Source organism: Telopea speciosissima, chromosome 7, assembly GCF_018873765.1.
Source record: "Telopea speciosissima isolate NSW1024214 ecotype Mountain lineage chromosome 7, Tspe_v1, whole genome shotgun sequence".
NCBI lineage: Eukaryota > Viridiplantae > Streptophyta > Magnoliopsida > Proteales > Proteaceae > Telopea > Telopea speciosissima.
The window spans coordinates 3,871,609-3,932,556 of record NC_057922.1 but is presented as its reverse complement, the minus strand read 5'-3'; the positions used below and the strand labels follow the sequence as shown (position 1 = coordinate 3,932,556).

Genomic DNA, 60,948 nt, shown 5'->3' with positions numbered 1-60,948 from the left:
TTTGTTTTTGTTTTTGTTTTTAGAAAATCTAGGCTAAAAGTTTACATAGAAGCAAGGGTCGTTATGTTTTACCTGAAATTTTAACCTTACTTGACCTGCCATGTGATAGTATTTGTGTACAAACCAGGTATACCCTTTAGATTGTACAGACCAGAGAACCCTTTCTGGTGAATATAATCACAATTTTGCACAAACAAAACCTAGAGTAAATCAAGAGCTAATGGTTGACTTAGGAATATAATATAGAAGAACAAATTGCTTTATATTTTTAGTCCACAATGCTTCTTTCTCTTTGACTATGAAATGTAACTAAAATGCATAAAATAAAGAATTTTGGACCTAATCAAAGTTCAAGGATGCAAGAAAGAGGAATCTGGAATATTTTTCTCAACCCAGTGCCCCCCCCATGTTGTTTTCCTAATAAGGAGATTTCTAACTTTTGTTTACCTTGAAAAGGACTCCATGACAAGTGGGCACACAAAAACCATATCTTGTTCCTTGCTCCTACCATATACATTCATTTACATAATATCTTATCTCCTGAGATAAGGAATTTTGAGCTCATCGCCTCAAATCTCTTTATTCTTATTCTTTCTTCTCAGTATGCGAAGACAAGTTCACACAGCAGAATCACAAGGGAGAAGGGAGGCTCTGAAAAGCTCCTGCTGGACCATCAGGAATCCTATCAAAGCATAATAACCCCCTCTCCCTCTCCCTCTTTTTTTACCTGCTACTACATACGAATGCCCTTTCTCCATTTCAAATTTCCATTATTTTAATAATTTCTTTGGATAGGCAATTCCAAAAGTTTCACCTATTAATGGCTAATAAGTTGGAGAAATTCTCTTCACGTAGTGAAGGATTCTACATCTCAAATTACTTTTGTTTATTAGGTTTTCATTTTCTTCCTTAAATTTCGTCAAAAGCACCCGATGTGAAGCAAGTCCAAAAAGAGGTGTGAATGAAGATAGAAATCTTCCCTAAGCCCCATTGAAGGTTCCCTTTAAGGCAAGAAAAGTAGAAATTCAGATGGGGTTATCTAACTTTTTATTGATGAGAGGGGTTATCTCACTTTACAGGCAACAAGAGTTTATTCACCCATACTGCTGAGGTGTTATTGCAAGAGCTTTGGATCACAACTAAGAATCTCAACCCTTCATTTAAAAACAAAAGTTTGTAAATTGGTATTTTAACAAAGTTTGAGAGGGAAAGAGGGGAAATGATTTTGCCACCCATGTCGCCTTGCGTCATAGTAACTGAACCAGAAAGTAGATGGGTGAAGAGATAAGATTCTTTTGGCATCAAGGGGTGGAATTGAAGGATTACACCTCCCATCCCGTCATCATTTTTTGGCATTTTTTTTCAGATTTTGCTTTAATGTTTGAGGAAGAAATGAAGGGTCCTTTGCCATGGAGCATATGGAAAAGACTCCTGGCAGGCTTTGGAATTTTAAAGTCCTAAACTCAATACACTTGAGGATGTGGAGCTCATCATCGTTATTCAACTCTAGTTAGGACTTCATTCCACTCCCAATCTGCTCACAAAGTCTCTTATGAAAAATATTTAATTCTATAACATTATTACAGCGCAATCAGGGTCTAATACATTATGTCCAGTTCTAACAAATCGGTTAAACCAATGTGGTTCTTGATCATACTCTGATAGTTCATTGTTCTTCCGGATATTTTGAAAGCTAGATGGATAACCACGTCAGTAATAAATCAAAATCAGGGTAACATTTTAGTAGATCACAGTTCTACAAGATTTCCTTGACCATGCAACATTCTCACATGCAATCAACACAGATTGCCACTGCAAGCTTCTTTCAAACGATCAGTTACATTTGGTACTCCACAGAAATCCTTACCTCAATCCTTGATGACCACTTCTTCCATGGGTATTCACATAATCAATTAGATTACAGAAACAAGTTAAACTGGAAAAAAAGGAAGAACAATAGCTAAAAGGAGAGGAAGAAAGTTAACCCACTAAATATAATTATTTGAGACATAATCAGAGTTATGCTTCAAGAAGCCGGCAAATTGATCCTCAAGAGACGTCCGCCAAGTTGTTTACCTGCCCAATCAATTCTTCATGGAAAGCTCTTTGACAGGCATACCAAACAAAAGAATCCAAGTCATTTCCAGAATGACCAATGAATCAGCTGAATTTGCCAATTTCCATTTTCTTTTTGATTGCCCTTTGACCATGGTATACGAACGAGTCCACTATTCCCGAAACCGTGAAAATACCTAAACAAAGCAACCATGCGGATAATTGTAACAGTTTTAGAAAAGTTATGGGAACATACTTTGTGTTTTTGTTTAAAGAAGAAAATGCCAGATGTGCAAATATGTAGAAACCAAGTCTAGCAGCCCTCCTTAGGGTATGAATTTCTTTCACTTAAACTCTTAAAAGTAGGAAAAAGGTATACAGATGGGAAAAAGGCTCCCCAAGTTTCTAAAAGGACAGCAGAGAGCGGAATAAGCATTAAGTATATCAACATTTTCTGATAGGAAGACTACCCTCATGCATAAATCTGAACTAATGAATCTTCAGAAATTAAAAGAAACAGAAACCCTTTCCCACAATGCGATGAAGAGTTCAAAGAATGAATCAAGAGAAACATACAGGGACTCACAGAAGAGATCCAGAAGCTCAAGCAATCAAGAATTCTGAACAAATTTCACTTCTATGTGGGAGTGTATCTATGCAAGTACACACTCACAATACAGACGTAATGCACAACTATGTAGTACTGCATGGTATAGCTGAAATCATATTTTACTTCATGACAAATTGTTTGTCAGGAATCCTAGTTGCATCAAGGGCCCGGTTCTTCACGACCTAGCAACTTATATACCAGTTATATGTAGTTCAGGGGCCTAATAGAAGGGAAAAGAAGTGATCTTTTGGGAAACAAATGATATGTCCACACCTCCAACATTAGAAGACACCAATTTCTAATATTTTCCAAGATGGTTTTACTTTAAACTCCCAGATACATCCATGTAAGCCCCTAGCAATTCTCTATGCTGAAGTAATCAGTAGAATAAATTTAAAGAGATAACTCCCTTTAGCAACTTACTTACTTACCTATACATATATATATATATATATGGAGAGAGAGAGAGAGAGAGAGAGAGAGCACCTCCAACTATAGCACAAACATTTGTCAGGAAGTGTAAGAATGATACATGTTCCTCTGTAAAAGTCACCTGCAACATTCAATCAAATTAGACACGGAAAAAGAAGAGAAAAATAAACTCCACTAAGATTGCATTGTCATCTTATCTTTCCCTTCTTTTGAACTATAATTTCCGTAACACTCCTACAGTTTAATGCATATATCATTCTGCTCGGATACTTCAGCAGTTCACATATATAACTTGTTTTCACATAAGCTAACTAACTTATATGTTGGTCTGTAACGGGTACTAGAAATGGTGAATATGATGCCAAATATCCATTTCAAATACTTAGTACATCCAAGTTAAATTTTCATACTGAATTTTTAAGGTTAGGCGATTGAATAGAATTAACAGTACAACATAAAGTATGAAAACCATTAACCAACAGACAGATTCCAAAGGAATTAATCATTGTTAAAAATAATGTCAAAGTGTCAAACGCAAGCTTGCTTGAGGTGTGAGAGGAGAGGCTTGTCACACCCCTGTGCCTTTCTTAGCAGCTAGGCATGTGCTTAGCTCAAGGTTGCCTCCCTCATACTTGCAAACACCCACACCCATACACACAATCATGAATACGTATACCTACATGATACATATACCCAATGGAATGAACTCTGACAGTTACTTATCTGAAGAGCAAGCTTCATCATAACCATAAACAGAACTCACTAATCCAAACAAGGGCAGAGGATGACCCACCTTAATTGGAGAAAGGTCATAAAAGAAGAAAACTCCAGGAAGGGATGGCGGACGGCCAAATTCTGCACCCCTAAAATGCTCTGTTACAGAGAACTGCAAAAAACAGACATGCTACTGCATCTGAGATTATATGATAAAAAAAGTATGATGGAAGAAAGTAACTTAGATGTGTAATGTGTTTAGGCACACCTGATTCGACTGGATAGTGCGGCCATTTATGTCAGTGTATACAGTTGGGACCACCTGCAGAATTCACCACAAACCAAATAAACATCCTCATTTTTGAACAACGGTTTTCATGATTACCTCAACATGTTTGTAGTAATATAATAACAAATACAGCTCCGTTGTAATCTTTTGTTAGATTCTCTATACAATTAAATAAGAATGTATTTTACATATAAACATTCATCCAATGTCTTAAAACCAATCCAGAAGTCTCAATTAGGAAGGGCAGTGGCCTAGTGAGTAGAGTAAATCTGGCCCAGGTGCTGGGTTAAAGGTCCGCCTGCGTTAAGACAGAACAAAAACATGCAATTATGTTTGATTAAGTGATGCGGGAGCATCCAAGAGAAGAATTCCTAAGGTTTGATTGCTGATTACAAGCTGACTGAATAAGTATGATGTTTGGGAGGATTGTATTACAGGAAATTGGTTATTTCCTTCACTTTCTTAGGGCTTAATTTTGGATCTCAAAGCTTCCTTGTTTTGCCCGATATCACTGCACTTTGAAAGCTTTTGAATTACATTTCATGCAATTTTGACTATATTTAGAAAGTTACAACCAGCTTTCTAATGTAGCCCCTTTGATTTAGGGGAATGAAAATAGATTTTTTTTTTTTGGATTGTGTTTGTGAGTGAGTGTTTCTCTTCCCCCGCCCCTGCCCCTGTTATTGTTATCGATTCTCTCTTCTCCTCCTACTTCCTCACCAATTGTCACATCTTTTTTTTTTTCCCCTCTTTCTTCTTCAACTCTATCGATTCCAACTTCTTTCCCTGTTTTTTTCTCCTCTTTCTCTCTCTCTCTCTCTCCCTTCGATCTATTCTGTTTATGTTATTTCTTTCATTACCTTTTCCCATCGCTGGCAATAGTAACTACCAGAACCAGCAGGTATATATTATATGGCAGGTCAGTTTATTTTCTGTTCTGTTTTAAAACGTATGTCCTGTTTATTATCCTCTCACTACTAATATCCTACTTCAGAATTTCTCTTCTTCAATTTTCAATTCAATTCTGTTATCAAATCCTCAATCCTAATTTTGGTTCTTATTTTATAAATCTATTCTCTTTTATCTCCTCATCTCAGTTCCCATAAACTCCTTATCATACTTCTAGTTCGGGGTCTGTCCAGCAGCTTGAAATCTATCTATATTCCTTAATTGGGAATTTTGGCTAGCTGGTTGCCTTACAATCACTCATTGAAAATGATAAATGGTTAGTAGAATAAAATTAGGTTAAGTTAAAAATCAAATCATGTAGAGACATAGGATCTACTTATTACCGTAATCAAGCATATTTTGAGTGAAATTGATTTGGGCTTTGGTTATGGTTAAGGGAATGGTTCTCTTCCTAGTGACTTGATGAGCTCTACCTCTTTCGTTTTCTTCTTCAATATTCTCTTATTCTCTACTTCTTTTTGGTTCTAGATGGTCCCATTACCCGCTGGTTTTCTATAGCTGTTATCATTAAGTAACTTATAGGAAGAAAATTCATAATTACACAAAAATTTTGTAAGCACAACTCAACTTATACTTTATAATAGTAATCACTCATGAATCATCAGTCTCATACTAACAAAGAAGCTCAATTTCAAAATTTTAAAATAATTTACTCTCTAACTGTGTCTAGGCATCTATTCACTGAAAACCACAGAAGAAGATGTTTTGTGTAGTTTAAGTTTCTGAGTCAAATAGCCTAACTCAAGTTATAATAGCTCAATGCTTATGTAAAGTGTAAACACCAGTACATCTCCAGTGTAGTCATTTCATTTAGCCTGTTGACTTATTTAAAAATGGCTACCTATACCTATAAGTCTCTTACCAATACACCCATATGAGGCAATGCCATCAACAAATGGATGGATATTTGATCCTACTGGGACAAAAATCCAGTGATAGCATGAAGACATACTGTTGAATAATGTAACCAGAATACCGTGGGGGTATTCTGGACTTTTTGCTATTTTGTGTTTTTATTTCTGTTTTTTCCCCCTTATACGATTCCTATTGGGGATTCCTAGTTCTTGTGGGAATTCCTAGTAGGAATAGGATTGGGGGGATTTGTGTCTCTTATGTAACTAGATTTTATTATAAATAAAGGGCTGGGGTGATCGATCAGATCATTCAAGCTATTCCCAATTCTGGAATTCTAGTTTTGAACATGGTATCAAAGCTAGGGTTTTGAGCCTTTCTCGATTTAAAAAAAAAAACCCCTTCCCCCTTCCATCGATTCCCTCTTCTTCTCCCTTCTTCGATCTTTTCTCTCTCTTCTTTCTCTTTCTTTGGTCCCCTAAACCCTTCTAGGGCAGCACCCATGAGGTGATCCAAGAATGGTTCGAGTGCTGCCCTCTATCCCACCTCAATTTTAAAACCCTAAATCAGATCGATAGCTGCTGCCATTGTTCATCTCTGCGATTTGGGACTGCTTCAACTCTTGTGGAAATTGATCTCATAACAGTGGGAGATCAATTGTTTTCTGTTGGAGCATCATTGCAGGCCTATGGACAGCAACTATCATATCTGCATTCAAATTGGTTGAAGACCTCAAAGCTGCAGCCTATTTCCTCTCTTATCGATCTCAACTGTCAGAGTTTTTCAAAACCCTGACACCTTATCGATTTGACTATTATAGGCTGCTGTTTGGGAATTTTTTTGAGGGATTATTCCCTGATTCAATTACTGCAATCGACACTGTTTCAACACCAAAGTACTGCTGTTTTTTTGAAGATCAGAATTCTGCCCAATTCAAGATCGATTTTTGCAGTTTTTTGGAAAATCAGTTTTTTTTTTTTTTTTTTTTTTGCAATCTGCATTGCTGACTTATGGGTGACTCAGAGGTTACCTCGGCTGCTTCTGGAGGAGATCAGACCAGGAATGATTTCCTGCCCTATGCTGCTGCCATCAAACTTGATGGGACCAATTATCTGATTTTGGCTAGATCATTATCCCTGACTGTTGCTGGCAGGGGACTCACTGGCCACCTTACTGGTACCACCAAGCAACCCACTGAAGAAGGGGCTGCCCGCACTAAATGGGCTGCCAATGATGCAATGGTGATGTCTTTTGTTCTAAATTCCATGACCACTGACCTCTCTAGTCAGTACCTTCTCCTTGACACTGCCACTCAGATATGGACTGCTGTCAAGGGTACTTATGGTCGTTCAGGGAATGGTGCTCAGGTTTATGAGATCAGGAAGACTCTTCAAAACACTACTCAGAAGGAGATGACCGTCACTAAGTACTATGCTGCCCTCAAGTGCCTATGGCAGCAACTGGATCACTATGCTCGATTCCAGCCTACCACTGCTGCAGATATTATTGCCTACCATACCTTTGTGGATCAGTTTCGGGTATATGATTTTCGGGCTGGACTTAATGATGATTATGACCCTATTCGGGTACAGGTTCTTGGTCGAGTTCCTTTCCCCACTTTGGAGGAAACCTTTTCATATGTACACAGTGAAGAGACAAGGAGGGCTGCTATGATGATTACTCCTAAGGTCGCCAGATCAGCATTACAGACTACTACTGACACTTCTGCTGATAATGTTGTTGCTACTGCTACTACTAAAGAGCCTGTGAAGTGTGATCATTACCACAAACCATATCACACTAAGGCTCAGTGTTGGAAACTTCATGGGAAGCCTGCTGATTTTGAGAGCAAACGTGGTCGTGCTAAATCTAAAAAACAAGGCCAATCACACTGAAAGTGTAACTTCAGCTCTCACTACTGACATCGGTTTCTCCCAGGACGAACTTCAAGCTCTCAGCCGTCTGTTGAACACATCTGCTGCCCCCACTACATCTGCTGCCAATTCAGGTTCTTGCTTTGCCCGTATAGGTATTTCCTTTGCTGGTCATTGTGCATCAGTAGTTTCCACTCCTTGGATTATAGATTCTAGAGCTATTGATCACATGACAGGTTCCTCCAGCCTTTTTAACACCTATTTTCCTGCTTCTGGTAAGGACAAAGTGAAAATTGCTGATGGGTCCCTCTCCTCCATATCTGGGAAAGGATCCATTGGCTGTTCCCCTTCTCTGACTTTATCTTCAGTGCTACATATACCCAAGTTCACCACTAATCTTCTCTCCATTAGCAGTATCACCAAATCCTCAAACTGTAAAGTGACTTTTTTTCCTACTCATTGTGTTTTTCAGGAACTGGACTCGGGAAAGACGATTGGATCGGGTAAAGTACATGGCGGATTGTACCTGCTTGATGGAGACCCTGCATCAACACAAGCTTTACCTTCTCGGCTTTATTCCCCAGCATCTTTCTTTTCTGAATTACACCTATGGCACTCTAGACTAGGACATCCACCTTTAGGTACTTTATCTACTTTATTTCCAACATTAGGTAATTCTTGTCATAAAGAAGACTTCTTTTGTGAGCCTTGTGTCTTGGCCAAATAGACACGTTTAAAAGATCAGCTTCTTTATTTCATATTGTTCATTCTGATGTGTGGGGTCCTAGTAGGAAAATTTCACTTTCGGGGCATCGGTGGTATGTTACTTTTATTGACAGCTATTCTAGGTTTACTTGGGTCTATCTTATGCACAATAAGAGTGAGGTTTCCTCATGCTTTCAACACTTTCACCAGATGGTGAAAACTCAATTTCAGACCACTATTCAAATTTTACAGAGTGATAATGGGCGCGAGTATATGGAAGGCCAGTTCCAAAAATACCTGGCTGCCCATGGGATCCTCCATCAAACCAGCTGTGTTGATACTCCAGCCCAAAATGGTGTGGCTGAGAGGAAGAACCGCCACCTCTTGGAGGTCGCTCGTGCACTCTTGTTTGCTCGGAACGTCCCTTTCGTTTATTGGGGGGATGATGTCCTCACTGCAATCTATTTGATTAATAGGCTGCCCAGTAGGGTCCTTAACTCTAGACCCCCTGTTGAGCTATTACTTGGCTTCCTCATTTGTTGTTCCACCCAAAGTGTTTGGCTGCGTCTGCTATGCCAGGGATACCAGGTCCCCGGGCAAACTTGATCCACGTAGTCTTAGGTGCATTTTCTTGGGATACTCAGCTACACAGAAGGGGTATAAGTGCTATCACCCCCCATCCCGCCGGACTTTTGTCAGCATGGATGTCGTGTTTCATGAGAGTGTCTCCTACTATGTGTCCCTACATCTTCAGGGGGAGAGTGTAAGTGAAGATGTGTTGATTGTAGACTCTCCACCTACACTCCAGCCTGTTTATCTTGAGTCTGTTCAACCCACTTCTAGTCCTCCCCTTGAGTCAGGGGGAGAGATTGTTCAGGCTACTTCTAGTCCTCCCCCCGAGTCAGGGGGAGAGGTTCCTGTACAGGGGGAGCAGCCCACTCCAGCCCAAACTCCTGTCCAGAGGACTATTAGTGAATTTCAGAAGAGGATTGATGCTAGCAATATGAAGACCTATGGAAGGAAACATAAGCAGGTTCAATCAACCGTTGTTCCAGTACCCATCCAATTGCCAAACCTGGATCCATGACCTGCCTCTCCACCCGGTAATATTTCTTCTCCTGAGTTACCTATTGCCCTTCGCAAAGGTGTCAGGACTTGCGCTCAGCATCCTATATCTCATGTTGTTTCTTATGACTCCCTTTCCCCATCATTTCGTGCTTTTATTTCTTCCCTTTCTTCTGTTCGTGTTCCTAATACTTGGCAGGAAGCTTTATCAGATGGAAAGTGAAAGGCAGCCATGATGGAAGAAATGGAGGCTTTGAAGAAAAATAACACATGGGAGCTTGTGGTTCTTCCACCTGGGAAGAAAACCGTTGGATGTAAATGGGTGTTTGTGGTGAAACAGAAAGTAGATGGCACCGTGGATAGATATAAGGCACGACTCGTGGCCAAGGGTTTTACTCAGACATATGGCATTGACTACCAGGAGACCTTTGCACCTGTTGCAAAGCTGAATACAATTCGAGTATTGTTGTCATGTGCAGTCAACCTTGGTTGGGATTTGCAACAGCTAGATGTTAAAAATGCCTTCCTAAATGGGGCACTGGAAGAGGAGGTATACATGGACACTCCACCAGGGTTTTCTTGTGACAGAAATAAAGGAAAAGTGTGTAGGCTAAAGCGTGCATTGTATGGGCTGAAATAGTCACCCCGAGCTTGGTTTGGTCGATTCCATAAGGCCATGATTTCTGTGGACTATAAGCAGAGTAATGCTGATCACACATTCTTTATCAAGAGGGTTGGTGAAAAACTCACTGTTCTTATAGTCTACGTTGATGATATAGTGGTTACTAGCAATGATAGTGATGAGATCAGACAGTTGAAGACCTTCCTTGGCCAGGAATTTGAGATTAAAGATCTAGGTAAATTACGATACTTTCTTGGGATTGAAGTGGCCAGATCTTCAAAAGGCATATTTCTCTCCCAAAGAAAGTATGTCCTGGACTTGTTGGCCGAAACAGGTTTGCTTGGCTGCCACCCTGCGGATACTCCTATGGATCCTACTGTTCGGCTCAAGGAAAATGATGGTGACCCTGTTAATAAAGGCCGGTACCAAAGACTTGTAGGGAAGTTGATTTACCTTTCACACACTCGTCCAGACATTGCCGTTGTTGTGAGTGTTGTGAGTCAATTTATGCATGATCCCTACACTTCTCATATGGAGGTTGTTCTTCGAATTCTACACTATTTGAAGTCGGCTCCTGGAAAAGGCATTCTTTTGTCTTCACACGGTCACCTACGGATAGAAGGATACACCGATACTGATTGGGCTGGTTCTGCAGATCGGAAATCTATTTCTGGATATTGTTCCTTTGTAGGTGGAAATCTTGTCACCTGGCGTAGCAAGAAACAAAATGTAGTTGTTCGTTCTAGTGCCGAAGCTGAATTTCTAGCTATGACACAGGAAATTTGTGAGTTACTTTGGCTTAAAGGACTGCTACAAGATCTGGGTATTCCTATTCGCCTTCCTATGATGATGTTGTACTATGATAACAAGGCTGCAATCAGTATAGCGCACAACCCGGTACAGCATGACCGTACAAAGCATGTTGAAGTGGATAGGCATTTTATCAAGGAGAAATTGGAAGGTGGGCAGCTTTGTATTCCCTTTGTGACTTCTTCGGATCAACTTGCTGATGTCTTCACCAAGGGACTGCCTGGAAAGTTGTTTCATCCTAATCTAGCCAAGTTGGGCATGATCGACATCTTTGCTCCAACTTGAGGGGGAGTGTTGAATAATGTAACAAGAATACCGTGGGGGTATTCTGGACTTTTTGCTATTTTGTGTTTTTATTTCTGTTTTTTCCCCCTTACACGATTCCTATTGGGGATTCCTAGTTCTAGTGGGAATTTCTAGTAGGAATAGGATTGGGGGGATTTGTGTCTCTTATGTAACTAGATTTTATTATAAATAAAGGGGGCTGGGGTGATCGATCAGATCATTCAAGCTATTCTCAATTCTGGAATTCTAGTTTTGAACACATACCTTAAGGAAATACTGATACATCCCACTTGGTGTTTCTTGCATCCACTGCACCCTGTAAGTTTTGAGACAGATATTAAGAAACTAAAATTCTTCTAAATGAAAAGGATGAAAAAGAACAGAAAGAAGAAAGAGTGTCATGTGCAGATTATCTACAAATGATATTATAAGAAACAGTTAAAAGTAATTCAGTTTATTGAATGGCCAAGTATGATGAGAAGCTGTCAATTACCCATCAAGAGGATTCACAACACCTGGGAAATGTTCTCCGAAAGATAATCTATTGATTCTGTGACTTATCTGTATCATGGAAATAAATGAATGAGATTTTTTTTTAATTGGACAATGATAAGAGATTGATTAATACCAAAGAAAATAAAATCCTCATTTATCCAATAAATATTGTTAGGCAACAATATCACTCATTTCTTCAATGCTAAAATTACAAGAGGTTTTTCTTACATTAAAACTTTCTTTCTGGAAAGGCAGCAAATCATGTACATGGACATTTGATTGCTGAAAGCTCTTCCCAGGAGCAAAGTGAAAATTCCCGGCCACCTTGTTGACTTCCAAGAATCCATAAATATTACATCCTTCACCTTCTTCTTCTTTAATCCTTTGTAGGAAACCTTCCCTTTTGCACTAAAATGTCAGAGAAGAAAATCAGATATAAAGTATGATACAAATCCAAATTCTTAGCAAAAATTTGATATTGAACAGTACCAGAACAGAATCATGTACACATTTATACTAACAGGAACGAGCATGTTCTACCGTTTACTCTAGCAAACAGACTGCCAAGCTTAGGAACTAGCAAATACATGTAGAAAAAATATATATTGGACCCCAGCATATGACTTGATACCCAAACTTGATCCACATTTTTATGACATGCCGACTTTGTAAGACCTGACAAACTGACTGATGGTCCCAAGTGACACTGAGAGGGGAGGGGTGAATCAATGTCTTCTAAAAATTCTAATCCTTGTGTTGCTTGATTCTAATCCTTGTATTGCTTGATACCAATTGCATACAACTCGTATGCACACCCAGCTCGCAACCATTGTGTGTCCAGACCTACCAGGTAGTGCACACTCACTCTACAGAACAAGACACTCCAATATTCACAATAGCAATCACAGTACACAACATGTATGTGGTTCGGCAATGTGCAATCATCCACGGGGTAAGGGTTTTGTATTAACGCTCAATACTCTTCACAGTTTTGATTGCTGCAACGACCAAGGAACCTCTACCCCTATTACAAACCTTTGCCCCAACAAAGATAGTTAGGGCTACAATCCTAACTCTATCAAGCCCCAACTTGATAGCCCTTACAATGATAATAATGATTGAAAAATAAAATCCCCAACCCTTACTTACAAGATTGTAGGTCTATTCACAGTAGGCTAAATCTAGAATCATAAAATAAGGATTCGCTAACTCAACTTCAGTAACTCCACCCGGAAGAACTGCAGACGATGTTTTCCTCTTCAATCTCACCTTCTAGCAAGGATAGATGGTGAAGATCTCCTTCTTCCAAGACTTCTTAGAGAGCCATTAACAAGGAATGAATCAAGTCACGACTTCAAATGGCCTCTTTCTCTTCTCTTTGTGTTCTCTTTGATTTTCGTGCTTGACGTTATGAGCAACGAAGTCTTAAAGACATTAAATAAGCAACTCACAATGCGCTACGTCCATAGTTTTTCTCCATCCGCTGATGCCACTTGAAGTCTCTCGAAGTTGACATCCAGCATATACCGATCTGACCGCTGCTTCGTTCGATAAGGATCCCTAGACCGTGCCGTGAGATTGAGGGATGTTAAGATGGATGTTTGGGAAACCTAGGAAGGATAAAGGACGGAATGATCATATTAGAGATGACTTGGGAATTGCCCCAATCAATGACAAGCTCCGAGAGAGTTGTTTGAGATTGTACGGTAATGTCCAACGGAGGCCTAGGGATGCCCCAGTAAGGATGAGTGATATGATTCCGATCGAAGGACCTAAAAGAGCTAGGGGAAGACCTAAAATGACCATAGGAGAAGTTGTGAGGAAGGACATGCATTGTCTGAGACTTGTACCAAGTATGACCTCAGATAGAGCCTGTTGGAGGGCAAGGATCCATGTTGCAAACCCCATTTAGCTGAGATTCTCCTGACTTGCTAGGTTGTGCCACCTTCCTCTTACTTTCATCTTCTTCTTTTTTTTGGTGATTTATCCTTTTTCTCATTTCTCATCTCATCCCCCTTTTCTTGTTTAGACATTTGTTTTCTCTACTTTGTGTTGTTTGATCTATGTAGCCGACCCCATTAAGTTGGGATAAGGCTGAGTTTGTTGTTGTTTTTGTTGTAAAGAAGAGTGGGAATAAACATAACTAGAGTTCAAAAACAGGGAGTTATGTGTGATTAAGAGTAATAGGCCCTTATTTGCCGCCGCCTTCTTCTTCTCGATTAGGAACAAACAACGCAGAACCAGATTTGCTTTCAGTTGGATGAACTCTCTCAATAAGCCTCCCTTTGTTCTGGAAATTCCAGGAGGAGACAGCTATCCCCCAAGCCTCTGAAGATCGACCAACAAAACATATTGAATCGACAACCAGCAAGCTGGAAGAATCTCTGCAACCTGAACTTGACGATGGAAGGAAAACCAAATCTGAACCAGAGTTGTAATTCACAACAGATGAACTGATTGGGAGCAGGGATACAGGTTGAGTTACCCTAAGGAAAGGAACCTGTGACTTGAATCTTAGGACCAACAGACCTGTGTTAATGATCTGAGGAGGCTTTTGCTGAATCTGGTAGTACCGCCCAGAAAGAAAAAACTCAGAAACCAATATTATAATAGGAAACAAGAAAACAAGGAATGGGTCTGAGATTGGGGAAGAGAGACAGAAATTTAGGGAAAAAGAAATCGAAGAGGGAGAATAAAGGGCACGAAGGTGAATCACAGAAGAAATAATGTGAAAAGAGGAAGACCAAGCAGTCACGCTACGGTAAGCAACTCCAACTAATTCGATATTTCATTCCAAAAATTCTAATCTCCATCGTGGGTTACATACCCTTTTATAAAATAAAAGTCCTAATCCTATCTTGAAACTGAAATCATAACCGGACCCTAACTCTATCTGATCAAAAACAGAAAAATTCTCAATAAACCTGGACACTTACCTTTCTACGATTCTAATAACATGAATAAAGAAGAAATTACGAAGACTTCCTATTTAAATCAACGTCTAACAGCATCACTTTGTCTTGATAGACCATGAAGAGTAGCTCATCAGTTTCATCACCTGAATCATCATCCTCAGAATGTTCATCAGTAGAGCTGCTGTTTTTCTTCATAATCAGACTTCTTCTCTTGGAATAGCCTCACTTGGGAACAAACTTGCCTGTGCCTTTTCTTGTGGGCCCATAGCGATCCCTCTCTTTCTATCTCACAGTCTCACTTCCCCCCCCCCCCCCCACAGTTCTGATTTTTCTGATTCTTCCTCTTCCCTGTGACTTCTCTATTATCAGATCTGATACTATTTTATCAGATCTAGCCCACCAACAGCAAATCTATCTACATCTATTCAATCTGTGAATCACCAACTCCCTCCCCCCCCCCCCCCCAAAAAAAAAAAAAAGCTCCATAAAGTTATGCTCAATTGCACTTTTAACCATTCCCAATGTTGTCAGATATGTCAATTGTTGTAGATATTTAAGGTGTTATGCAGATAAATGTTCATGATGTAAGCCATTATTGCTTCATTCTCGGGAATCTCCAAGTGTTTAATGCACAAATGGGTACATAATATTCTTGATACTTAGGTGAGTCTTTCAAGTCCAACACCGTATGATAGGCCAAAAATAGCTATTTGATATTACAAGTAACACTTTTTTCAAGTCCAACACCTTATGATATGCCAAAAATAGATATTTGGTATTACAAGTAACACTTCGTTTGACAAAGTCCCCTGACCCACTCAGAAGCACGTAGTATAATTTAGAACAAGGCAACACAAACAGAACAATAGGTTCCATACTCACAAACCTGGTCAATCAAATCCGGATTTGACATACCCCAGCCCTTCTTTTGATATGCTTCACGGACTTCTTCACATGAGTTACAGCAATCATCATCTGACTGCAAAAGGAATACAAAATTCAGATACAAAAAGCAGAACAAATTAAAGTCCCGTCCCCCCCCACCCGGCGGACTAAGGTTAGTCTATGCAAACTCCTCCTTGGAGCTTGGAAGGCAAGCATAAACAGCTCAAGATGAAACAAGTATGACAAATTAAGTAGAACTACCAAGGATGACGATTCAAAACAATTATTAAGACCCTTCATATGTGCAATAAATTACCAAAAATGAGGACCAGAACATAGTAGTGAAAGATGGATAATTAAAGAACAATATTGGTCGCTAAAGTAGTGCAATACATTGCAGCTAAAAATAAATATTTTTTTTGTGGTGAATAAGCTAAAAATAAATATTAGTTCATAAGAGCAGAAACACAATGCACTTTGAGTAATAGAAAAATAAACATATGATATTTTGTTTCTCACAACTTCCAAATCAAAGCGTTATGAATTCTCAAGTAAACTAGATGCCATCACCCATAGAAGATCCATCAGTTGCACACCTAGAACTCTAGGAACAGTCACCAACAAGTACCCTTGTCACATTACCCATTTCCCTCGACTTGTGAGATTCTTATATTCACGGAAAACAATAGCCCAACTAGAAGTAACAGAATGCTTTCAGAAATCAAATTACAATACCACTGCCTGTACTCTCACCTGCAAGCGTAATTTAGTACCCAATAGAGTAGGTTTTAAAGATGCAGGAGCTTGAATTACTGGGTCTATTCAAAGGTAGGCTGTAGATAATGCAAAGTCGACCTCGAACCAGGGAAACCAGTGGGAGATCGATTGCAGCAGGATCAATAAAATAAAAGAACAAGCTAAATAACTGAAACTGAATTTTTTTTTATTGCTATTTTCTGTTACATATGAGGAAGAACATAAAGGATAAGAAGAAAAAGACAGGGATATAGAAGGGGGGAATAGGATCAGCTATCTCAGCCCATCATCCTCTCACCCATGGTATCTCGCCGTTGCCGCATCTCACAGCTTCATCAATAGCTCCTTCTCTGCAATCTACCTCTTTTTTGTTCAGCCGCATACTTATTTATAATAACCCAATTACCAAGCAATCTAATCTTAATCTAAGTAAGAAACTAATTAATAAAACCTATAAAATAGAAACTAGACTCTAATTAGGATTCGTAACAGAAAGGATTCCCAATAGGATTACAACTCAAATAGGAAACTAAATAAGTATCCACTAATAAAAATAACACCAAAAATCAACTCCCTAAGCCAAAAGTCCATATCAGTCCCCAAATCACTGTTCATGTGCACGGTAACTTCCACCCCCCCCCCCCCTCCTTTGGTCTTCTTCATGGTTCGATCTACATCAGTAGAGTAGTTTGATTCTTTTTTCCCCTAATGAATACTTAGTTTGAGAATTTTATCAAACAGATGGTGAATTATATTCCATGGTAATAAAAAAAGATAAATAGGAAAAGGGTGACATTTTGGTTGTTGGACTAAGAAATCAGCGAAGAGGCCCCTCTATAAGTAAAAACCAGAAAAAAAAGGAACTCTCACTGTAGCATAAAGTTCGCATAAAAGAAAAAAGTTTAAAAGGGGCAGTGAGGCAGAACCTAAATTTGCGGAAGCTTGAGTTGTCTGAACTGTGAAAAAGATGGCTGAGAATAGATTAGTTTTGGGGATTTTTATCAAACAGTTAGTGAGTCAAGTTTTGGGTTTACAAACCACAAGATTAGATAGGATGACGTGTCAGAGGCTGGATATTATTTTATTTTTTTTAAAAGCAGAGGAAAATGTAGAGTTCTAAAAGAGAAAATATTAGAATTAAGGGCCTCTTTGGTATCACTTTTCATTTTGTTTTTTTCCTATTTAGAAAAATCATTACTGAAAACCATTTTTGTTGAAAAAATAAAAGGTGTTTGGTAACTACTAAACATAATTGATTGTAGAATGAAAAATAGGTTTGGTGCAAATGATTTTTATAACAATTTTTTAAGAAAGAGCCCAAACCCAAAGCCCATATGTAGTTTAAGTGGTGGGTGAAGAAGGCATCTCTTCACCCATCTTCCTCCCCAATCTGGAACCGCCTTTATACTTGTCATCTTCTTCACCTGATTTCTTCTTCATCTTCTTCTTCTTATTATTTTTCTTTTTCTTTTCTTCTTGAATCAAAACCCAGCCGAGCCTTACTCTCCCTCACAACCACAGTCATCATCGAACCCTCTCCCTCCCATCTTCTTCCTCTGCAATTTTCTTTTCAACCCAAAGACCCTTTCCAATTTTTCAACCCTCTTCTGCTTCTGTTCTGGTTTGTTTTGTCGTATTCATTTTTGTTCTATTTAGGTAGCAAAAATTCCGGACTTTCTGCAATCATGAACCACTTGGACTTTGTTATTGGAAAAAAAAAACTATTGAAAAGCAACTGAACTTAATTTGGGTTATTTCTGTTACCCATCTATTTAGTTCTTTAGTTTTCTCTTGGCTTCTATGATCACATGAATTCAATTTGAATTTATCGAATCCTTTTCTTTGGTTCACAGAAAATGATTCTCACAGCTTTCTGGGTTTGTTTCATTTCTTAAACTTTCAAATCTTAGGTTCAACTTGTCAGTGTAAAGGATGCTTCCGATCCTCAACCGCTCAAGAAGAAGAAGTTCCTTTAAAACAAACCTACTTCTTCTTGGATCAGATACAAATTAATGGAACCATTACATATGTGGAACAGGAGAATTCTAGTCATCTTTTTTATTAAGTTGGGTCTCATTTTTAGAGCATAATTGTTTGGTATTTGGATTCTTCATCTAATATAGATGGAAGAATAGAACTGATCTGGGTACTCTATTTCTTTGGTTGTAGATTCCGAACAGTGGCTTATCTTCATCAAATCTGGTGGTTTGAGGTAGAAGGTGAAGTTGAGTTCAACTTTCCGATGGGAACCTATTGCCTTTTCTTTAGGCTTCAGCGGGGAAGGGTGTCCAAGAGACTCGGACGGCGAATCTGCAACCCAGAGCACGTCCATGGTTGGGACAAAAAGCCTGTGCGCTTCCAGCTATCAACAGAAGATGGTCAGCATGCACAATCACAGTACTACTTGAGTGAATCAGGGAAGTGGAGTCACTACTACGCTGGAGATTTTGTGGTGGAGAACCCCAACGTGTCTACCTAGGATCCGATTGATGTTGTTCCAGTTGTAGAGCTCATAATCGAGCACTTGTAAAATAATTTTCTGACTCTACGTTGGCAGAGTCCAATCACAGATTTTTTTATTCGTTCACTCGGAAATCTTATGCATCTGCAGTGGGTAAAGCTACTTAGGGAAGGCTTTGTTGCTCTCATAATCTTTCCCCTCTCAAACCGTTGGGTTGCAGCAGGGGATAGGGGCGGGTGGGGTTGTTTGAGTTACAGCAAGGGGTGGGGTGCAGGAGGAAGAAGAAGAAGAAGAAGAAGGAGTGGGGGTTGCAGGAGGAGAAGAAAGAAGAAGAAGAAGGGGCTTGTCTTTCTATTTTAACGACCAAATGTCTATTTTACCCCTCATAATTGGGTCATATGAGCACATGCTCATTAAAGAGCGAAAAAATGAAGGAAAAACAGATTTTGGCCATAATCCATAATGGACTCTTGAGTCCATTCTCATTTTGGGGATGTTTTAAATTATTTTGATGTTTTATAAATAGAAATAGGGTCCATAAATTGTACCAAACACTTGTAAAGACGTTTATGTGTCAGAAAATGAAAATGAAACGTGATACCAAAGAGGCCCTAAGTTAGGTATTAGAAAATAGGTTTTCATGGGAAAACAAGTCTAGCGGAATGGCTAAAGCATTGGTTTTAATGCAGTTCTCTGGTTGATCCTAGTCAAAAAATGTGTTGCAGGACTAAATCATAAGTATGATTAATTGTTTGCAAATTGGGAGCTAGGGCTTAAGGGAGTGTTTAAATGGAGGAAAGGTTACCAATTCAAAAACCAAAGAATGAATCAAATCTGGACACTGGACATTTGATCGAGTCTTCCAGAAGAAAAACAACAGTGCAATCAGTCTATACACTTAAGTAGTAAAGAAACAAAGAAAAGAACAAATAAAATTTCGAGCCTAACTATAATTAATGTACTCTTCTTTGAACAACTCAAGGAAGAAGAAAATCCTCAAACCCTAAAAGATAAAGTAAGATTCATGCCAGTGGTACTCTTCTTTGTAACTCACAGTCACACTTGAATTAGGTTCATGCCCCTGATAGATTCTCCAGGTCCATCCACTTGGTTAGACAACCTAAAATCTACCGCTCAAGTTAAATCATATTCTCACTTCTGATGGAGGGAAAGATCCAACAGAAAACTATATATGAACCAGCAGAAGGAGGTCTGGAGAGGGGTGCCATGTTTCTGGTTCTCACCTATGCTTTATGGTTTTTCTCCTATTGGATTGTGTTAAGTTATACAGTGTCGATTTTATGGGTGTTTAGGTGTGGTGGTTCTATAAGGGTATTATGGGTATTATTGTAAAGTCTTATTTCTTATTTCTGTCTACAATTAAGTCGGTCCTTAGTTGTGGACCCAGTCTTTAGTTGTAATTGCTTATGATTATTAGTACAAATAGATCCCCCCACCCACGGTTTGAGTATTCTACTCACTACTCAAACCATGGGCCAGCTTCTCTTCTTCCATCTCTCTTTGTTATGTCCAGGCACTGATTGAGTTTCTGTTATTGTCACATGATATCAGAGCATTGATTTCAGTATCTGGAATTCCTTCTTGAATCCTATTTTGAGTGTATTTAGGGTTTCTTTTCTTACCTTTTGGTGTACAACTGCCTATGCTGTTTTCTGTCTGTTAGAACCCTAGTTTCTTGATCATGCACAAGTAGGGTTTCATCATTATTGTTACTGAAGTTATCGGAGGAGAAATTTTTTATCTAAAGATTCCCTTATTGTTGGCCAGGGTTTGCTGTTCTGGGCTATGCGCATAGGGTTTTCTCTCCATACACATACAAGCTTAACTCTTTATGGGTTTTGTTTGATGATGCTCATTATACCCCTCCTCTGGTAAGTCACAAGCATCATTGTGAGTACTGTTTTATGGACTGATCATACTCGTTTGATGTGGAAGATCAAATTTCCCTCTTTCCTGCCAAAACCCTAATTTGTCGGGAGATTTTCCAAAAACCCTGTCTCTCATGAGAAGCACCAATTTCTTCATCAGGGACCTGCAAGCCATTTGGGGGGGGGGTGCTGGAAGCATTCTTGTAACTTTCTCAGGTCCCATTGTGGAGACAGATTCTTAGGAGACATAAATTCAGTAATTAAGGGGCTTAGATATTTTCTTATTATTCTTGTAATCAACTAGTTATTGGAGGAGAGTAATGTAGCCCTAGATAGGAGACAAAATCCCACTAGAGGCGAAGCAATAGGATTAAGAAAGGGCTGCTGGTTTTATTGGGCAGTTTGGGGCTGTTTAGGGCAAATTTAGGGTTTAGGCTAGGGTTAGGGATGAATGTGATATATGGTAATGATCAGCAGGTCTAGGGGATTATTTTGATATAAAAATATTGAGATTTGGATGAGTTTAAAATTCCTGCAGAATTAGGGTTAGGGTTTTGGGTTTTAGAAATTAGGAAAACTACCAAAACTACGGTTTCACGTGGGCTGTGAGGGCTGGGCTTGGGATCGAGTTTACTAAACAGGGAGGGGAAGGTTCGATCCAAATATGGGCTGGTTCTAATGGTGAAATCAGGCTGTGGGGATTTTAGATTATTTTAGGGTTTTAGGGTGTTGATGGTGGTAGGGGAAACTAGGGTTTATGGGGAAAATCAAATAAAAATAAAAGGGGGGGAATCGATTGGGAGGGAGGATGAATGGAAAATAGAATTTAATCATTCAAACTTACAGCAGGAATCCACAGGCAGCAGCTTGAGATTTGAAGAAACCTCCCGATCTTCTCGATGCAAGGAGTTGCAGGAGTCCACCCACCCTATCCACCTTGAGATCCACAAGGATATACATTCACAAAGGAGCAGGAGCAGCAGAAAACAGTCTTTTTTTTTTATTCAAAATTCAATGTGGGGGAGCCTCCACGATTTATTATATTTATAATATGGCTAATGCCAATTCCTACTACAAATTAAAGTCTTCTCCTTCACAAAATCGTGGAAGGGAGAGGTTTAAATCTAACTTAACTAATTAAAACAGTAAATTGACTAAGATACCCCTACTAACTTAAGTTAAGAACTAATTAACTTAAATTGGACCACTTGAACCAATTGGATATAACCAATTCTAAACTGGTTCAATCTAAAAACAGAAAAATAAAGCTAAGTATGGAGAATACTAGCAAATAAACCTACTCTATGGCTCCCTAATCAAGCCCTAGGTTCAGGACTTCTTCTTCTTCTTCTTCTTCTTCTTCTTCCTACTTGGAGCTGCATCAGAGAGACAGCTTTGGTCAGGAGGGATAAGTTCCCTGGAGGCTAGCACATTTTACTAAGAGGACACGACAATTGTTCCAAAAGAAATATCTCAATCGCTTCCCTTAGCAGACTCTCTAGCGAGGGTGGTGGGGAACATAGAAATTGTGTATAGAGCTATATCCAATTGTACGAAGTGAGACTGGATTACTTTTTGCCCTCTTTTTGTACATGGTCGGACAGTCCCTAATGTAGTATTACATTGTGATACATTAGATTTGTATACCTTTCTTATATTGGCCATTTGGCTCAATAAAATTACGTTATTCTATGAAGTAAAAAATGCAGTTTATTCGGGCCTCCTTTTAAGCATGTTGATATGCAGAGAATGATCCCTATGGCCCTATCAGCATTATCGTCGATCATATAACCCTAGCCATTCAAAATAAAGCACCAATGTTTAACATGTGATGCAACCCCATCCCCCCCCCCCCACGGGGCATCAGATCCAACTTCTAGAGAATTTCTCGACTCTCCAAGTGGGGTAAAAATTGAATTTTTGATAAGGAAAGAAACTTTACTAAAAAAGAGAAGGGAAAGGGGAGAGCCTGGTGACAACCCTCAAACCAGAGAGAAAGCAGCCAGATTGCACATTGAAAAACATCAACAACAAACTCAGCCTTATCCCAACTTAATGGGGTCGGCTACATGGATCCAAACAAAACAAAGGTCAAGAAAAGAGGGATGGGAGATGAGATAATGGGAAAAGACAAATGAAAGGTGGAAAATAAAAAGAAAAAAGATGGAGGAAGAAAGTAGGAAAAAAAAACACAGCCCAGCAAGTCAGGAGAATCTCAGAAATGACAAACCCTTTGGGATACAAAATTTTTAAATTGAGATAAAACAGAATGACAATAGCAAATGATATATTTCACTGGATATATAGTATTTTATATCCATCTATAATCCATCACAACTCGAGGTTAGACGAAAATTTGACTGTTGAAACAAAATATAATCACTTGATACTTTTTTAAAGGTAGTCATATGACATAGAGTGAACATTAGTCATTTCAACATATTAGTATCATATGTCCAAGAGGAAACATACCACTTCTGCACCATAACATGAACCACAATATGTCTCATTGTGTTCAAGTCGGCCACCATGTCTCTGTAAAGGCTTTTCCATCTGTACCCAATTGATATTTTGAAAAAACATAATAATAAGTGACTTCATAATGCACCAAAAGAAAGAGGTTATAAAACAGAAATACAGAAAGAAGTATTCAATTGCAAACTTTAAACAATAAATTTTAGCAAATGGAAAATACAAAAGCAAGCAAGAAAAGATACCCTGATTTGAAAAAATCTCAAATTTTATGAAGTGGTTAACCATTAAAGCTTCACTTATTTTGTGTGTAGAGAGATTCCTCTCCCGCTTATTTTTCAAATTTTGATATGTGAAAATAAATAAGATCAGGTAGTATAGTGAATTTGGTAAGTACTTGGTTTCTACATTGACAAACAGTTTCGAACAGACAAATAATGCAAAGAGATGACTGGGACAGCAGGAGTAACACTTTTTATTTTATTTTATCACAGTTTTTAGTATTTTTTGCAACCACACTAGAGTACTAGACTATCCATGTGATAACTCCATTAAACTTTCATTCTCTCATTATATTTTGGAAGTGTTGCATAAAGATAATCATCATGTCATATCATCACTTACTTTGGTTGCACCAATCCCGTCCGGCTTAGCTTCAATTACATTCCCATGAGCATCTATTCTTTTCTTGATTATATCATGTTTCTGCAAATAGAAGAAAAATAGCAAAAAAATCAGCCACCAAGAACAAACAGAAGCCAGAATCAGTAAGAATAAAATGACATAAAGAGGTAAGCTTTCAACATGAATTCATATTGCTAGGGAATATCAGCAATGCAGGGTAAAGAAACTTTGAATAGCAGCAAACCATAGACAATATGATGGCAATCTGCTACTGCTTGCAGTACATACCACATCAAGATGTTGCTCTCCACTGATATCCATGGCGTCAACACTGACAATAGAACATGCAAGGGCTGGAAATGTTACATCAAACTGCATTTGCAAACAGAAGAAAAGGACCATCGATCAATAATATAGTTAATGGATCAACTAACTAGATTATCATTACAATAGTCTATCTAGATCCCACAATTAGATAATTCATACATGAATTAGCTCAAGTAGAAGTTTAACACATAATCTGTGAGGGCCAACAGGGGGTGCCGTGGCAAGCCTATGGTAAATCAGAATACATCCTTGAATATCAGCAAGATTTAATGTTCGAGAAGGACTTTCAGATACTAGAAACTCTCAAGACCATCCAAGGGGCATCCCCCTTTAAGGGAACATTGGAGATTCTCCCCTCCCCCCTCTCTCCCTGGGCAGGTTTTCAAGAACAAGTTCACAGAAAACCAATACAATCACAGTTAAAAATCCAAAAGTCCAAGAGGAACCCTCATAGACACTCCTGAAGCCTTGAAGCCCCCCACAAGAGGGCCTTTTTATTTGAATCTTGAAGATTATTTTTTTTGGGGGGTATTCTTTGAATTTTGAAGAACTCAAGTATAAAACATGTTTGCACTATGAGCTGGATTTTTAAACAGTGCTTTTATAAGGAGAAGATATATAATAATTGAACGTTAAAAAGAAAAACTGTCATTACATTGATACGAAATGTTTCTCCTCTAGAAGTATCTACCACAAGCTTTGTTTCGGTAACAGCAAGGAGGTATAATCCTGCAAGCAAGTAGATAGCATAAGTTAATAATAAACAAGCATTTCCTAACAAGTCAAAGAGATAATCTCGCATTTACACTAATTCAGAAACAAGCTATTGGTAAGAACCCTCTTGATTGCACTGAGGCTTTCTTGTACAAGCATTCATTATATCAATTAAGTTTCAGTTATTTAAAGAGAGATCTACAAGATGAGATGTACAATGACTCATTTTAGTAAGACTTTGTTAAGATTCATGCTCTTTCTCTGTCATCAGGGCTTTCTCCCTTCTCCGTGGCAATAAAATAACCTATTTATCAGAAACCTCCCCCAAAAATTTATTTTCTATGACAGAATTAGAAACAAATAACAATAAATAGTTCCAGGTTTATCTACCCATTTTAGTCTGAAGGTGTTTTGCTTAGTAGAACATATGAACCCCAACCTGATTGCTTGGAGTCCAGTCGACTTGCAGGTTCAGTGGTATGTTCCCAATAACCAGAGGGCCAATCTTGTATGGAGAACAAAAACTCAGGTTGAAGGAAAGGGAGGAAGAAATTATGTGGTTCTGATGTGCTTCGTATGCCCATAGTGCAACTTGGTTTAGGAACCAGGAAGGAGATTATGTTGTTACAAGAATCTCAGATAGAAAATGTCTCAGGGGAAATAATATAGTGAAGTGACTATATATGCCAGGTGGTGGTTCAACCAGGGATTATTATAATTTGGGACCCATAATGATCTTCTTGACACAGGTGGGAATTTACTAAATTTCAGTTCTGTTTAGAGCAAGGGGGTTGGAATCAGGCTGACCGTTGACTGAAGGCTACCAGCCAAATCAGGCTATCAGATTAGTCAAAATACCAGAAGGAATTTGATAAAGGCTGAATGAGAGTCGATAAAGGCAACATGGAGGTGATATCGGGACTTTAATGTTATTACAATGAGCTGTTTGAAGAAAGCCAGGAGAACTTCTAAATTGATAAGTTGACCTCCAGAGTAAAAGGACCTTAACCATTGAGTCCTGCTAGGGTTCCATGACGGTTGGACTACAGACAGTCCTAACCTTTGGCTTCCCAAACCCCCCCCCCCCTTTTTCCCCCATTTTCTGCATGAAGTGGTCGCTCTCAGATTAAAACCTCATCTTCATCCTGGCAGCTTGGGCGTGTACCAATTGTACCAAGCAATGGTCCCTTAAGTTGACCTTCAGAATGAGGAGATTAAATGATAGCACCAAGACTAATAACTTGATACATCTACAGTTGGAAAGGCGCTTGTTCACTAAATCCGACACAAAATGTAATCCTGATTGTTGAATGGTTAAGACAAAGACAGAGAGTTAAAACTATGGTGGTAATGTTGAAGGACTGGGAAAAAAAATAGACAAGTCTTAAGACTTTACTGGCAAAACACTGAGAAAAGAAGGATAAAAACCATTAGTGGGGTTTTCAGTATATCCAAATCACAAAAAGGAAATCGTTAAGTAGTATAGTTGATGTAGATCCAAGCCTCCTCGAGTTGAAGAAGCCACCCTAGGCATAGGGTCATAGTAGGAGCCTTAGATTAGTTCTATACTTAGTATTATTTTTATGTTTTTAATTGAACCGGTTCAAATTGGTAGCATCCAATTGGTTCAATTTAAATTGGTCTAATTTAAGTGAAGTGTTCCTATTGGCTAGTAGGATCTTATATCCTATTGGTTAATTAGGAATCTCAGCTATTTAAAGTGTTTTAAGTTGTTAGGGTAAATAGGTCTTTTTGTTTTAAGTTGTTTATTAGTCTCACACTCCTTCCACGATTTTGGAAGAGAGAAGGATTTTAAATTGTATTAGGATTTGGCCCTTAGGCCTTTATTAATAACAGAATCATGGGAGGCCCCCCCACAACTTAGATTTTGAAAATTTCGTTTGCTGCTGCTACTGTTTAGCTCCTTGAGAGTATTCCTTGTGGGTAACATCAAGGAAACCTTGTGAGTCATATCAAGGTGGAAGGGTAAGTGGATCTCCTACGACTCCTTGCATCTTGTAGATCGGGAGGTCATTCTTCAAAGTGTCTTCTTCAAGCTGCCATTGAAGATCTGTTCAATCCACTAAGTTGATTAATAGTTCCAGTCATCCCCTTCTTCTCCTAACCTTCTTCAGCCAACCCTAACACCCCCTTTTATTTTATTTGAGTTCCGTAAACCCTAATTCTTCTAAAATCTGTCCAGCACCATTCCCTCATTAGAACACCACTAGAATTGGACCACAGCTCCCTCTCCTCACCCCTTACACTCAATCTGAACCCTAGGGCCATTCTCCCTTCAGAAACGTTAATTCCCCTCAACCCTATTAAAACCCAAAAAACCCTAACTACTGCCTAGACCTATCTAGCCATCCAAAACCTTTCAAAACACAGCAGAACCTCCCCCTCACTGCCTAGAACACTTGACCCAAAGCCCTCTCCAAAAATCCAATCCTAAACCCTAATTTCACCTATTCTCTTATTTTCCAAAACCCAAAACCCTAACCCTAGGTTTTCTGAATTTTAAATTTTTAGTTAAACCTCATTCAAACCTACATATTTAGCTTCCCCTAAACCTGCTTATTAATACCTTATTAATACCATATAAGACCCATCTCCAAATTCAGAAACCTAACCCTAGAATTTTTCCCTAATTTACATCAATTCTGTCCCATCGAGTTAGCCATTCAGCAGGTCCTGGTTATCTGGCTCCTAGTAGGTCTCCTACCTATCTAGGACCACATTAATAGTGCATATCGTCACATGGTATCAGAGCCAATCTGATCAGTCCTACTATTACTTTCTTTGTTTTGAAAGTCTTTTAGGGCTTTTTCTACTAGTGGTTTGCAGCAACTTATGCTGCTGTATATTCTATGAAACCCTAGTTGAGAAAAACTAGAGTTTCTTACATGAAGTGTTGCTGTTTTCATCCATCTAATGATTGCAACTTGCATGGATCACTCTCCAAAATGAATCTACCTTGAAGACATCAAGTAAGTAGCAACATCAAGGATATGGAGTACATGATATGTGGTTTTCATCATGCAGCAGTAATTTCTGGCTGTTTTGTTACTGGCAGATGCCCTGTTTTTGGGCACTTTTGGGCAGAATCAATAGCTGCATTTTCTAATGATCTGACCATCAGATCCGCCTAACACTTTAGGGCATTAAAGCCCCCTCTGGTAAGGTCCTTTGACCTTGATTTGAGTCTGATCCAAGCCTCGGAATTTTTATGGTGAAAAGTCTCCCAAAATCTGGGTTTTTTATTTCAGATTTTGGTTCTATTTCTTCCTATTACTTATTCTGTTGTTGGATCACTGCAACGACAACAAACTCAGCCTTATCCCAACTCAATGGGATTGGCTACATGGATCCAAACAAAGCAAAGTAGGGAAAGCAAAGGTTTTAAAAAAATTATAAAAAAAAGGGAGAGAGGACTGCCCAGAAAGTCAGAAAAATCTCAGCTAAATGAAATCTGCTACATGGATCCTTGCCTTCCAATAGGCTCCATCCGAGGTCATACTTGGTATAAGACCTAGACTATGCATGTCCTTCCTCACAACTTCTCCTATGGTCATTTTAGGCCTGCCCCTAGTTCTTTTGGCTCCTTCAATCAGGATCATATCACTCCTCCTCTGTGGCGTCCCTAGGCCTCCGTTGGACATGACCATACCACCTCGCGACTCTCTCAAAGCTTGTGATGCAGATTCGTCATCGAAATGGGCTTATTTCTTTAGAAATAAGTCTAGGGTTGGGTTATATGTATGTTGGGCCTTTGATCCCATGGGTTTTCTATGTAATATGCCACTTTTATGGGCCTAAAAGAGTACATAGGTTGCATACGGGATTAGCCCAATATTTAGTCTATTTTTATGTTTTTAATTGAACCGGTTTAAATTGATTGCATCCAATTGGTTCAATTGGTCTAATTTAAGTGAAGTGATCCTATTGGCTAAGAGGTTCTTATATCCTATTGGCTAGTAGGAAATCTTCTTTATTTTAAGTAGTTTAAGTTGTTTTTAAGTCATTAGGACTCTATTTTGAGTCTATTTTAGTTTCCTAGTCAGTTTAAGTTACCTAATAGGTTAGGAATTGGGTTAGGGCTTTCCTTTTAGAATAAAAGTCTATTTTTGAGTCTTTTATATAAGGTTGTAAGAGGGCAAAGCCTTAAACACGAATTTGATTAATGAAAAAGCTTTTGCTTGTTGGCTGCCATTGTTGCTCTCCAAGAGTGTGTGCATCCTTGTGGGCTTATCAAGGTGGAAGGGTGGGTGGAATCCTGCGACTCCTTACGCCGTGACGGTGGGAGGATCCCTATTTCGAAGGTGGTTTCATCCTTCAACAATCCAAGCTGTTGCGGAGGAATCCAGTGTAAGTTTGGGTTTTAATTTTCTGTTTTATCCTTTCTTTCCTTCCCCAATCGATCCTCTTTCTTTTCTGTCCTATTTTTGATAAACCCTAGAAGACTCTAAACTCTGATTCAGATCTGCTCCTCCATTGGAATCTGATCAGATTTGGACCATAACTTCCCCTCATCACCATCTCCACTCGACCCTAGCTGCTGCCCATTCTGTCCATCCAAACCCTAAGATCCCTCTTCTCCATTGACCCTAAAAACCCTAATTTTCTGCTGGGACACATTCAGCCATCAGAAACCTTCCATATTGCAACCGAATCTTCCCCTAGCCCCTCTAACAGTCGACCTTAACCCCTGCCCTTAAATCCTACTTTAAACCATAATTTTAGTTGTTTTTCCTCATTACAAAACCCGAAACCCTAACCCTAAATCTGCAGAATTTTGAAACCTAACCAAACCCAGATATTTTTATATCATAATGATCCTCTAAACCTGCAGATTAAAACCCTATAAACCCCATTCCCAAATTCCCATCCTAAACCCTAATTTTGCCCTAAAACAGCCCCAAATCAGCCCTAAACAGCAGGCTTGACCAAAGCTTGATTCCAATTGGCTCCTAGTAGGGATTATCACCTATTCTAGGACTACATTAGCTTGTCATTGATCGGGGCAATTCCCAAGTCAGCTCTAATACGTTCATTCCTTATTTTATCCTTCCTAGTTTTTCCGCACATCCATCTTAACATCCTCATCTCAGCCACACATAGCTTCTCAATGTGACATTTCTGAACTGCCCAACATTTTGCCCCATACATCATATTCGGTCGTACAACAGTCCTATAGAACATTCCTTTAAGCTTTAAAGGAATACGTCGGTCACACAGCACTCTGGACGCACCTCTCCACTTCATCCATCCCACTTTAATTCTTTGTGAAACATCATCTTCTATGTCACTTTCTTTATTTATGATTGACTCCAGATATCTAAAATAGTCACTTTGAAGTATCTCTCTTTCCACAATTTGCACCATGTCAGTATCTATCATAGTATGACTAAAATTAAACATCATATACTCCATCTCTGTTCTACTAATCTTAAAGCCTCTTGTTTCTAAGGTTAATCTCCATAGCTCAAACTTGGAGTTTATCCCTGCTTTTGTCTCATCCACCAAAACAATATCATCGGCGAAGAGCATACACCACATAACCTCGTCTTGAATGCTCTTGGTTAGGTTATCCATGATAAGCGCAAATAGATAAGTGCTTAAGGCTGATCCCTGATGTAAAGAGTATTATATTGAGAAAGTGCTTAAGAAATTCAGGATGGAAAATTGCACGGCAATTAGATAATCAATGTGTCCCAATAATGATCAAGATAGTCAAGTCATGGGAAATATACCTTCTGCTCAGCCAATTAGAAGCATAATGTATATAATGACTTGTACAAGACCTGACATATGTTATTCAGTACGATTAGTGAACCAATTTCAATCTAATCCATGATTGGGACATTGGAAAGCTGTTAAGAGAATTTTAAGATACTTGTAAGGCACCAAATATCTAAAACTATGTTTTAGTATTGGTGAACTTGAGGTATGGAGATTCTTTGATGCAGATTTTGTTGATGATTCAGATGACCGAAAATCCACTATCGGTCATGTTTTCTTGTTTGGTGAAACAACAATTTCTTGGGCAAGCAAAAAGCAAACGTACATTGCAAGGTATACCATGGAGACTGAATATATTGCATGCAGTACAACAACGACGTAGATGATTTGAAACTCCATGGGCCTATCAAAGTTATTTGTGATAACAAGTCTGTCATCTCTTTAATAAAAAGTGGAACAAATAGTTCCAAGAGCAAACACATTGATGTAAGTTATCACTATATATAGGATATAGTAGTAAGAGGGAAAATTAAAGTTGACGATAAACCCTCGGATGGTAGCTGATCCTATGACCAAGGGATTAACTCTGGAGAGATTAAGAGAGCATGTGGCAAGGATGCATCTAAGGACTTAAAAGCTTAGATAGAAAGCATTCGATTTTAAAAAGATATCCAAGGTTTGCTACATGGGGTTTATCCATATTCATAGAATATATTAGGAAATTTGGGGACATCGGAATTCTAATTTAAGTGAATATGGCATCATTAATAATATGTAAAATTCACATAATTTAAGCTTATGGTTAAATCGGCTAGTAACTTAGCTAGTTGGTAAACGAATGATGGTGGTAACTTTTCAAAGTTTTATATTTGATTCAAGTGGGAGATGTTAGTTCTCGTTAGGATTATGGAATCACATATAAAGTAAGGAGTTTGAGATAAACCCAAACTCTTTGGTGTTGGTTACCACAAGATAATCATACTTATTCAAATTAAAACAAACCCATAAGGGAAGAGTTACTTCCCCAACGGTTTGCAACTTTAGTTTTTGTTTGAACTAACTACTTGGAAAAATAAAGAAAGATAAGGTGAAGAGTTGTGAGAAAGAGAAAACAGTACCTCTTTGTAAAAAGTAATCTCTTTTGGATCTCACCTCCTACGAAACAGTTTATCAAAGAGACACCTCCAAAACAACACTCCTTGGTGAAGGGTTGAGACTTTTAGATCCTATAAAATCTATGGTAAGTAAACCGTTGGGTCTTTTATTTTGATTTTGAGACCACTTATTCTCTCTTCTTCTTCTTCTCTCTAAGTTGCAAACTGTTGTTAACTAACCAGAGTCTCACGACCATTAACTCTTCTCTTTCTCATTTGTTATTATCAAGTCTTTTAGTTTTCATCAAAAGGTACAATGTTTTACTCACCAGCTAGAGCTGAAAATCACCATATTACAGCCAGTATAGCAAGTTCGAGGCAAATGCAATCAGTTCAATAAGATAAAGGATTTGGTGCAAAGAAGTGGCACCACTAAATTAAGATCAGGAACACAATTAATTAAACAATAAAAACAAGATTTATCTTTTCTTGCACACAATATAATTGACGATTTTGAACTCCGCAAACAGTGGCACCAGCTTTGCATATATTTAAGAATAAATCCACCCGTCCAAGGGAAATTAAAGTTCAAAAAAAGCACTATAAGGCAAGGATCGAACAAACAAAGCATATAACAACGTATTAGTTAATTGTTCAAGCAGAGAGAATATCTATTGCACAGATGATTTAACCGTAACGAAGAAACCAGAAAGGAATTAATGAAGCAACAATATCTTGGAAAGAAGAGGACCTTAACTTCAGAGAAGAAAAAAATGAGGGGGGGGGGGGAAGAGAGAGGGAACATACTGAGCTCGGAGAAAAAGAGCAAGAGCATAAGGACGGAAGAAAATATGGTGATAAGTCCTCCGGAGAGGGTTCTGCTATAGAAATCCTCGTTGATCTTGGGGTATGTATCCAAATTTCTAAGCTTGTTGAAGATACCATCCATGGCGACTCTCTAGAGCAGCAGAAGCCAGGGGATCCAAGGCACGCAGCAGAGAGAGAAGCTCGGTTGCTCGTTCGTTCGTGAAAAACCTAAAACACCTCCGGCCCGAAAACCTTAATAGTGATTCATCTGATTCAAGGAAGGGTTAAAGGCGCGGGATCTGCAACTCGGGCTCTCTCCTTTCTTCTTCCTTTTTCTCTCTGCCCTATTCTCCCTTTATTTTATTTTATTTTTGGGTCAGAATTTCTTTTATTTCGATATGAATAGAAAAGTCCCGGCTCGCGCCACCATCTCTATAAACCGGTAAATACTGCTTGCGAATTGCGATGGAATAATTAACGTCCTTACCTTACCAGTACCTACTTACGAGCAGTACTTACGGGTCCTAGCCTGGATCGGACTCCTCTCCTGCGCTGGGCTCTCTCCAACGTCTAGACTGGCTCGATGGGCGCCGCACGCATCCCAGCGTGCATCCAGCCAGTTCAGCCGTTGGATGCTCATTGGGCATTGGACTTGCTAGAGAGGAACCGGAAAGCTCCTGTTCGTGTAGTTTGCATAGATGAATAATATCCATAATTGGGATTTGGATCTCTTCAATGAGAGCATCCCGCCCTGTGGCATTTGGCTCATCTCCTACGAGCACCCTGTCCAAGGTGTGCCCAATACCGCATCCAACGGCAGGGGCTGCTCGTAGTGCATCTAGGTGCGTGTCGGGGTGGGCCAGGCACACATCACAATGCACTGTGAGCAGCCTTGTCGTTGAATGTCTCACTTGCACTCCCCAAACAAGGAGCTCGTAGGAGAGGAGCCCGATCCCGCCCAATGAGGCATCCAACGGCTTAGTTGCCACACACATCCCGATGCGCCACACATGTTGACTAGGCACACGCCGGGATGTGTGCGCAGTAGCCCAACCAGGATCCGGCTCCTCTCCAGGGAGCTCAGCGTTGAGGGAGTGCCCAAGGGGCATCAAGGGTTTGGCTATGTTGCACACATCTCGGCGCATGCCTAGGGATGTGTGCGGCATAGCCTAACGGCTGGATGCTCCCAGGGCGTGCTGGGTTCCCTGGAGAGGAGCTCAATCCGCCCAACCATTGGATGCCTCATTGGGTGATCCCCTCATTGGAGAGGATTCGGACCCGTGATTGTGAGAATAGTAACTTTAGGCATTTTAATCTGCTTTTAGGAAACAAGCAACTCATATGCAAAAAAGATAAATTAGCAAAAAACCTAGCTAATCATGCCACCAATGATAAGAAAACAGTTTAAAATTTATTGAAATGTCCTACATAAGATTAATCTAAACAAAATAACTCTATATAAAAGGATTTGGGTCCTTTGTAGCGCGACACAGCATGCACCGCACTATTTGACGGTCTGCAGCGCATTGGCATGCAGCCCAACACATAGGTGGGTTGTTGCATTGCATGCCCGTGTGCTACAGACCATCAGATGTGCGCTACACGTGGTGTCGTGCTACAGAGGAGCCCCATGCCTATACATAATGCTCTAAACAAGTTATCTATATTTTGGAAACAACATAAAAATTCAGATCTAAAAATTATCCATAAAAACACAAATATGCCACTGAAAATAATTAAAAAAAACCCTAATATGCAGTATCTATTCCTCAAAATCAGAAAAAAAAAGCATAAATATTTAGAATAGACTATAAAAACCCTAATCCGATGCAAATACAGAAATTCATGTTAAAATATTAATAAAGGAGTTGGATAATAATAATAATAAATGTCCTCAAAATACCCCTAATATGTTTGATAGTCGTAGATGAAAAATGTGTCCTTAAAATTTAATCTAACTTGTAGACATGCAAAGACATGCAAATATGATTGTTGAAATCCTAAATCAATGCAAATATCATAAAAATAAACAAAAGAAGTGAGGTAAAAGAAACATTCAGATAGATAAGGTCATAGGGTGCTCTAGAATAGGTAAACCTATGGCTAGAATATCATGCGAGTTAAGTTAATGTATGAGAAATTCAACAATCTATCACTGCGCCAAGCCCAAGAAAATATCCATTGGGGACCATTGGATTGGCATTAAGATCAAGTTTTAAGACAATATTGAATTTGGGCTGTGCAAGGAACAAGTTTCAAACATGGTGGATTTAGTTGGGCCCCTATGTCCAATCCATTGGCTAGATATCCAATTCCTTGAGATGAGCTCATATTATTTGGTAATCTTTGGCCCACAGTTGAAATCTTGGGCTTGTGTCGTTGATGGAGGAATGGTTGGAGATGTAATTTACTGGCCTATTAAATGATTCAGAAACTAATAAAATGCATTGGACTAGCCCAAGATATCTCCAGTCCAGCCCAATCCATGCACATCCTTAGGGGGACTCTATTAGATATTTAGATGTGACAAATATGGAGTGACAACCTCATCTCTTCATGTGGCTAAGGCAGGTAGGTCACTGGAGGAATATCTTGAGAGCCACCAAGCAATCTTTTATTTTAAGAGTGGGAGGGTGGGGGAGGGAGATATTGTGTAAAAAATATTCGAAGGGTGAAGATATAGGATCTCTCTGGACTTAGTTTCTGTTAATCCATGGTGAAGATATAGGATCTCTCTTTCTTTGGGATCTGACCTTCTGATTGGATTGGATAAGGGTATTTCAGACCATTTCAGACCTTCAATTATAGGGGTTGGAATTTATGATGTCATTCATCTTCCCAGAGTCCAATCATAATTAACGTCAAATCACCATGGGTGATGAGAGAATCTGTTCACCTATGGTGAAGAAAAACTAAACCTAGTTCTTAAGTCCAAAAATATATGAATCCTCACTAGACCTATACCAATTATGAATGGGGCCAAGGCCCAGGCCAAAAAAAAAAAAGACTAACTCTTTTATCTTTAGCCCAACTTAGCTTTACTTCCACAGCACTGTAGTAACGGAATGTAGCCCAACTCTTCAAATCAATAGGCCTTGCAAACCTAATAAAGCCCAGATTGACATTTATACTGATCTTAAAACTACCTAGTCCCTTATATAACCTAAAGTTTGCTCATGGAGTTTACGAGGATGCCCAAAGGTCTATATGATTGGAATTAAAATGTTATAATTAAGTTGTTACTAGTTGTACTTGAATGGGCAATATATACAAAAGTTTTCCTAATTTTGTATTGGAAAATTAGGGTCGCATTGCTGCTGTCATGCACCCTCTCATACTCTCTCTCCTTCATGATCGACATGTATACTTCGCTGTATAGGAACTTGTGACATTCCCTCCCATGCTCCCATTCATTTGACGTGAAAGCTGATTCTATTCGACGTAGGCAACATGACAATTTCCTATCCTTTTTTATTTATTAGGGTAATGGGTAAGAGGGGTGGAGTTCCCGATTGTGTTTGGTATGCATTCTACGTCGATAATGCATTCCAAGAAATAACACTAAATACAATCTATAGTCTTCCATCAATGAGCTTAAACATCTGGACCCTCTATTTAATCAACGTATATTTGTCATCTCATCTTCTCAACCTCAAGATTTTGTGGGTCCCGGACACTTCGAAGATCTCAAAACTAAATAATGGTTAATGAGAATGAACTATACAACAATATTTTGAAAGTGCTTGAAATCAAATGCTGGACTTTTTAAAATTAATATTGCGATTGTTAAGATTTCTTGAAATACATTATTGACTTAGAATGTATTCCAAGAATTCATACCAAACGTAGCATCTTCAGGCAAAACTCAACCTAATGACACATTCCAAGCTCTGCCAAGGTCTACATGCAACAATCCTAAAGCTGCTTAGATGGAGTTGGTGACATTTCCATGGGAAGGGAATCTTCTGAGAAAATTAAGGTTAAATTAATTTGTGTTTCTTATACTTTTGGAGATGTGGGTATAGTTTTCCTTGTGCTATATTTGGTTGAGAGGAAGTTTTTGATGGAAAACAACCAAAAAGGTAACCCCCATGGTCAATTTCCTAATGAAAACCCTATTGTATCCAACTGGCAGTTTAGTTTGTTAAAGTACATTAGTTTGGTGTCTTGACTTTTGATGATTGGACTGCTATGTGGAACCTCCGTGAGTTGCGGAGCGGCCTGAAGAAATTAGAACAGTGAATGATCCCGAATAGTTAGATTCCTCATTCTAGGGACCCATGGATAAACTGGATAGATCCCTTTTGGATCAAATTTTCTTGTGGAGAATGTCGGTTCTAATAAGTGGTTAACATATCCTCCATTTTAACAAAATAAATGCTTTATCCCATATATGGAGGCACTAAAAGTAAGAAAGAAGATAGGAAAAAGAGCACAAGGAGGCAATGGGTTTGGATTCTATAAGCAGAAAGGGTCGCCTCTCTTTCAATCTTCCATGAAACTGAGAGGTTAACAAGCTCTGTTTAAAGTATCTTCGTAGCCCACAAACCGCCCTTTACGATATGTGGAGGAGGGGTAGCTGACAGGGAAAACTGTGGGGAATTGATGGCAGATTAGGAGTCATTCCTTTTGATTTTGCTAGTAAAACAACAAGGGCTTCGAGAATCTAAAGCCCTAACCAAAGCGTGGAAAGCTGAAGGAGAGAGACCTTTTACAACAAAAATAAATGAAAATTTTTTTTGGGGACAAGATTTTTCTACACTACATGAAGGAAAGAATCTCTGAGCAACTAGACTTCATGTGGGGCTGAAACTTTGCCAAATGCCAAAACAAGGGATTGAAATATCTGGGACTATCAAGAGGGTGACAGGACTACGGTGCAATGGTGCATAGAGAAAAGAAAAGGAGTGACACTAGATTAGGAGCAAAAGATTCACGTGTACGGATACATGGAATCTTTTGCATAACTTCTTATAAAAAGTGAAGGTCTCACATATATATTTTTTTACTTTTATAGCGCTACCTGGTTGTGGACAGCCTATGTTCAAACATAGCCCCCTAAAATGACCACCTCGGTTTCTTACTAATGAAAAATTTCCTTAGTTGATGCCACTACGCATCCCCTCATTGACTCACAAATTGGTGACCGGAGAACATTCTTCTTGCTTTTTTGTCTTTTCATCTATTTTGAAAACGTTGCCCCACATGGACGATACCTTTTTTGTGAACACTAATTGGTGTGACGTGTAGATTCTTCCCAACATTGGCAGCATGGGAAGCCCTGATCTCCTTTCAATTAGAGGGTAAATGACTGAATGATATATTCATGTCTTTCCCTAGATATCTAATGGTTAGATTTACCACTTTCGATGTGGAAAAATTAGGCATGTTTGTTAATGGGATTTTTCTAACCCTATATTGGAAAACTTTTCGTTTTTTTTTTAATGAAAAGGATATTGATTGAAACATTATCATCATCTGTTTAACGGTATTAATCTTTCAAAAATCATTGTTTTAAGTAATTAATTAAGGGGTCTTAACTCATTTGATAGATGAGTCTAAGGGGATATCCCAACCTTATCCTTTTTTCTGCACTTTTTTCATCTTCATCTCCCACTTATATCCGATTAGATAGCCAGCCCAATTTAAGATTTGGATCTGAGACCCTTTTCACATTTAAAAGAACTGGTTGGTTGCAAGAAAAAGCAATCAAGTGGACCAAACCGGCCTCCATTTCCTAGTTAGTTGGACCGTTATTGGAACAGTGGATCGGTCCAAAGTCAAAAACTAATATGAGAATTGGATAAGCTAAGCGAAGTGTGTGATGTGAGAAGGAGAACAATAACATACCAATATGATTTCTAGGGAAACGCCCAAATTTTTTTTTTTTGTTTTACTTGATTTCCAAGGGTTGATAGGGTTTTTTGATGTGGAATTATTCCCCAACACTAGCTCCCTTCCCCTCAAAAGATTAAAAAAAAGAAAAGCAAAAGAAAAAGAAAAAGAAAAAGAAGAATGAAATAATGCTTATGAGATGATGAGACCCATGAGATGGTGGTGGATATAATTCAATTGATACATGCTAGGATGCTTCCTAAAGAGAGTCCTCTCAGAGTCTATAGATCCATTTCATATTCTAATCCCACCATTCAATAACCAGTGGGTGTTATCTGCTATATATGTACTTTTGATTCAAAGTCTAGGTTTGAATACAATGAAACAAGTTACAAGTACAAGGTTCTTATAAGTAAAACCCAAAAACTACTTTTAATAATGCATGGGAATGGTATTAGTATATATATATAGTTCTTGGATGTAGGAACCCTGACTACCTTTTTGTTTCTAGTGAAGGTTCTTCATTTTTTTAGTACAATTTTATGCTCACAATTGGGTTGGAACCCTAATTAATGAAACTTGTAGAGGGCTTGCTGTGATGCTGCTGCTGTAAGCATGATAACGATTCTTATGGGTTCCCCCATTTTAGTACAATTTTATGCCCTCAAACTGGGTTGGAAGTTGGAACCCTAACCAATTAAGCTTGTAGAGGTATGCTGTGATGCTTCTGTGAGCATGATGCAGATTCTTATGGGCCACAAGACAAATGGGGTGGTGTCCCATCTTCTGTCAGCACTGAGTCATCAGTCCATTTCTCTCTCTCTCTCTCTCTCACTATTGGCCCTTGTTAATTTATCTAAACATGAGAAATGATTCACAGCTGAGATCACTTGGGTAACAACTAAGGCCTAGATATGTTCTTCAAAAGTAGGCATTCCTGCCAGTGTTTTTGATTCATTAGTTTCTATAGGTAGTAGTAGGGATTTTATTGCATGAACACATTTCTGTAATTCAATTTCAAGGGTAAAACTATACACCAAAGTAAGCCAAAATCTTGAAAACAGGGTCATCATAGCATTGCTCCCAAGAACAATAGTTTGATTGGAATATTAATTTTAATTTTATACAATACTGACTACCCACTTTCATCATAATTACCACTAATGAGCTGGGGGGAAAAGGACAATAGATACAACAATGGTGTTGGGGTCTGTATGATAACAACAAAACCTGCAACTAGGAACATAGCAGCTTCCAATGGTACAATGCACTTGTACAACTTGGACCAGAATGCATGAATCTAATAATGAATGTCCATATTGATGATGCTACAACTTTGATGTGATACTGATCTATGATTTTGAAGTATGAAACTGTTCCATTTTGTGAGGTTTCAATGGTGAAAAACCCAACCAAGCATTTTATGAAGTTGAGCCCAATACAAACAGTATTGTATTTGTTAAGCCCAATACTGAGACCAAACCCCTAATTCAATCCATTTGAAGCCAAATTTGTGCTTTTGGATTGGGAAAAATGTAGATTGGATTAGGTGGGCTAGCTGGTATTTACCAAATTGAAAGAAGGGAAGGATTGGGTAGCTAGGCTCAGTGCCTCAAACCCAACCAAGGTTGGATTTGACTGGCTTAAAACTTTCAATACTTTTTTTTTTGGGATTGGACTGGAATGATTAAGGAAATGAATGCTTATCATCCAAAACAAAAAAGTTGTACCATTTGATCCTTTCTAGTGATTGGCCATCTCTAATATCAACCTTAAATCCTATCTTATCCATTTCTTCTTTGAACCTGTCTGCTAGTGATGACTCATATCTGGACCACTAATAACAAATGCTACATATATGGAGATTCCCATTCCCCTTTCTCTTCCCAACAAATCAAGTGCAATGTAAATGCAAGTATTTGCAACTTCTGAACTAATCCATGGAGTCCATATAAATTAAGGGAATAGCTTCTTGTAGTAAAAGTCTTCTAACAATACAATTAATTAGTAATGCAAATTAAGTGGGTCCTGTGACAATACTAATCCCCAGCTGGTATGATGTGGTCCTTAATGATGGGTTAGTTTGGTGGTCATGGTCACTAATTGTGCTGTAATTCTATTTGGTAACCATTCTTTATGGTTGTACATATATGACAAATATCACAAACCAACCCACTCTTCATGGAAGGAGAAGGGGGAAAAGAAAAAGAAAAACCCACTTATTAATAGAGATTACTGAGTCACTAAGTGAGGAAACTTTTGAGGGATCAAATCAATATCATCATGGGCGTAGCTTTATCATCTCATTGGATTTGTATTCTTTTAGGTTGGAAGGTAGTAAGGGATGATTGGATATTATATGAAGTTTGCTTACTTGGGTTAATTCTGGATTTTATATTGTCTGCTTTGTAGATTGGCACGTGGAAGCCCATCATGCTTACTTGGATCCTTCTAGGCAAGGTACCCATTAACTGTTTCTGTTAAAAGAAAGTTGATAAAGGGGGGGAAAATAGAGATTTTGTTCTATCCCGAATCTATCCCAGCTTCATCTTCTCTTTTCTGCTCGATAATGATGATTAAACCAGAAGAAAAAAAAATAAAAAAATAAAAAAAATAAAAATAAAAATATATATATATATAAAATCAAAGGGGATCGAATAGCACACGTGGGAGATTGGAGATTGGAGATTGATCCTCTGAAAGACCCCAAGATTTTGAGAATTGAGAATGGCCAATTGGGTTGTGTTTGAGAGGCATTTTCTATCTGGAGGAGGAGTTATGGACCTCTCGTGCTTCAAAGATCTGTTTGTTCCTTTCTCTTTATTTGCTAATTTTTATAGAGCAACTTGTGATGAAGTCACATTAAATGGAGCTTGGTGGGGCTGCTTTCCTTTACACAATTTATGTCGTACTTGGCTAATATATACCCCACAAAGGCATAAACCCATTATTCTAGAACCAAGAATCCAATGGGAATCCCTATTTTGGTTGTTTCTTTAAACATATTTTAGGTCATATGGTGCTTCTAATTACCAAGAAGAGTGGCTATTATTCAAAGACATTGATTCCAAGCTGTTGTTAACTTAATATTTCTAAGCCGAACTCTTTGTTTAGACTTAATTAATGGGGGTAACAGGGGCTTTCGTTCCACTCCAACCTAGCTTTATATAGTTAATTAATCCAAATAGCTAATGGGTCTTTGACTTGAGTTTGGTTTAGGTTGAAAAAACCAGCCTTAGTATTGGGTTGGGCTCTGTTTTAGGGTTAACCTTAGTAAAACTATGGTTTAGTAATCTAGAATGAATTAGTTCATTCTCAGCTTTGGTCTGTTTTAAGGTTTCTTTCTAGGGTTGAGCCCAAACAGATGTAATCCTATAGACATCATATGCTAAACGTTCCATTGCCCTGCTGATGACTGGGAAGCATGTTTCTGCGAGTTAATTAAGATTAGCTGAGGATTTTAACACCCCATCTTGACCCTATATAGTTACACCTTTTATGTATGATGTCCCTCTAGGAATCTTCCTATTGTATCCTCTTGGGGCTTACAGATAAGACTTATTCTTCTTTTTCTCTTAATAAAGCTTAATCATCCAAATAAAAAAATATGTCAGGCAGGATTTTTCTTATCGACACCCTTCAAGGTGTCAAATAATTTGTAATCTTACTTTTTCGCCCTTTTAGTATAACGTATTTTTTTTTTTCAATAAGGATAAATATTATCATTTCACATGTATACTAAAAAAAATGTGTATGACAATGACACCTTTTGATATCGCTTTCAGATTATTTTTGAAAACCCTTTTATACACTTAACTTAAAAAACTTTTGGAATAAAATAAAGGACAATTATATGAAGGTGTCAAGTTCTAAATACACCTATAGAGGTGTCATTCAGACACTCCCTCCACATATATATGAATACGAGGCTAGCATATTCTATATTACTGAGAATTGGAAACACACAATGTGCATGTTACCAAAAAAAAGAAACACACAATGTGCAAGGTACAAGGTCATGGAATAAACCAACAGTTCAACCCATGGGCCAATGACTCATGTCCACTATCACAAGCCGGGTCATGTAGGCACATAACAAATACTGGTATTGTAATATATTATGTGTAATGCATATAAATATCTAGGAAATATTGCAACTTCTACTAGAAGGTAGGGTTTCTTTCTCTAATTAATCAATCATTAAGAATGAAATCTCTAAGAATAAATCTTTGCTATCTCTCTCTTCTAGTGAGAACTGTAACCCTTTTTCTATTGAAGGTGGGACACCTTGATGACAAGAGTAAGACTCCACTAAAACATTCTATTCGGTGTTAATTGGACCAAAGATTTAACTAGTTTGATCCTCTCTCTCATATTTCATAATCTCTAACTTGTTCTTTTTAGGATCTCTCAATCACCCCATCATTGTACTCTCTCCATAGAAACAGCATATCCTTCCCTTTAGGGCTATCTTGCATCCCCCTCATAGGCATGAAATTAAGTATACAAATGATCTGATTTGCTTTTCTTAGATCCATCTTTCTTTTCTTGATAAACAAATGAGGAAGTTCAACTCTCCCAACATCTTCCTTAGGTTGGAAATAGAAGCTTCACTGGTTCACTATTCTATATTTTATATTTCTTTTTTCCAATAATCAAAGTACATGTATTAAGATCGAGCAAGCTCTACAATAAAGTCTTACAAAATAATTTTTTTTTCTTAAAGAGATATAATAGAAAAAAGAGAGACATAGGTTAAAGATGATTGATAAAAAAGAAGTTGAAGATAAGGAATATATGTGAATGCATTGATAAGCCAAAGAAAAACTAAAACTTTAAAACAAGTTTAAATATAGACATGGATTTAAGGTTGGGGCTTCAGTAATCACCATCTCTTGACATATTAAATTCAATAAAAATCAAGAAAAGTGAAGGGTGGGGATAGGAGAATATCCAGAGATTTATCCACTTAACTGTTCATCTGCACACAGACACATATACAGAGAGAGAGAGAGATGGGTGATGGCATTGCATGCATAGAGAAGATTAGGAGTGAAGGGTCCCAGTTGAGTCATCTTCCAATACAAGTAGTCACATCAAGGCATGATAAGGTGGTGAGACAGTGAAGATGGGTGGGGTGGGAGTGTGCGTGGCGCTGCGGCTGCGTGAGTTCGTTCCCTTGGACCCATTTCTAACGGAAAGTCACTTAATCTAGTTAGCTTGGCAGTTTTCTGTTTTACCAAACTCAAGTCAGAAACTTGGATTTTAAAATTAGGGTTGAGAAGGAAATCTGATTCTGTGGATAAATAGCATTTCAAGGGTCTTGCATGGAGTCTATGGAATGGTTTTGGATGTTACGTACGTGTGTGATCTTAAGCAAATAGAAGCTGTTTGCAGCGAGACAAAAACTCTTTTTAAAAAAACTGTTTTTTCCTTTTTCTCTTCTTCATCAGTCAAAGCCTTTGTTGGAAAGAAAATTAATTGTTAAATTTATCTTCTAAATGGAGAAATTTTTGTTTGGGATCAGTATTTTATTTTATTTTCCCCTCCTAATAATGTTAAGGAGAAGAGACATTTTTCAATCTTAATATATAATAATCTTTTTTTCTTTTTCACATAATCAGAGGTAGTAGTTTGTTTATGAAGATGATCACTTGTTAGCTTATGGAAACTTCCTCTTTATCCCTTTAAAGGTTTGGTTGTATATATTAATTAGTTTTCCTTGTGTCCTATTCGAGGCACAAACCATTTCTCTTATGTTGGAATTTTTTTATTTTATTTTTTTAAATTTTAAAAGAACAACTAAAATAGATTTACAAAACATCCATTTTAGTGGTGAGGTGAAATGGGTCCTTCTAGGCGTCACTATATCTAGTGAATTATAACGCTACATATTTTGGTTTCAATCTTATTATATAATCTCTGATAAGGGCCAACGAAAAACTATCCATATGGTCCCTCTATCCATCCAGAATATGTCTTTATGAACACGCCAAATTCTACCATAATAGGATGCTAATTACATCATAAGATATAAGATCTATGGGACTACACATAATAAATCTAAATGGGTGAGAACAGTCACATAGATAAAAATTTTACCTAACAATTCAAAAAAATTGAATGGATTCTTTGTATCTGGAATATCTGTGAGCCTCGAAGTCCAATCACATCTCAAAATAATAATTTTTTTTTATCACCCCCTATTTTTCAGGTTTCCCTATGCTCAAACATATTCAGATTGGACCATGATTGAGTTATGAGGTTCACAAAACTCTTTTTAGATTGTTCAATGAGTCTAAAGGTTTCTCATTGGAGTTTTGTATATATGGTTGTAGGTTCCCCTTGTTTTCATTGTTTTTTATTTCAAAAAAATTTATTTTGAGAGAGAGAGAGAGAGAATTTTGAATGACAATAAAAATCACAACAATGAACATTGTAAGTAGTACTATCAATTTTGATTTTTAAAGAAATTATGGGAGAGGTATTTAGATAGATTTGTAGGCCGGGTTCATTGACATGTCATTAGGTGTAGATGAAACTCTTTTAAATTATAAATAAGTGAAAGAAATGGATTTGAGTCTACTAAAAAAATCCATGTCAACACCTAGCAGTCAACACTTCCATCAGACCGCGGGACCTATAGGATAGCTTAGTTGGCAAGAATGAACACCTCACAATCAAGTAATGATACTATATTGTATTTGAAAATTTTTTGTTACTATCTTACGATACAAATTAAAATAAACATATGAATGTATAGTATTGCGTGGAATATAGGATAAGGAGTAGAGTATTCTATTTGTTTATATCTCTAATGTCTATTTAAACACATCACAAGCATTGATGAAGTGAGTGGGATTACTTGTCTCACTAGTTTTTGAGCTACATGGAGGGATGAGCTAGCAAGTTGAACTGACCCTTATATAGTTAGAGCATGCACGTACACTTGGGTAATTTGTATGTCAGACTTTGAGTCCTATGTCAGGCATATGGCCCACCTTTTAATGGCTTTTCTCCATATATTTTCAGCCATCAAATTAGTGGATATATTAAAATATGATTATTATATGAATGGAGGATTGACCACTAGTCAATTTTGAAGCCATTAGATTTCTCCATGGTCCAAATTGAGATAAGGTTATTTACATTGTTGGGGCTATGATATTGGGGAGGTAGCCGCCGAAGATTTTTTTATTTTATTTTTTTATTTGGGTTATATGGGTATTGTGGTAAATTATATATGAAAAAAAATTATGCTACCTAGTCTCATGGTTAGCGTGGTTCTTGCGCTTAGACACGTACAGTATTGCCCAGTTCTCATGAAAAGACAGAAATCCTGCCTAGATCAATGCTGGTGTGTGTGTTTTCATTGACTAGTGCATGCATGCAAGCTCTAGAGGTCCAGACAACATTCTCTCTCCCATTATATATATAGGGTTTCACTTTAAATTTGAAGTGAAAGTTCTTTCTTTGTAATCAATCTGAGAGAAATATGAAGATGAACGATTGTAACCTATTTTCCATAGATCGAGATCGAGTAAAGTAGATCTTATCTCACTATGGAAGTAGGCAATTTTATTGAACCATGTAAATCCATATATGCATTTGTGATTATTTGTTTGCGATTTCCATTCTCTTCTGTGTTATTTTAGATTCTCAATTTTCTACATACATGGCTCTAAAAATTTGTCTAAGTGATAGCTTAATTGTATTGATAATCTTATATATAGTTCCCAAAGCAATTGATACCATTTGATTAATTAGCAAGTAAATGTTGTTCATGATTTGGAATAGTAAACGAATGGTTTTATATATACATCACGAGCCATATCATTAACAGAGATCAATTTATATAATATGGACCATATCATCCATGAGCATTGTGGCAAGTTTCATTCCGAAAGCAACATATGATATAATGCGGCACAATTAACAAGTTAAATTCACTCAAGATTTGAGCGGCTGGGGAGAAATGTTTTATACATTATAAGCCATATATATAATGGAGTTTGTCTTGGAAATTTAAACAAATGATCACCAACCCATATGGTCCCCTATCTATCCACAAGCAAGAATTGCCAAATTATATAACCTTCCAATGACTTTGATGCTTAAATTAACCAAAAGAAAACCCCCATAACTAATTAAATTCTCCATGTGACCTAAACTATTGTTATGAAAATAAACTTATTCACATAGGACGACTATGCTAATCAAGCTATTCTCATAATTAGACAACCAATAATTAATGGAGAAATAATAAAATTTTAATGTAAATCAAATCCAATGCAATTATAGGGGATGAAATGAAAGACAGATACATATATCCAAATCAGTGTTAGGCGGATCAAATCCAAATTGGATTTCGGATCGTTCCGTTGACAGTGGTTCAGTTCCCCAAACAACTTAAAGAAATGGTGGCGATGAATTTCAAGGTTCTTTGACCGAGGGCATCGGATGGTATGGATTGGGTACCGGTGGAATAGGGTATTATCGACTTCACATTCAATAGGTGTAGAGTAATTATTAGATTATCAGATTATGTGTGTTTGGGGCTAGCTTCAGGGTTATTAGTCTGTTAGTAGCTAGGGGTTTTTTTTATTTTTTATTTATTATTTTTTATGATTTTTATTTTATTCTAGGTAGATAGTCCTTTCTGTAAATTGAACCCGTGACATGATGTTTGATTTTGATATCAAATGTTAAGTTCTTAATCGATACGTTAATAATAGCTTCAGAATTGATATAATGCGTTAAATTAAGTCCTTTAACCTATTTTATCTTAGACTGATTCAATCTAACGCCCATACACTAGAATAGACCCCATTAGACACATGATAGAATTGATCTCCACTTTACAAAGATGTTGTTTCCTAACTCAAACCAATTAACATGTCGTAATGTATCAACCTTACCATTGTGTCAAGGCCCACCCTCACTTTTTGTGGGAAACCTTTTCCTAAAATTAATCAAGCATTTGAGAGACTAATTGGTTTTGAAGCAATCATTCATGAACTTTTTACGTAGAAAGTTGATGAACAACCCCGCAGGCCTCCCAACGCAGCTTCAAAAGTTTCATGCGTCCCATCCATCAACTAATTAAATCTCCAATTCCAAGCCCCAAATTCAAGATGTGCAGAACACGGCTACTAGCGTAGTTGGTGGTACAGTATTACCCTTGCCAATAGGTGGGAAGCATGGATTCCAAGAGGTCATGGCCGGAATTGACTCTCCTACTACATTGGCAGAAGAAATACATAAGAAAGAAAGTGAAATTTAAATCAAAACTAAAATGAAATATTTATAGAAATCATTTTAAATTTGATTATTAAATTTTATTTCATGATCAAAAAGTTTTAGAAGTAAATTAACTAAATAATTACAAGAGATGATGAACAGTTTCCGTTTTGATTTGGGTAAAAAAATATAGGGATAACTAATGTTTAGAGAAATTATGTCCAGGATATTTCACGTGTAATTATTATACTTGAGATGCTCTATGTTTCATAAATATTATGTTTGAGGTATCTTCTTTTTCATATTTCAAAATTTTGCCATGCCACCACCTCTGCCACTACCCACTAGTAATGTCGGCAACCTTCTCTCCAACTCTTGCCTCATAGCGGTGCTCCATTCCTTAGAGGTGGTGGTAGCGACAACAATTGCATCTAATTAATTTTCTTTGGTTGAAAGACAATGTTCATTCAATCAAACGAGGAAGAGGGGGAGGAGGAGGTGGTTGTAATGCGGAGAGGAGTTTTGAAGGTGGTGGTAAGGATAATATTGAAAATATAAAAAGGGAGAGGGGTCCCCAACTTCTGATGCCCGTGTGCAGTTTGGGGTGAAAGAGGGGGTTTGTAGGAAAAACCCATCAAATAGGGGGTATTTAGGACATTTCTTATGGGGTGCTACAATGTTTTGGGTGGGGGCATGCAATATTGGTTTTAAGCAGGCATCATGAGAAATATTATGCCTATTAAAAAATATCAAAAAACATAAGGATGAAGTTTTGGTGCTTCAGATGTGTGTAGAAAGATATCAGGAGGAGATATTTTCGGGTACATACTAATACCACATAATTTACCTTTTTTATTTTTTTCAAATTCATTTTGGGAGAAAGAATGCTACTTGGTCACGCGCTAGGTGCGACGACCATGCTTAGAGACACATAATCACCTTGGAGACGTCTTAAAATGACTGTTTTGCCCCATGTAAAAAGTGGAAATTCCCAAACATCCCAAGGCAGTTACGTGTCTAGGCGTGGTGGCCATGACCGGATAGCTTTTTATTCCCCATTGATTTTACTTCCTTCGTTTTTCTTTTACTTGCAACCGATGGAACCGACAGGTGAGCACGTCGGGTTCCGCGATTCCGCCGTCCATCCTTTGTGGTTCACTGATTCAGTTATTCCTACTCCCCATCTCTCTCTCCGGAAATCAACGCACCTGCACGTGTCCTTCACAACAATACAAACTGCGAGAACTGGAAAATGGTCGGACGGAATGGTCAGTACACGTGTGGTGTCGGGCATCCGACCCGACAGTGTACATGTAGGTTGTCTATATGCGAGTGCAGGATGGATCGTAGATGAAACCACCTATATATATGTGAACCCATTTATGACACGTGGGAAAAAGTGTGAGATTGGGAATCCTTGCTGTTTCGTGCTGGGTAGCCATCGAACACGTTACGAATCTATAATCGATCGTACCTTCCATTCATTTCTTTGCCAAGTAAGTAAAAACCCAATTATTAATTAATTAGAAAGAAACTGGAGTTGGTTGAGACCTCACTCCTCAGTCCATAGTTTATAAGTAATGGAAGTAGAAGAAGTGGTTATAGTTTGTAAAGTTAGCTAGATCAATCATCAAGCTTTAAAGAAACATTTAAAAAAATTAACAAAATAAACTGTCAATAAAGAGAGGTTAGTGAGGTAGGCAATATGATTAAACAAAAGATTAAGAACTATAAAAGCGTAGATTTAGCCGTAGAAATCGGGATTACTTTTTAACAAAGAATGTATTTTTTTTTTAGTTTTAAAATTCGCTACGAACAAAGAAAGGTTCTTTTCTTTATACAAGTGTAAATTTTTTTTTTTTGATTTGTTATTTCAGTTCTCTTAAAACCAATACCAGTCGTTTTTCCGTGTTTTAAGCATCTACCATTAATAGGACAGTAACACATCATTTAAAATTCTGATTACTGAGCGTAAAGAAAGGGGAAAAAGAGAGAAGAGATCTTCTTCATCTCTCCCTCTGCGATGATGGAAAGGAAAGAGAGAGAGAGAGGCCAACAAGGCAAAGAAGAAAGAAACAAGTTAAAAAGGCATGAAAGCATAAGAGGAATTTGGAATGTGAAGACCATTCATTATTATGTCATGAATACGAATCTCATGCTTTCTCAAGACCCAAAAACAGAATAAGAAAGAAAGAAAGAAATTAACATATACTTTTAATAATATTATTAATGGGTTCGTTGGTTGGTCGGTGGCTGTATATTCTTTCTCGATCTCTCTGTTACATACATTTAATTCTCTGGAAGTTCTTTCAGTCACGTTCTAAGCCAAAGTCTTTATTCGATTACGTATTTACGTTACCTTAGTAATGTGAACATAATACCACTTACGTAACCCATACAGAGAAGAGAAGAACAGCTCTCTTTAACTCTCAAATATTTCTAAATTAGCTCCAACCATTAAAGTTTAGGGGGTGACTTCCATGTTGTAAAAGTAAGAAAGAAAACAAGAAGAATCGAAACCCTTTTACGTGTTTGGCTTCAAGGAAGGCTGGGTACAGAGTTACAGACTCTCTGCACCTTCCTTTCTACAGAGACGGCGAACCATGAATGTAAAGACAGAATTGTACTGAACTCCCTCTTTTCTTTGATTGAAAAGCCTTCACTTCAACCTCCTCAAATTGATCTATCAATCTATCAAATCTCTATTCTTTTCTCTCTCTCTCTCTCTCTCTCTGTATCTCTCTCCCCGTGAGTGAGTCTGACTGAAGCTAAGAATGGAAAGAAAAAAAGCATTAACCAGTGTTGTTTGGACTTACGTGGAATTTTTTTTACTTTTTAAAGAAACAAAAACAAAGAACAATGTGAGTATGTGTCTGGAAAGGAATGGAGCGGAAGTAAGGCAGAGAGTTTAATCATACGGACTTGGGCCAAGTGGCAACACCACTGACTTAGGGTGCAGAGCACCTTTCTAGCGTTTCCTTTGGCACCCCCCACATTCACGGATCTTTAACCACGTGTCTCAATTCGTCGGAGAATCTCTTCCATTTACGGGCAATGGCAGAGACTGTAACTTCCAGTACTGTTTCCCCGTCGGTTTGCAATAAAGCAAAGAAAGCAAAAAAACCTCCACACAGGAGACTCAGACCCTTTGAGTTCCGGACGAGTCAGATGGAAAGAAGTGGCAGCTTTTGTGCTCTTGAATCAAACTTTGCCAGCTTGTCATCAAATATCTACACTCGATTTCCAATGGCGCAATGACATGTGTTACCAACAATTCTAGTTTCTTTGTTGTGTAAAATTTTAGAATAAAATATAATAAAATAAAAATAATGATGAATTTATGTATACACGTATTAAGAACATAACAAATTGTTGGGATATCCATGCATTAGGCACCAAAAAAATATATATATATTCTCACATCAGATATGAATGTGAATGTAAGTGAATTAATAGGTATTCAAGCACCTTCTCCTTAACGGCTAGTTTTTAAGGATAAGACCTAAGTTCCTAACACAAATTAGATAAAATCGATTTGAATGAATTAGTCTACGTTGTTATAAATTAGCATTCAATAATTGTCGTGCCTTTAGGCCACTGTATACACTAGCATAATCAATACATAAGCAAAGGCGCGATGTCGTTTACTCATTCGGCAAAATCAATCTATTAGTATTAGTCATGTTTGGTTGGCAAGAAATGGATTGAAATCTTTGGCCAAATGGGTCAACAGATTTTTTTTACATAGGAAAGATAAGTTACTCTATTTGATAGGACTAATCCAAAAGCTTGTGAGGTTTGGGGACTTGATTAATTACTGGATAAACTTGGTGATTAGATCCAACTCTTGGAACACACCACAGGGAGATAGATAAACACAAGAAAGAGTACAAGGGTCCAACATAGCTCATAGCTTGGTGTCGTATCTTTTCTTAGCTAGTGGTTATAGTCTTCTTAGATTATGTTCCAAATGAAGTTGAGTAAAAAAATAGAAAGGCAAGGAAATGAGCTCAATGGATGTCTACATGGTGAACAATAAGCATTTCGTGTTAAAGCATTCTCTTCTCCACTCCCCCTTTGGAACAAATTTATTAACTAGTTAATCAAATGCTTTTTGTTTTGACAAGTAAGAGAGAGATTGGTAGGTAGACCTTCCAAGATGCCTTTTATGGCATATACTAAGTTAGAACCCAATAAGCACAACTATGTACACAACAGTTTATGTACGGGTCTAATTTAGTGAAAATGTTGATAATGTTATCACCAAGGCAAGTCATGGATTAATTTTTAAAGAAATCTAACTCTTTGTGAATGGGCATTCTCCATCAATCATTTGTAGCTTGGAAGTGCCTTACATAAAATAATACTTCATAAATTATGAAAAATAATAATTTTTATTTAGAATTGTTTGTTAAAATAAAGATCATTAAAAACCAGAGGAAAAACCTCATGTAGAATAAACCACTACGATTGAGATACACAATCAATCGCAACACATGGATTGTCCATGGAATTTTCCATTTATCCAATGGTCAGACTAACCAACAATACCTATCACCTTGGGTTCTAGCCTCTCTCTTTTTATTTTTATTTTATTTGCCTTACAATATTCAAGACCTTGGGCCATCCTCTAGGGTTTACAAATTATTGAAAAAATATACAAAAATACCTCTTTTTCAGATTTGGGAGGGGGAGGACATCTAGTCTTACGCCCAACTCAAAGAGACATAGTATTGATGGCTTCAATATAAAACCCATCTCATTTCAATCAGGATTTGTAAGAATGGGGTTCTACCCTTATATGCCCTCCCCCCTCCCCCCCTCTCACACACACACAAAAAAATAATTTAGATTTAGTTTCCCAACTACATTGTATGGCCAATCATGTATAAGACTATTCCATTTGTCTCATAAGTGGTCTAGGTTCTTGAAGAAAAAAGAGACATTTCAATTAAACAAATTCTACGCAGATTAATTAAACTAGAAATCAATCATATGATGATTAGATGATGACATGAACATGATGTCTACAATGTTAAAGTTCCAACATTTAAAGATCATTTTGATCATAATTGTTGTTGGAATTCATTCCCTTAGTTCTCTCCTGATTTCTCATCAAAATGGAGAATAAGGAATAAAAAGTTAGTAGTATAAAAATTTGAATTGTATCGTTTCCATTTTTTTTTCTCTCATTATATGAACAGGATAAAAGTGTCAAAATCAATAAATTTCTGTTGAAAAATTTCCATTACTATTTATATACAAAAACAAAAAAAATAGTCTATGTTCAACAGTAGTGATATCTCCCTCTACATTTTGCACATTTATTGTTTTTTCTTAGTAAACTCCACTTAAGATACGTTCCCAAATCATAAGATGTTATGTCAAGCCAAGCTATCAAATGTCAGAAGTCTCTTAATCCTGTTTAGCAAGCAAAACTAAACGTGCAAAATACTTGTTTAATGGGTTACTCAAGATGTAGGAATCTTTGACAAACCCATACAAGAATGGAATAATCTAGTGGCAAAATGTTCTATCCACCTCTCTCTCTCTCTCTCTTTCCAAAAAAAAAAAAAAAAAACTGAAAGAGTAGAAGAAAATCATATTTTAGGATGGCAAAGTTGGGGAATAACATCTTTACCAAACAATAGATTGATGGGATTCACTGAAAAAAAAAACCAGAAAAAAAAAACAATAGATTGATGGGTGTTAAATGTACCAAACTAAGAACTCTGTCTTCAACTGGTCCCGGCCAAAATTTAAATTGAAATATTGAAGTAACCTCATCAAGCCTAGAGTCAGCTAGTTGACTTAGAGCAAGGGACATAGAGAAACAACCATTTAATGGGCAAATCACATGAACCTCAAGCCCCTAATAAGACAAAATATATAGTATGCCCCACGCAACCCCTCTTCTGTGACCTCTACCAACCAAGACCCAACTTAAATCCAAGTTTCCATTAAATCACCAAATTTTCTTATGGAAGACCCACTTAAAAGAAAACAGTTCAACAGTTCTACTGTAACAAGAAGAAAAAGTAGAAAGATGAAAATTAGAAGAATACAAAAAATGAAGATCCACCTGTGACATTAGATTTCAGTCATTTTCCACAAAAATAAACTTATAGTTATATATTAGAAGAGAAAAATATAAATAAAAACTAAATCAAATATGATACAGTCCTTGGTAAATTTTTGTTTCTCATTTGTTTAATTTATCTTTGTATTATATGCTAAGAACCCCTGAAATGATACCAAACAGTTATATATCATTATTTATTGGAGTAAAGTTTGAGTCTTGCACCATCCAATAAATTATATTTCTTTGGAACAATGTAATATATAGGATCCACATTCCACACCTTCAATCAAGTTATGTTAATGGGCCCGTATCAAATTGGGGCCCACCTTGCTCTGCCCCTATTGGTTAGTACTTAATAGTTGGTTAAAACCCATATAGTATTGCTGGGATTGGTTTTGGCAGAAACCTTGGGCCCCTGGCCCGGATTTCACCCCAGTTACCCTCTGAAATTAATCAATAAGCCCCTTTTGCAAGTTAGGGTTTTATGAATGTTTGATTGGTTAGACTTTGTCATCCTTACTAACATGGAAAGGGATCTTTTGAATTAGGCCACATTATTCCTACAAGTCCTGTGGCTCCATATGAAAGGCTACTTCGAAGTCCAAATACTCTCAGAGAGAGAGAGAGAGATGGGGAGAGAACCCACATAGATAGGTACATCTATCTTACATTTCAGCCCTCATTTACTCAAGTTTTAGATTCTCTACTCTTCAAAACTAAAATTGATTCTAGGAATACATGATCCAAGGGCAGCTTATAGACCAAAAAATTGTTTTATTTTTTTCGGTGGTAAAAACCAAACACTTGTTAAAGCTTAATTGGGTGAAATTAACAGAACCTCTCCTTCTAGAATGTCTTTCTCTCTGTCTTGGTAATTTCTTGGAAGCAAAGAAGCATATGGCATATAATTTGGTCAAAATGTTTACTTTGAATTGGTTTGGGAGAGGAGGTGGTCTACTACACATACAGACACCCTTATTTTTTTTTTTTTTGAAACCTCCATTATCAAGTTTCAAAACCATGGGAAAACCAAACCCTTTTTCGTTCTTGTTAATTTTTTTTATTTTAATAAAAAAAAGGAGAATTACAAGTTGCCCACTTATATTGGTTTTTTGCGAGTCAACCATTAATAGTGAAAAACAAAACAGTATATTTAATGAGGACAAGAAAGAGAACCCACATATTTAATGAGAAGGAGAAAAGAGAAATGAAAAAGAATGTAAAAAGGAAGTACACATTGACAACATGTAATAAAAAAGAAAAAAAAATTTATTAAAAAAAAAAAAGAAAAAAATAATTTAAGATCCCTTGCCGAAAAACAGGAATTAATACATAAAAAGATGGATGATCGCTGCTGGTTTTGAAGTTACTGGTTAGGTTGAGAAGGTTGTTTTAAAACAGAGGTTTTTACACCTTTACAAGGGGAGGTCGAGTCTCTCCAGTTTTAGGAAACTTTTTCACCTATTTTGTTCCTGCAATTAGGTAGCAGTTTACGGACTTGACACCGTATTATGAAGCCCATTATTGGGGGAAATAAGCCCAAATGGGTTGGTTTAGCCACGTGGGATACACAACCAAGGAATGTTGTATACGTGGCAGGAACGAAGATAATTTGTAACTGCCAAGACGGCGGAAGTAAAAGTTCCCTTTGTATGTGGGGTCCATGTGGACGGACACTCAGGATTTGGGGACCACATGGGGGGTTGTGGGGTGCAGTTTAGAGACTCAGAGAGAAAGAGTAGAGAGAGAAACACAGAGTGGAGGCAGGAGGCCCGGAAGGAATTTCGTCCGTTAGTGTTGAGAAACAACTATAAATTGACTACACGCGGCTGTGTCTCTCACCCTCAATCGACACCTCTCTAAGCATTAATCCTCAAGTTTTGCTCTCTCTCTCTCTCTCTTTCTTTCTCTCTTTCTCTGGTTTGACCATTCAGTTGGGTTTCTAAACCCCAGAAGTTGCAGAGCAGAAAGCAAGAAAACAGAGCTTTCGTTCCCCTTTCCGTTGCTTCTTCCTTTTGTTCATCGTTCATTACCACTTCTAGATTTCTAGTTTCCTCACGATCAGTTCTGTTTGACTGATAACATAACCAGAAACACCGGTACAGCTCAAGATCCTTAGTGGGTTCTTTTTGTGATTCATTTTGGGTTTCTAACGAGTAGCAGAGAATCTACTGCTGACTCTGTTTCTTTTGGTTTTACTAAATTTGCAAATTCGGGCTCTCTTTTAGTGCATTTCAGTGACAAAGCAAAGATGACGAAGCAGAATGTGGTCATTTCCGATGCAAACTCTGCAATTAACATGGCGATTACGTTGCCTGTGTCCAACTCGTCTCTGTCCCTGTTTTCATCTGCGGGACAGAAGCCACTCAATCCAAAGAAGAAATTTGTTCCAAAACTTGAAATAGCCACTGGACCCAAAATCAATGCTTGGGTTGATTCAATGAACGCTTCTTCTCCCACTCATATCAAGTCCACTGCTTCTCTTTCTGCTAACGAAGAACATGGTTCTTGGATGGTTCATCATCCATCGGCTTTGAATATGTTCGAGGAAATTACTAGTGCTTCAAAGGGGAAGCAAATCGTGATGTTTCTTGACTACGATGGTACCCTTTCACCGATCGTAGAGGACCCTGATCGAGCTTTCATGTCTGATGCGGTTCGTCACTGTGCTCTGTTTTTTTTTTTTTTACTGTTCTAGTTTTCTCTTTTAGAGTCGTCCACTTCAGGGTTCTAGCTCCTTCATGAGATTTATTAATTCTTCTTTTGTTATGGTTTCCATGAAAGCAGATGAGGGCAGCTGTTAGAAACGCCGCTAGATATTTTCCCACTGCGATCGTGAGTGGAAGATGCAGAGACAAGGTACATTTTTTCTTTAAAAATTTGTAATTTTTTTTCACTCTCTGGGTTCTAATCCTCTATTGTTCTTCTGATAAGTCTACAAAGATGGTTTCTTGTCCATCTGCATATAAGAATTTCTTTGCTTCTTTTCCTTGTAGGTGTATAACTTTGTAAAATTAGCAGAGCTGTACTATGCTGGTAGCCATGGGATGGATATTAGAGGACCAGCCAAAGGTCGCAAGTACAAGAAAGTGAGTTGCCACTCTGAAAGTACAGTTTACCCTTTTAATGTTCTCTGTTTGTTGTTTTCTCTTTTCTCAAACTTTGGTGCTCTTCCAGGCTAAACAACCTGTTCTTTTCCAACCTGCAAGTGAATTTTTACCCATGATTGAAGAGGTAATTGGTTTTCCTTAATCTTTAATTTCTTTCAAAACATCCCAAAAAATGATTAAATTAGAGAAAAAAAAACAAGAATGGGTTTTGAACATTAAAATTCAAATAATTTCAGGTTAACAAAGTATTAGTGGAGAAAACAAAATCGATACCAGGAGCAAGAGTTGAGAACAACAAGTTCTGTGTATCAGTCCACTTTCGATGTGTTGACGAAAAGGTTTGAATTCAAAATCACAATTCCCTACTTTTATTCTTATAAATTTATTTAATTTTTTGGTCCAAGAAAGATATTTAGTTCTGACTTGAAGTATGACTTGACTTTTCAGAACTGGAGTGCAGTTGCAGAAATAGTTTGGTCAGTGCTCAAAGACTACCCAAAGCTTCGACTGAGTCAAGGAAGGAAGGTAAGACTTGGACTCATTAATTGGTCATCAGATTCTTCTCTCTCTCTCTTGGTTCCCTCTGCAGTGTTTTTCTTCTCCTTCCATATTGCTGCCACATGGGGAGCTTCAGAGAGAAATGCCTTAAGAGGATCTCTCTCTGTCTCTGTCTCTGTCTCTTAATACATGCTTATTGTGATTGACTATTAAAGAAGGAATCTAACCATTTGGTGCTTAAAACAGGTGCTAGAGATCCGTCCTACCATTAAGTGGGACAAGGGGAAGGCACTTGAATTTTTATTAGAGTCACTTGGTAAGTTTTTTTTTTTTTTTAATTTAAATTTAATTATTGATAACAAAAGACACACACATTCCATCATTAGTCACAAGATTAACTTTGTTAATTATCTTGTTGAAGTTTTATATGATCCAAACTGTAGGAAAACAAAATTAAAGAAAAGGAACCTCTGTGGCCCTACCCATCTTTTTTTTTTCTTCTTCTATAATTAAAAAGAAGATCCTCATTTTATTCCACTTAAATGGTATTAATAAAACTATTAGAAAATAATGGTCATATGGGTCTTTCACTAAATTGTTATTTTGGGTTATATTTTCACAGGATTTGCTAATTGCAAAGATGTTTTGCCAGTTTACATTGGTGATGATAAAACAGATGAAGATGCATTCAAGGTATTTAATATTTTCTTTAATCTTACCCAACAATTTCTAATTGCAATTTTCATTTTAATTAAAATTTTGTTTTGCAATACAGCAAAATAAAATGAGAGATTTTTTGTTTATGTGTTTGTTTGTAGGTATTGAGAGATAGAGGACAAGGGTTTGGCATTCTTGTCTCTAAAATTCCAAAGGACACAAATGCCTCTTATTCTCTTGGAGAGCCCTCTGAGGCAAGAACTTTGATCTATGAATTTCTATTGCTTTTGCATGTTTTGTTATACACCTTTTTCTTTCTCAAGCTTTTATTGATTTATAATTTATATTTTGTTTCCAGGTTATGGACTTTTTGCTCCGTTTGGTAGAGTGGAAAAAACACTCAAGAGGGAGAAACTCAAAGGTGTAAATAAATACGAGAAGAACATTTTCCTACCCAAGAGAAAAATTTCCCCGGGTGGAATGAAGAGTAGATGAGGACGAGTAGATAATATGTAATTTCTTTGTTTAGAGAAAAGAAAAGGGAGAAAAAAAAAAAACAAAAAAAAAAAAAGAAGAAGAAATAGGAATTTTTTTTTTTTTTTTTCTTCTTCTAGGCTTGAAGGCATTGTAAGTCTTGTAAGTACTTCTATGTACAAGGAAGATGAAGATGTAAATTTTGAAATCTTTCTCTCTTCTTGTGGATCCATTTTTTCTTAAAATAAATTAATGTTGGAATTCAACTTCTGCAACTTGTTTGATATGGGCAACAACACTATCTTTGGGTTCTTGAATAGAGGCATATGGCTCGAGCTCTTTCTTACTTGGTACTTCAAGCTTCCAATCTTTGGGTTCATTACTACCAATACTTGCATGGAATAGTAGTCTCTTATTGAGCCAAGTCTGAGACAGTATCTCATTTATTTCCATAACCGGCCCATTGTACAAATTGATTATATTTTAGTGTTTCATTGTGTGTGTGTGAGAGAGAGAGAGAGAGAGAGAGAGAGAGAGATAGAGAGAAAACTGAGGTACAATAGCAACCTCAGGTACAATCTTCTGCTTAATTAGGTTCAATACTTGAAAAAGGAGAATCTTGAAAAAATGAGGCTTAGAAAAGATTCTTTGAAAATATCATTTTATTAAGAGTGACACCATCATCAACTAGTAAAGCAGCTAATAGGGCATCAGACTCATACATTCTCTTTCCTAAATTTTATGATTTCTTCCCATGCTATAGGGGGGGAGAAAGAAAACTATATATATATCTATGATCATCACAGCCATATCAATGATTGTGACACTATTTAGAAAGATCCCTTTCTTTTTATCCTTCTTTATCTATTTTTCTTGTGTTGCAGAAACACTTTAACAGGATAAGTTGTGAGCACATATTCAAGAAGTGAAGCTCTTTGATAATATATACAGACAAGGTTTAGAGAGACCACAAGAAGCTTGTTTTGAAATCAGTGATGAATGCTCATCATATGTTGCTATTATTATGAAATTAATTGTCAAACTTAAGTTGTTCCAACCTTCTATTCATTCTAAGGTTTAAAAACTCAGAATCAGGTAAGAGTCTCTCTCCATCAATTTCGAATTAATTTTTATTCAAAATCATCCCTAATCAAGATCAGTATCGGTCAATTTGACTCCTTAAAACCCTAGTACGTTCATCCACCTTCCCAAATTGGAAATTCAGAAAGAAAGTAGCTTCAACATGTTAAAACTTTTTTTCCTTTTCAAGGATGGAGGGAAGAAAGTTCATAGATGCCCCTGTGTCAGTCAGGTAACCCTCAATATCAAGGTATCTTTTGTCATCGATCCAAGGTCAATAATTTGTATTACTTAGACAGGTTCAAAGAATAAAAGAAGGCATCAAATTCTGATTCTCACATGCATGTAATCAGTTATTGAAGAACATTGACCTGCAAATAAAGTAATTGAACACAATAATATGGTTAAATCCAATTTTATTTATTTATTTATTTTTCCTCTGGTGAATTATGTTTGATGCTTTGGTTATGAGTTAGTTAAGGAGGAGAGATTTATTAGATATTGTTTTCCTTTTATCCCATCTCTTCCTTGTGTTTCCTCCTACCACACATGCCATAGATCTTCTCCCTCTTTCTCAGACAAGGGTTGGAAAAGTTAAGTTTAATATTGTCAGGTGATATCCTCTGGGATCTAGAATGAGTTGGCACCATTAGAGGACATGAGAGACATTAATATAGAACACATCTGAAGGCCAATAGACTATGCTTTTGATCCAAAGAAATATACTTACATCATGACTTACAACTCATTGGATCATAGATGATTCTACTAGCTAGCTAGAACCTCCCATTCTCTTCTACAAGTTAGCCCCAAAATGGTGGAGACACAGCCATTGATTATAAAGTGAAGAATTGAACTGCTCCATTGGGTGCTAAGAGATTTGAGGTTCTCCCATTCTCTTTTTTTTTTTTTATTTAAAAAAAAAAAGCTTTCTTTTTTGGTTTTTTCTTGAAGGAATTAAGGGTGATACCCTTTTCTGGGTTGGTTGTGAAAGGGAAAACCCACTACCAGAAGGAATCTATGGTTGAAGAGGAGTTGGATTCCACTCAAGGGGGGGGGGGGGGGGTTTGATGTGAGGAACACACATGGATCTTGAATAGGGACATGAACATGCTTCCAAGCTTTGAAGACCCTGGGAGGGCTCTTTTCAGACGTGTAAAGATGGTTTCCACTAGATTCAAATTATGATTGGTGCCTAAACTGAAATAAACTAAGTTGAGTAACCTTCAATAATTGATGGGGAAGGAGAGGAAGGAAAAAAGGGGGCATTTTCCCAAGGCAAACAACTCACTCTCACTGGAAAAGCACTAACAATCCTTACTTCAAATCAATCATTCATGACTTTGGGTTTGAAACATATATAACACCTTAATTCAGATCTTGTTTACAAGTTTCAATCTTATCAACTTTAAAAAAATGGAGGTTCTTCGAGGCAATTTAGATATGGTCTCACTTAAATCCCTCTTGCTTCCACCAAACCAGACCCAAAGAAAAGAAATGGAAATTTGA

General features: G+C 37.5%; 2 protein-coding genes across 4 annotated transcripts; one reads left to right on the top strand and one right to left on the bottom strand.

The window, feature by feature from the left end:
* Positions 1-1,791: 1,791 nt before the first annotated feature.
* LOC122667361 (endoplasmic reticulum-Golgi intermediate compartment protein 3-like) lies at positions 1,792-32,791 on the bottom strand. Of its 2 annotated transcripts, none has more exons than XM_043863623.1 (13): positions 32,464-32,791; positions 24,762-24,835; positions 24,068-24,151; positions 23,777-23,860; positions 23,156-23,233; positions 15,579-15,671; positions 12,006-12,185; positions 11,776-11,843; positions 11,547-11,598; positions 4,080-4,133; positions 3,891-3,983; positions 3,152-3,218; positions 1,792-2,252 (listed from the first exon to the last, which is right to left on the bottom strand). In XM_043863623.1, the coding sequence occupies exons 1-13, from the start codon at positions 32,603-32,605 to the stop codon at positions 2,161-2,163; spliced, it is 1,161 nt and encodes a 386-aa protein (XP_043719558.1). In that variant the 5' UTR covers positions 32,606-32,791; the 3' UTR covers positions 1,792-2,160. The 2 variants fall into 2 exon arrangements, with proteins under 2 accessions (XP_043719558.1, XP_043719557.1); XM_043863622.1 differs by having other exon boundaries at positions 23,156-23,236; positions 23,780-23,860; positions 32,464-32,789.
* A 17,442-nt stretch (positions 32,792-50,233) lies between these two features.
* LOC122666930 (probable trehalose-phosphate phosphatase 6) lies at positions 50,234-58,634 on the top strand. 2 transcript variants are annotated; one of them, XM_043863043.1, is made up of 12 exons: positions 50,234-50,264; positions 55,334-55,345; positions 55,856-56,276; positions 56,408-56,479; positions 56,617-56,709; positions 56,798-56,854; positions 56,967-57,068; positions 57,178-57,255; positions 57,475-57,544; positions 57,851-57,921; positions 58,047-58,139; positions 58,244-58,634. In XM_043863043.1, the coding sequence occupies exons 3-12, from the start codon at positions 55,872-55,874 to the stop codon at positions 58,310-58,312; spliced, it is 1,110 nt and encodes a 369-aa protein (XP_043718978.1). In that variant the 5' UTR covers positions 50,234-50,264; positions 55,334-55,345; positions 55,856-55,871; the 3' UTR covers positions 58,313-58,634. The 2 variants fall into 2 exon arrangements, with proteins under 2 accessions (XP_043718978.1, XP_043718977.1); XM_043863042.1 differs by lacking the exons at positions 50,234-50,264; positions 55,334-55,345 and having other exon boundaries at positions 55,712-56,276.
* The last annotated feature ends 2,314 nt before the right edge of the window (positions 58,635-60,948 follow it).

Coding starts and splice junctions, on each gene's coding strand:
- LOC122667361 (XM_043863623.1), bottom strand. CDS start 32,605: ATGGATGGTATCTTCAACAAGCTTAGAAATTTGGATACATACCCCAAG. Junction 23,861..24,067: donor GAGAGCAACATCTTGATGTG/GTATGTACTGCA, acceptor TTCTATTTGCAG/AAACATGATATAATCAAGAA. Junction 11,599..11,775: donor GTTGTGAATCCTCTTGATGG/GTAATTGACAGC, acceptor CAAAACTTACAG/GGTGCAGTGGATGCAAGAAA.
- LOC122666930 (XM_043863043.1), top strand. CDS start 55,872: ATGACGAAGCAGAATGTGGTCATTTCCGATGCAAACTCTGCAATTAAC. Junction 56,710..56,797: donor AAGGTCGCAAGTACAAGAAA/GTGAGTTGCCAC, acceptor GTGCTCTTCCAG/GCTAAACAACCTGTTCTTTT. Junction 57,922..58,046: donor CAGATGAAGATGCATTCAAG/GTATTTAATATT, acceptor GTTTGTTTGTAG/GTATTGAGAGATAGAGGACA.